Source organism: Bactrocera tryoni, chromosome 3, assembly GCF_016617805.1.
Source record: "Bactrocera tryoni isolate S06 chromosome 3, CSIRO_BtryS06_freeze2, whole genome shotgun sequence".
In the NCBI taxonomy this organism is placed as follows: domain Eukaryota; kingdom Metazoa; phylum Arthropoda; class Insecta; order Diptera; family Tephritidae; genus Bactrocera; species Bactrocera tryoni.
In genome coordinates this window covers 58,890,793-58,955,113 of record NC_052501.1, presented here as the reverse complement: position 1 = coordinate 58,955,113, position 64,321 = coordinate 58,890,793, and the positions used below count along the sequence as shown (strand labels likewise).

The window sequence follows — 64,321 nt, the reverse complement described above, 5'->3', positions numbered from 1 at the left end:
TATTTTCATATATTTTAATAAAGTTCTATATTTTAATTCTTTGACTGTCAACTATAACGAGTGTACGCGAGTACGATGTTCTTACACATGATACGATTTGAACTGACGCCAGCCATACCTACTCGATCGTGATTCCCGAAGAACAGATCGTTCATGTTGCATCAAATCAGTTGACGCTAGCGGGTACTCGAATTGATCAACAATGTTGTCTATGATGAGCTGAATTGATTTGATAGTGTTTTTGCAGCTCTCTGATACTTACCTATAGATGATATCAGCATTATAAAAGCAGCTAAATGCACTATTGATATTCAGATGTTTGGTGTATGTGCTTTTGAAAAGTATTAGCCCGATTTCGAAAAACTTTGCGCAAAAGAATAAAAACTTTAAGGACACTTGTTCAAAGCTTTATCCCGATATATTCATTCCATACCAGAAGTAAAAGAATCAGGAGGAATATAAAGTAGTGTTCAATGGGAAGTGGACAAGGGTTTTGTCCACTTTCGCCCATTTTCAATGTGTATGATAGAAATTGTTTGATAACCTCACATACCATATTTGGTTGAAATTGATTTGGAAGTTCTTAAGATATAAAATTTCATCTAAAGATGAGCGACGCCACGCCTTTTATGCGTGCTCCTCTAGAGCTCTTCCCCACTATCTTGGTCGTGAAATTTAATGCTTGTGGCTCATTTATTCAGTGAGTTATCACACTTTTAGTAGTTTTCAACATAATAGTTATATGGGGAATGGACGTGGTTATGAAATGATTTTACCGATTCTCACAGCGTAAATGAAGTGCCAAAAAACGAATTCCAAGTTTGAATTAACGATTTGGAAGATACGCATACCATTTTAAGGGCAAGGCTGCGGCCACTTAAAAAAAATTTAGGTAACAGATGTCCCTTGTTACCCCGATCCCCTGTAGCAAATTAAGTCAGGTATAAATTTTTTGTCTTCTTTTAGCTAAATTTATTAATTTAAAAATAACTTAGCACACTGATAGATAGACTATAAAAACGAGCGTAGCCACATTTTAAAAACCAAATACATATGTGGGATTTTTCAACGACAGTGTTTTCTTTGTTTGTCTTTCGCGTCATTTTTTTTCTTTATTAACTACAAAAAATTGTTTCCAACATTTTTTAAGCTATAATCAAAATTTGAAAACTTTTTCAAATATATGGTTAGGTTAGATAGGTAGGTTAGGTAAAAATGGCTGATCGATGATCCCATGTAGACTAACAAATTAGTCCTTTGTGATGCCATTAAATGAAAACTCCCGTACTCGGACTTACAGATTGCCGAAGCGCTTTGTAGCCAATATATAGTTACACAGACGCTTAACTTCAACACCCGCCAGTTCGGTGGGGTGTCCAAAGGTATGCGCCCCCAAGTGTCTGAGTCTTGACCTCCCAAAAGCGGGACAGTCAAGCAGGAAGTGCTGGCTTGTTTCTACCGCATCTTTTTCCAAACAGCTTCTGCAGTCGGCACCCGGTAAGATGCAAGCATGTAAGCCAATAGGACAGTGGCCTGTTAAAAGACTCACTAACAATGAGAGGTTAGCCTTGCTGAGGGCTAAGAGATCATTAGATCTCCTGCGATCTGTCCTGGGCCAGAAGGCTTTTGCAACCGCACAAGTGCCGGTACTGGCCCAGCGTTGGACGAGCATCCGCGTGGCCCAGCTATCTAGTAGCAGACCACAAGAAGAAACAGGAGCACCGATCCGTTCCCAGTCTACCGATAATGATTCTAGGGTACCTTTCCTTGCTAACTCATCAGCTTTGCAATTGCCTGCAATTCCACTATGGCCCGGCACCCACACCAGTCTAATCACAAAAACTCTAGCTGCTAGAGATAGCGACGTTAGACATTCTTCGACCAACCCTGAACGCACCTCGAATGAGTTCAAGGCTAATATAGCCGCTCTACTATCTGAGTGAATAGTCACTTGTCTGAAGGTGGATGCACTCTGTAGCAGCAAATCAGCTGCTACCTTGATGGATGCGACCTCAGCCTGGAATACACTACAGTAGTTGGGAAGTCTGAAACAGGAGTTGATGGAGAGTTCCCGACAGTAGACCCCTCCACCAACCTTCCCCCCAAGCTTTGACCCATCCGAAGAAGCTTGCTGCCCCCCTCCTCCAACGGCTTCTTCCCACCCACATCTCCCTCGTCGGTATATGAGCAGAGAAGGAGCCGCCAGAGTTCGGTTGGCGACTCCATGATCCAGATGATCCGGTATGCAGTCAAAGTTTGTAAGGATATCCGAATGACCAGATGCACGTTCCTTTAAGAAACCAGATTATCTGAGTCTGATAGCCACCTTCGCGGCTATTCACCTACCGGCAATGTCCACCGGTGTAATATTCAAAATTGCGTTAAGTGCCATGGTTGGGGTAGATCTTAATGCACCGCATATGCTAATTAGCGCAGCCCGTTGAACGCTTTCGAGCTTCTTGGCAAGTGAGGTCTTTCCTAAAGCCCTCCACCACATGAAGACACCATAGAACAAGATGGGCTTTACTATGGTGTCATAGATCCAGAGGGCCACTTTCGGTGAGAGACCCCATCTTTTGCCAATAGCTCCTCTGCAGCAGTATAAGGCAATAGATGCCTTTTTTGCACTCTCCTCGATATTCGGCTTCCATGAAAGCTTCTTATCCAGGATGAGCCCTAAATATTTCACTATATCCACCGATTGCAGGCGAATACCTCCCATCTGCGGCAACGGTGCCGCCGGGATTTTATATTTTCGGCTGAATAAAACCATTTCCGTTTTGTTAGGATTTATGGCGAGTCCACTTCCGGCCGACTTTGTTACAACGCTGAGATATCCCTGCGTCAACTCGTACACGGTGCTAAGGAACTTTCCTTTGACCATAAGTGCTACATCGTCTGCGTAGGCAATCACCCGACAGCCGCGATCCTCTAGTTTTTGAGCAATTCGTCAACGACTAGGATCCATAGAGGAGGAGAGAGAACCCCACCTTGCGGTGTTCCCCTACTCACACTACACCTCGCACGCGCGCTGCCCCATTCTGTTTCGATCACTCTGTCGCACAGAAGACTGAGAATGAGGCACTTGAGTTTCGATTCAACCCCAATACCGTCAAGAGCAGTTACTACTGCCTCCGGCAGGACATTGTTGAAAGCTCCCTCGATATCCAGGAAGGTCCCAACAGCGAAGTCCTTGGCTTCAATGGCTTCTTCGAGCCATGACACGATAGTATGCAAGACAGTGTCCACTGATCTGCCTTTGCGATAAGCATGTTGTGCTCTTGACAAATAGTCTCTCGGAACGCTCTTCCTTATATACCAGTCCATCAGTCTCTCCAGAGTCTTTAACAAGAAGGAGGAGAGGCTGATTGGCCTGAAATCCTTGGCCGTGGCATGGGAGCCCCTGCCAGCCTTCGGGATGAACGTAACCTTGACTCGTCTCCAGGCCCCCGAGATGTAACCTAATCTGGTGCAGTTCGCATAGATAGGTGCCAACCAGCTGCATGACACATTAACAGCTTGTTGCAGCTGCGCTGGTATGATGCCGTCTGGTCACGGGGACTTGAATTGCTTGAACGAGTTAATCACTCACGTCAAGTGCCACTCATCCAGGACGCTGACAAAGGCCGCGCAATCGTCATGCGGCACCCCGATAGATCCCCTCACAGAGGACATGTTGTTCGGAAAGTGAGCGTCGACAAGCATTTGAAGTGTTTCTTCACTACTGAGGGCCCACTTCCCATTTGCGTCCTTGGGACACTGGGGTTTTTGCGAGAATACGCCTGAATCGCGAGGACTCGTGACAGCCTCCCACTTTTTCACAGAAGCGCTTCCACGAGGTCCTCTTGGCCTTTCTTAACTCGGACTTATATATTGAAAGTCCAACTTTAGCATATTGAGACGGGCCACCCTTTGTTGTGAGAGAGCAATCAGCTAATTCGTTTCTACGGGAAAAATCCAAATCGTGGGAAATTCTACGGTATCGTACTGCAAAGGGGGCGGTAGAAGCGGTGTTGGCTAATCATTTACATTGCGCTCTCATTAGATATGTTGTATCAGCTGATTCGGGATACATTGTTCGCTGTTTCAGCTATAACTCTATATATTTTTTAATCAGGAGGATTGATAAAATAAAATTTCAAAAGCTCAACACATGCGATACATCAGCTCGAACCTACATACTCGACGCCTTTTCGCAAATGATTATGTTATGATAACAAATGCCCACATACAGATTTGGCAATGGCAATATTCTTAGATATTGCTGTACGTATTGCCTGTGGAGACTCCATGAAGCTTATGGAATACAATATATGACATACAAATTAGTACTTCGGCCTTGAAAGCAATAAACTGCCAATAAATAAATAAATTTTTGCCTGTCGAGATGCACCGTTATAATGATGTATAGTATGTATTATATATTCGTAACTAAAATGTGTGCAAGAAATGAAATGTCTTGATGAAACTTGGCGCCGAAGAGAGGTCCGTACTGCAGATGGACGTAAACGGACCACGGATCACTGCCACGCCCACGAGATTTCAATGAACGAAAGAAAGAGCCATAACTAAGCACCAATTTGGACAAATTCCGATTTCTTTGGCGCGCGATCTGAAGGTACCATTAGAAAAAGGAAGTCTTCCTGATTAAAAAAATATATAGAGTTGTAGCTGAAACAGCGAACAACGTAAACCCGCAGCCCGCAGATGAAAAAAATTTATATGGAAAATAAAAGAAAGGAGAGATATACCTTTTTCTACAAATGTATTTTTTGTAAAACATTATTTTATATTTTCGGACTATGACAATTATAGCATAAATTTTATATACCAATTAAAATAATAAATTTAAAATGAGCAAAGATATTTTGATTTATGCTTGTATAAGTTTATTAAATTTAAGACTTCGCTCATTCCCAACACATTTTTTATAACTTTTCTGTAAATTAACAATATTAAACTAAATATTAATTTTATGGAAAAATATTATTTTGAAAATGTACTTTATTTTTATAATATGACACAACCGTCTTAATACTCGCTCTACTAAATTTAATATTACTAATATGAAAATGCCGTCGGTATATGTGTAAATGGGATATGTTGCCTCTTCGAAATTTTCATAGAAATGAAAAAGCTGCTGAAGTGCCGGCTTATTGCTTTCAATATATGGCATACTATTAGTATTCAATACATTGCTTTCCTTAAGCAATATGGAGTCTCCACAGGCAGTAGGCATGGCCATACCGTTAGTATGCCATAAACTTTATCCTGTCGAGATGCCCCGTTACTATGGTTGTCAATAGTATCCACACTGCGATCCACCTTGGTTCGCTTTTAATGTGGATTATATTTCAGCAAATTTCTATGCACTCTTTTAAAAACGGCAAACCGATCGAATAATCTGAAAGAGAATGCGGGGTGTACGAGTGTGAATAAATAAATTGTTATTTGGATACACAAAAGTGATAAATTATTGACATATTGTTTAAGAAATATTTTGAAGTGCTTTGGAAATAATAGAAATTTGTGCTCTGAACGCAAGGCTCTTTTTTTTATATTTTCTGCAGTTGAAAGAAGGGTGAAAAGTAAGCGGGTACTTTTACGTATTGTACACCTTTTTAACATATTGATACCTGTGTATGTGTATGTATATATATAAAGACAAAAGAAGTTAAATGTATTGAATTTGTGCATTTTTAAACAAGGTTGTCAATACACATCTGTGTATATAAATAATCATATTTTAAATTGCAAAATAGTTGGTTAAAGTTGATCTGTGCTGATTCATTTGTTATAAAGAAATGCCGAGATTGATTGAATGGCATCAGCAATAGAGAAGAAATTGTTTCACACGGTTTCAACAGTTCAGCTGTTGTACTTTTTCATTTTGCGAATTGTATTTGAAGAATATTTTAAAAGAAAACTTTTTCAGTTTGTGTTTGATTCTATAATTATTTGTGCACTTTTTTTTTCAAATTACAATGCATAATGTGCATATGCATTTGTAGGTTTTGTGCGTGTACATATAAATGTAATATGTACAATAAAAGGCATAATGAATATCTGAGTCAATAAACCATATAAAATAAATAAGTTTCGTTAAAAATTATAAAATATATGTATACGTATTATTAAAAAGTTCAAAAATAACTTTATTTCTATATTTAACTTTCGTTGAAATTCATTTATTTATATAGTAAATAAAAATAAAAATGGTTGTAAACAACAAAAAATTAGTGTTTCCATATTTTGTAATCGAATAAAAATAAGTAAAACAAGTATGAAAGGACTAAGTTCAGGTGCCCGGAAAATACTTTAAGGTGTAAAACAAATCATATAAAGTAAAATCTGCCGGATGTTCGAAAATCCTGATATTGGTTATATAGGGGCAAGACCACGTTCGCTCAAATTTATCTATTTTCCCATTTTTATTAAAATAACTCACATATTGGCCGATATATGTATGCGGTACAAAGTTACCCGGAAGTTCGAAAGTCTCTATATTAAGTGTATAGGAGGCTAGGGGAAGTATTGATCCGATTCAACCTTTTTTTGACATACAGACATATCATAATAAAAAGGGAATTATCCCTTAATTTCAGTTAAATACGTATGACACCCACAATGATGATTTTCGATCAAAAGTCAACCTACCTTGAGGGGATTAAATATGCGGTATAAACCAATAAATACTTTTCAAGCCTCTAGGTACCGAATATTTAATCCCCGGCACCTAGTGGCTTGAAAAGTTTTTATTGGATTTCAATTTTTAGTCATAAGTTGCACACACTAAAGACATTATTTGCTTCTTGATTTGTGCACTGGAAACTTAATGAATGAAGTTAAAGTGCGCTTATTGTTATTGTGCGTGTAATAATAATGTAATGTAAAATATAAAATGCTTATTTTAAGCAAACATCTAAAATATTAATAAAAAATAAATATGTAGAAATATTGCAGTGAATTGTAAGTGTATAAAAGTGCATAATACGGAAAAAAAACTAACCATAAGTCGAGAAATTGCAAAATTAAATTTGCAAACATTTCAACTTTAAATGCAAATATCTCGAAAACTATAAGTTTGCGACGGCAATAATTATATATATTCTTAATCTGGAGCATCAGCACTATCCAACCATACCACTTTTAACCCTGAAATCGTGGGATGGTATACTAAAGCCGACCCTTTTACTCTTATAATTTTATCTTTTATGTACACCAACGCACATTTATTTTATAAGAAATTAACGGCCCAGTACGTTCTTCGCTACGTTTAAAGTGAAATAATAAAAGTTTTTTTTTCACATAGAATTCATTTATTCAAACAAAAAAATATTTAATTAATTGCTAGTATTTTAAAACTTAATTATAATTGTTTGAATTGAAATGACATATTAGTTGGAATCATAGAGATACGCGGTTTCAAACAACTTCTCCTTTTGATTTAGCAGTTTAGATAATTTCTTCAATCAAATTCGGCAGCAACTTTTTCACTGCAAACAGCAACAGGTTGTATATGAGTATAATAATTTTGGAGCATCAAAAGATGTCATTTGTAAAGTCGATCTGTATTGTTAAAAAAAGCTTCAACGTTTGAGATGTCTCAAAAAATAATGAATACAAGGGTCGGTTTTTAATGCTGGTAATCTTACTTAGCCATTAGCACAACTCATCCCGGGCGCTTCACCTTGAAAGTTAGCCGGATCACAATGTGTATAACTTCCGGCCATCATTCCAATGTATGCGTACATAACATATACATACTATAACCAATCTGACTGTTATAATTTAAAGCCAAAATAGCACAACGTATTCGTGAGCCGTACAAGATGCAGTGCAAGTACAGGGTCAAGATATTTATTTCGTGCCATTCGACCGATTTTGTGCAAACTTCACATTAACCACCTACTAAATAGTCCGAACAAAGCCTAAAGATTTGGTTTGGATAGGTGAGCCTGTTTTTAAGTTATAAAATTACAAATTCAGGCTTGATGTGGGTCACCCATACATAGATAATACTACTACTACCATCTATACATATGATTTCTATTAGTTAGATTTTATAATATAATCCATTAGTTAATGAGACATAGCATTTTTGTGAAGCAACTTGTGTTAGTTTACAAAAAAATTGATCATAAAAGTTTTTCGTGTGTTAATAAAGCATTGCTTTTTGGGAGAAATTGATCGTAATAAACTCCATCATTTCACACTGGAGTCCAATCGAGAGACATTGTAGAAGACTGCACATGATAAACCGGTCTTCAAGCACGGAAAGACGAAAAAGTCGACTGGCAAGGTTATGACATCAGTCTTTTGGGATGCACGTGGTTTAATATGCATAGACTGATTACTGAGCCAGTTATCCTTTTCACTTTGTATTCACTTGACGCCAAAAAAAAAACAATAACGCGCTATTTATAGGCGCATTCCCGCCGATACCGGCCCAAAATTAGCTATTATTTGTAGTAAAAAGTAAATAACAAAAAAATGTTTTTGTGGGATATTCATAAGAGATAGACATGTACCATCGGGGAGTTTTCTGTAGACATTTTCAATGGGTACAATACTTAGTACATTATTTTGATAAATCTCATAGGGTTCAGCCTGCGCTTCCAGTATAAGCGGAAAAAATTTAATTATTTACGACATCACATTAGAAAACTCAAAAATAATATTTCTCCACTATTTAATGTATGTTATTATACATAATTATAAACCTTCTTCTTCAATCACTCTATCCGCATCAAAATCCGTTGGGTAGTTTGAAAGATTTATGCATACAAAGGGACATAGGGACAGAAAAAAAGGGACTTTCTTTTATATTCTGTATTGATTCATAAATAACTTTTTTTCAATTCTTTTTGTTCACACAATATCAAAAGGGTTAAATTCTAACTAAAAATAATTGTTACTTTATCTACATGGTTTACCAAGGAACCAAAAGTATTAAAGAAAAATAATAGCCAATGTCAGTAACACAAAATTAGCCAACAACACAAAATTAGTTTTTGCGTAGAATTCCGGCTATTCGCGGCGATTTTTTGCCACGCTTCAAAAAAATAATCCTGGTCGGTCCAACACAGAGGCGTCTACAGTTCTTTCGCATCTACCCTCCATGGTTGGACCAATACCGAGGCGTCTTCAGTTATTTCGCGTAGAAAGATTTTTGGATCCTGTATTCACGGTGTAATCCTTCTTTATTATTTATTTTTATTCGTTTACAAAATATGGCAACACAAATTTTTTCTTTGCCTGCAACCATTTTCTTATTGTATGGGAATATAAATCCATTTGGATTTTTAACGATAGTTAAATATTGAATTAAAGCTGGTTTTGCAATATTTAATGTACTGTGTAAAAACCAAAAGTGTTAGTGGATATAAAAGTTAAAATATATGTGTAATATTCATTAAAAGTCAAAGAAACCCGGACTGAATTTTTAAACTTTGAATGCAAATATCTCAAAAACCATTTCAGATATACTACTAGTAAGACTTTGTTCATAATTTTTAAATACTTAATTTATTCTTCGAACCCAATTTTTTTGCTCACAAAGTAATCTCCTTGGCCCTGATTAAAACTCACGAAAATCAATGAAGGATGCTACGTTGCATTATCATGGTGGAAAAATCAAGAGCTGTCGCCCATAATTCCGGCCTATTTTTCCAAATAGCTCCGCACAAACGACGCATAACACAAATTCGAAGTGCACCACACCTCGATAATGGAAGAAAACTGTCAACAAAACATTAATTTTTGACCTGGTGCGACGCCGTTTTTCGAAAAAGTGATTTTGGAACCAGTCGCGCTTTCACATTTCTTAGGCTTAAACGACCTTTCAAACTATTTTTCACTGATCCTTCCGATATTCCAATAATTCCAGTAAGATCTCTGACTGTTAATCGGTGATTCCTGAGTACAAATTCCTTTATTTTATCAAAGTGTTGATCATCAGTTGATGTTAGATAGATAAATGTTTATTTATTTATTTAACGCCAATCGGCACTATACATCTAATAACAATTATAATTCTAAATAAGACAACAGGCTTAAACATATAAAATTAGGAATTAAACTCGTAGCCTAGTTCGTATGCTAGTATTTTAATAAAGCTTTTTTAACGATCTTTCTGAGGTTCTGTAGAGACCCGCTGAAGAAGTTGATGTCTCCGTGCAAAGAGTTTACCAATCTACAGATTCTTTCCTTTGGGCCATTGATTACATAGTTTTTGTTCGATCTGGAAGTTTTCAGAATCCTCATCTGTCTAAGGTTAAGCTCATTTGGTACGATTTCAAAGTCTGCAAGGATTTCTGGGGCATCAATTAATCCATTGAGAATTTTGAATAAGAAGATGAGGTCTGCTACCTGCCGTCGAGATTTCAGGTCATTTATTTTCAGGATTCTTCTGACGTCTTCAGTTGAATTGATATCGTTTCTGTGTCTGTTATGAAATAGCAGCGCTTTGCAGAACTTGTGCTGGATTCTCTCTACTCTGTTGATCATTGAGTCCGTGAATGGGGACCAAATCACTGTTCCATATTCTAGAATAGGTAGCACTATTGCTGAGAATAGGCAGGTTAACGAGCAATTGTTCTCAAATTCCCTACACATCCGATTAATCAACCCTAGTACTTTGTATGCCTGCGAAGTAATTTTATCGATGTGTTTCTTGAAATTTAGTCTTCTGTCAATAGTTATACCCAGGTCTCTGATGTCTTCAACTTCCGTTAGTCTTTGGTCGTTCAAGGTGTAGGTTAAAGGTACCTGCGTATGCGCACGGGTGAAGGACATTACTGCGCATTTTTTCTCATTCAAAACAAGTTTATTTATTTTACACCAGTTATACAGCTCATCTATATCGTTTTGTAAGATGTGAATATCAGAAACGGTGACAATTCTACGAAAAATTTTTAAATCGTCAGCGTATAATAAGTACTCAGACTGCAGTTTCCTCCCAATGTCATTCACAAATATGTTGAAGAGTATGGGTCCAAGGTGGGATCCCTGGGGAACACCAGATGTGACATCATACTCATCTGAAATGTGTCCATCGATTCTTACTTGCAACCTTCTTCTTGTTGGGTACGATCTGATCCAGCGTAGTGCATTGCAATTCACTCCATAATTTTTTAGCTTCACCATAAGAGTCTCATGGTCCACTTTGTCGAATGCCTTGCTAAAGTCCGTATATATTGAATGAACTGGAATACCACTGTCCATGGCCTTCAAGATGTAGTTGACATAGGTATATAAGTTTGTTGTAGTGGATCTGCCACCAACAAATCCGTGCTGCTTAGGAGAAATGATATTTCTGAATGATGATATCAACTGAGGCAAGACAATTTTCTCAAACAGTTTTGCTAATGCAGATTGGATACATACAGGTCTATAATTGGTAACGTCAGATCTTGGGCCGTTTTTGTGGATGGGACTGATGAACGACGATTTCCACGCCGATGGAAAGGTTCCGTGATAAAAAGACTTACTGAATATATGCGTGATAGGTTCACAGAGCCCGACAGCACAGTTGCGTAGAAATATATTAGGCAGACTATCAGGTCCTGCTCCTTTTTTTGGATCCAGAGCCAATAGCTGCTTAAAAACTTCATTGAAGTTAGCATCAAATTCATTTAGCTCCACATTTCCTACAATGTCAGCAGATTGATGATGACCAACTCCGCTGGGGCTCATTGTATAGGTGTCCTTGAAGTAAGATGCGAAGATATTACTAATCTCCGCACCCGAATGAGCGGTTAGGTCATTCCATGTCATGGTAGCTGGGACTCCCATGTCCGTACCCCTTTTGTTCTTGACAAACCTCCAGAATTCATTTTTGTCTGAAGAGACTAGATTTTCCACTTTATTAATGTATGACTTGTAGCATATTGCACTTAATTTCTTGCATTCGAGTCTCAGTTGGCTAAAACATCTGTAATTTGACTTATTCTTTTTCCTCCTATATCTGATATGTGCAGATTTCTTCAATTTAATTTTATTTATAAGTTCTTTAGAGAACCAGCAGGGAAATTTACTTGGTTTCTTCGAATATACAGGGACGAACTGAGAAATACCTTCTTGTACCTTATTATAAAACCAACTAACCTTATCATCCACTTCTTTTATTTTGTATAGCTCAATCCAGTTAGATCTTAAGAAGAAAGCATTAAGACTCACATAGTCGGCTTTCTTAAACGAATAAGAAGGAGGATAATTAGGTATTAGGCTAGGCTGAAAATACAAGGAGATCTCCAGAGGCGGGTGATATTTATCGACAGTCGTGAAAGCAAGAGTTTCGTTGATTGAGAGATCCAAATTACTGAAACATAAATCCAACAGTTTATTATTTTTATTTAAGATGTTATTGCATTGTTGACACTCAATAAGGGCCGTGGTATCGTACAGCAGCTTCTCGCAATCAAAGCGCGGTGTACTGCTATTCAAATTGTAGTCTCCCACTATCATGATCCTTGAATCCGGAAATTTTTCTCTCAAATGTATTAATATTTCAGTATGGGCATAGTATATCTCATAATTAGATTGTGGTGGTATATATACGCACCCAATGATGATACAAGTATTATTACCTTTGATCCTTACGAAGATCTGTTCTAGGTTATTGTTCCCAATGGATATAAGCTCAGCTTTAATTATTCGTTTAAAAGCGATCAGGACACCACCTCCTCTCTCGCATCCTGTCGAAGTATCCCTGTCCTTCCTTAGTGTGATATAGGAGCTGTCGATGAATTCGTTATTTTGAATAGATGAGTGAAGCCAGGACTCTGTGATACATATTACGTCGTACGAACTACTTGCTGATGAGGTTAGGAACTCGCTGAGTTTTGTCCTTAGACCGCGCGTATTCTGGTAGTATACTTGTAGCTGCTTTAGGTTTCCTTTCCTCGACGACTTGGCGAAAGTTTGTGTTAACAATTCTAGGCGTGCCATTCACGTATTTAATGGTTTTGTTTTTCACGCCACTGTCATTCAGTAATCTAAGTTTTTCCCTCAGTGATTGCAAATGTGACTGCTGAGCCGGAGTGAGATCAGACTTGAAAGAGACTCGTGTGTCAGGATCAGGTTTGGATCTTAGTATACATCTGGCACAAGTGACAGACTGTGTCTCAATCAGCAAAGGCCTAGACCGATCGGGTGTTGGACGCCCTATCCTGCGTAGCTTGAACGATTTCATATTGTCATGGAGCTCTTCAGGAATGACTGATGATAACCGTGCTCTATCTTCTTCTAGGCGTACTTTACCATCTACCGCCTCGGATTCGGTAATATTAAATGCGATGACATTGGCTTCCCGCTTCTTGCGCTCATTGATCTCCGTAATGACCTCCTCTGGAGGAAGTGAAGAGAATGAACTTAATTTGTCTTCTATTTCCGCAACTCTTTTTTCTAAATGTGAGCACTTTTTCGACATAGCCTCGTTTAGTTTATTTATCTCACTCCTTATATCTGAGAGGTTACCCTCAATAGACTGCTTAAATTTATCGAACTTTGACTCAATTTTGTTTGACAGTTTGATGAGTAAGTTTTCATATTTATCGAGGGACTCGTCGTCTGTGACGTCACTATCATTCTCAACTAACTCAGAATCTCGCTGGCCATCTGATATCCTTACACTAACCTCGCAAAGACACTTGCCGCACTTCCAAACTTATTTATTTTTTAATACTTTATTAGCTGTAGCCCTAAATTCTTCGCTGCTAAGTCCGGTACACCGAGCGTGATGCCAGTAGCTGCATTGAGCACATTGAATGCTGCTGGTACCTTCACGAATAACATTAAGACAAGCCCCGCAAGCAAATTTGCTGGTTGGCTTTTTAGGAGGCATAATCAGCGTACTTAATGTTCACTTCGATTACTTTCAATCACTTTCACCTCACTTAACAAATCGTTAAGCAATATCGTTAAAATTTGATATTTATGAAAATAAAACAACCAATAAATGATCAGCACAAAATTTAGCACTTGTTGTTTAGCCTAGTGTTGCCACCTGTTTGCAGATAATAACTATATAATGTTATGAGGTAATGCACCGCGACCTAAAGTCTATTGTGCCCTCTACGATATCACAAGTCCTGCCAGAGTCCCAGCAGCCTGAATAGCTCTAGGAGTTTGCCGGGCGCTACTGAGGTAATGTGATCCCTGCTGATATAGATGGAATCCAGGGCCTTAAGCCTTTTTCCACAGATTGCTGTGCAATCCAGAATTAGGTGTGCTGGTGTTTCCTGTCCCATGTCACAGAACCGGCAGTTAGCACAGGAGGCTATGCCCATGTTGGACAAGGGTTTCCTGAGCCTGCAGTGATCAGTTGATGTTGATGACAGTCCTTGACGTGGTTCCGAAAGACAAGCGTATACTAAACACTACTTTATTAAACGTAAATAAGTCGAAAATCATTTATTACGAATATTAAAACTGTTTTTTTTTAATAAGAAAAAGCATTGTTCAAAATAATATATGTAAAATATATACTATCTATATTTTTTTTAATAAAAATAAAAAAAAATCAAGTTATCCTTTAATCCGTCCACTGGTTTTTAATAGCCTGTTTATCCAACGCAAAGTTTCTTTGCTCCTTATATTGAATTGAAATAGCTGCCAATCTGTCCCCGAATCGCGGCTCTCGTTAACTAGCGAAATTCATGTATTTTTTTTGTTTTCGTGTCGTTGTACTCGCTATCTAAGAGCACTTTCGAAATTTGAAATTTTCTCATTCGGTAACGTTTTCTCGTTTGAACGAAAGAATCGAAATTTCACTCGTTAGCTATTTGAGAAACGATATAGTGCAAATTAAAAACAAAAATTAATATATCAGTTAAAAGTAATCGGAGGCAAAATGTGAGTTATTTTTCTTTTATTGAATAAATATGCGTAAAAAAATTTGATGAGTGATTTTATGCTACAGCATCAAGACTAGGCAAAAAATATTTTCCCTAATTGTGGGGAAGTCAAATTTGCAGCAAATAAGCTATGGGATGCATTGACGCTAAAACTTAACGCTGCCGGGCCACCGATGAAAAATGCCAAATTTTGGAGAAAAGTAAGATCAACAAATAATATTAATTAAATAAATAAAATAATATATGATTAAAATAATAATAAAATACAAAAATAGGTATAGGTAACAGAAAAGCAACTCCTCCAAGCTACGGGGAGAGATGTTGCAGTAGAAGGGTTGACATTAGTTAAATCTTTTGGAAATGTAGTGCCAGAAGAAGGTTTAAATGAGTTGGTAGAGATGATTATTAATAGCGAGGAAGAAGAAAGGAAGCCTATTGTCGAAAGCGAAAAGTTTTCTCTTTTGAAATCCAATTTACGCGCATATGAAGCAACGCAAGCCCAAAGAAAAATATTGAAAAACTAATTACTTTAAAGGAGAGATCGCTGCAAATAAAAGAAGAGGCACATAAAGCAGATATGCAAAAAAAAGCTGTGGAGTTGCAGATTAAAACTTATGAGCTTGATATTTTAAAGAGAAAAGTTCAGAAATAAACACCAAGTTCCTGTTTGTATATTTAATATATATTTTATTTTATTTTTATTGAATATACATATGTATATTTATTAAAGCAAAATATGAATTCAAATGTTGTTGGAACGTTTAGTTCAATTATTATCTAAATACAACATAATATGATCTCTAATTTGATGACCAATTTTAGTTAAATCAGTCTTATTTTCCGTATCTATTTCTGTATCATTGTTTTCATTCTCAAAATATCTGCAATATGTCGAATTTTTAAATTGTATTACTATACCGACTTCTTGTATCATTACTGAGAATTTTCCACCGGACTTTCAGTATACCTATGGTTCGTTCAGCAATACAGCGTGCTTGGCACGAGCCAAGCTCGGGGTTTCTAAATGGTGTCAAACACCATGGTTCCAAAGGATATCCATAATCTCCCGTTAATTGAGAAAGTACGTAAATATGTCTGCAAATATATTTTGTAGCTGTATAAGTGCATATATTACCCAAAAGCCAGACATTTCTCATATTGTTTTGATTATATGCTGAGGGTTAATTTTTTTTGCCTGCAATAAATAAATTTAGTAAATTTATACATATATAAACGTATAATAAATTTAAATATTTACGATCAATTCCGATTCAAAAACTTTTTCTTTTATTTTGTTTCGTATTTCATGTTATTCGAAAATGTGATTTAGAGCTACAGCAGGGAAGTTATTTCATAAAATTTCTATTCGTTTCGTATCAAGTGCGACGATCCGCACACTCGACACGTTATGAAATTTCACTCGATACGATAACTTGCTCGCTCACGACTGTCGCGATTCGGGCCCTGCTCTTAAGGTCAATCCACAAATTCTCGATCAGATTGTGATCAGGATATAAATTATAAATAAAGTATTTCACCCCTTTTTTCTCCTATGGGACCGAACAATTTTTAATGTTCTACGACAAAAGTTTTTCTCTTCTGTATGTGGACATTTCGTAAAAGATAAATTTTTCTAGCTTCGCGAAAGATTACCGCGAGCAATCAGGCTAATTTTTCTTGGACGACCACGAGTCTCTTTTATTTTTTCCTTTAGAGTTTTTAGTTACACAGTTTTCCCATCGCCCTAACAAATTTGCAATGAGTTTTTACGTTTTTCCTTTATCACGCAATTTTTTTATCACTCGACGCTCAGGTGCAGTCCCAGCTAAACGCATTCTTATTCTTTTGTGCATAAGCTTTTTTTTCTTAATCTGGAGAACCTCTTCCATCCATACATATCTATTTCAACCCCGAAATCCGTTCATTTTAAATCCCAGCCGTTTTATCCTTTATGTCAAAAAAAAACTTTTTTCTTATAAATTTTCTGCTTAAATTTTGTTGATTTTTTATGATTTACAATTTATTCGTAAATATTTTCATTATTAGAAACCTTAGAAAAATATAGTTTTATGCTATGTTCGGACGGACATACATTTGTGTGTTGTGGAATCTAAGTCTTTCGGACTGACAATGTATGTTTTCGATGAGTTTTCACTGACAACTCACAAATTTATTTGTTTGTTTACATTTTGAGCAATGGTAAGTTTTGGATGCCTTAATAATGGACCGCGAAGAGCACTAATTTTGTTTTGCCAAAATTAATTCAATGAGTAGGACCTCTCCCCTATCACTCTACAAATTTCTTTTTTTGTATTTTTGCTTTTCCATTTTTCAATATCAATAGGGGGATTCTCATGCTCTTGCAAGATTGCACGATGACACAAAATGCAAAAATCCTATACCGAAATATGCAAGGCCAAGAGACGACCCATTACAGAACTTAGTAATATATGACGGCACGAAAATAAACATGGGTTTTGATCTGACATATTTTACAGGCACTGCAAATAATTTTTTGCGTGTGTTTGTTGTGCCGTTGCACCAAGAGGAAAATTCTGCAATTTCTGCACCGTGAAAGGGTTTTGCAAGAGCAAGAGGATCCCCCTAATATGACAATATCAAGTGACAGCTGTATTTGTATATGGAATGTAAACAAATATCAAGTGACAATTTTGGGCCGGCAAAATATGTCTTCCAATAAAATCGATTAAACTAGAGCAGGCACCGATTATAGTAAGTGGAATGTAGGTTTTGAAGTAGTTTTCAGCGAAAACTGGTTTTCTATGTGTTTTCATTTGACAGATTTTACATGGACGAAAAAACAAGTTTTAGGGCGAAAACCAGTTTTTCCCACGAAAACATGTTTTCATTGTCGGTCCGAACATAGTACTATATCATAAAAACAAAACGGCTGATTTTGACATTCTGAATTGAAACACTTATGATAAAATGTTATTTTTGAGCTATCGACACAAGTGATCTCCTTTTTACACGGTTAACTGGGACAGTAAATTACTGGTTCAAAAAATCAGATTTTCACGAAATTTATTCATCCTTCGGTATCTTGATTTTGTTCTGGCGTAAATAATTCAAATTCAGATCATACTTTTGACATCTGGTACTTCCAATTCTTACCCCCTGTATCGCGCGACGATGAGATTGACGAGATTTCATAATATTCTGCGTTTTTTAAGATCCGAAAAAAGAAAACAAGACTGTTCCAATTCGTGATTTGTGGACGATGTTGAATTCCAATTTAGCTCAGATGTACAAACCAACCGCAAACTTGACAGAAAACACTTGAGAAAAAAATTTGGCGGCTCCAAAGTAGTGGTAGAAACATCTGCATGTACATATATGTAACTACTTTAATACTCTACCCGTTGCTTAATATATGTTATTGTGGAGTATTACCATTGTTGACTCGGTAAAAAAATAATAAACCTTACATCCCTATAGTTATGGCAGCAAATAGGACACAAAAATTATAAATTCTTATAATAAAGCTGTCGTTGACACAATGGACCAAATGGTCCGCAGGTACACAAGTCAATGACGAACGAGATGGCCAATGGTAATGTTGTTCAACATGCTAGACATTTCTTCGCTTGCTTCATATATTATTTATTATGAAAATAATAAAATGATTGCCAAAAAACCAACAGAACGTCGTCAATTTATGCGTAAACTAAGTGAAGAACTATCATTGCCGATGATTGAACAACGTATGGCGAAAATAAAAAAAAATAATAAATTAATTATAAACAAGTAAGGAAGGGCTAAGTTCGGGTGTCACCGAACATTTTATACTCTCGCCTTCATTATCCGTCATTTACATATTTTTCAAATACCGTATTTGTGTAAAGTTTTATTCCGCTATCATCATTGGTTCCTAATGTATATATTATACAGAAAAGGCATCAAATGGAATTCAAAATAGCGTTATATTGGAAGAAGGCGTGGTTGTAAACCGATTTCACCCATATTTCGTACATGTCATCAGGGTGTTAAGAAAATATTATATACCGAATTTCATTGAAATCGGTCCAGTAGTTCCTGAGCTATGGTTTTTGGTCCATAAGTGGGCGACACCACGCCCGTTTTCAATTTAAAAAAAAGCCTGGGTGCAGCTTTATTCTGCCATTTCTTCCGTAAAATTTAGTGTTTCTGACGTTTTTTGTTAGTCGGTTAACGCACTTTTAGTGATTTTCAACATAACCTTTGTATGGGAGGTGGGCGTGGTTATTATCCGATTTCTTCTATTTTTAAACTGTATATGGAAATGCCTGAAGGAAACGACTCTATAGAGTTTGGTTGACATAGCTATAGTAGTTTCCGAGATATGTACAAAAAACTTAGAAGGGGGCGGGGCCACGCCCACTTTTCCAAAAAAATTACTTCCAAATATGCCCCTCCTTAATGCGATCCTCTGTGCCAAATTTCACTTTAATATCTTTATTTATGGCTTAGTTATGACACTTTATAGGTTTTCGGTTTTCGCCATTTTGTGGGCGTGGCAGTGGGCCGATTTTGCCCATCTTCGAACTTAACCTTTTTATGGAGCCAAGAAATACGTGTACCAAGTTTCATCATGATATCTCAATTTTGACTCAAGTTACAGCTTGCACGGACGGATGGACAGAGGCACGGACGGACAGACAGACATCCGGATTTCAACTCTACTCGTCACCCTGATCACTTTGGTATATATAACCCTATATCTGACTCTTTAAGTTTTAGGACTTACAAACAACCGTTATGTGAACAAACCTAAAATACTCTCCTTAGCAACTTTGTTGCGAGAGTATAAAAATTTCAGATATAGGTCCAAATTGAGGAAATGATTCTGTGGTGCCGTCGCCATTTTGAAACTCGTGTTATTATAACATGTTCTAAAATGAATTTACCTATGAAATTTTTATTTTATTGCAGAAAAAGTATATACAGTAGTATCTCGATAGACCGGACACCCTTTAGTCCGGACACCTCTACTATTATCCGGACAGTTTTATATTTTTTACTCTCTAATCCGAACGCTACAAAAAATGCAGACTTTTTTTTCTTTTTTCGCTTTGGTATTATGATTTTTACTTTGCGTTGTGAGTTTTTGCTGCAGCAGTTCGAAGAATATCGGTACTTTAACGAAAAAATGTGCGTATATATGTACTACATACGTACTTAATGTATTGCCAATTATAGTGTATTTATTCCAAGAATGATATTATTCTCTACACGGCGGTGCACCGTTTGTTTATTCATAGTTCGTGAAGTCGCACAGTGACTGGACTTGCATACAATTTCTTTGTTATTAAAATGAGCGGCAGACAAATAAATAAAAGAGCTCATAAAACCCTTTCTATTCAGAAAAATCGTATTCGAATGTGAAATATTAGATCGCCTTGATAAAGGAAAATCAATTAGATACGTTGCAGAACAATTTCGAGTAACAAAATCTACTGTATTTGACATAAAAAAGAAACGTGATGCTATCAGAAAGTATGCGTCCAACTGTGTGCAGAAACCAGGTTAGTTAAAGTGGAACCAATTTTGGTTTTCAAATTTAATAACTTAGTGGTATTTCTCAGAAAAAAGGCAGATCTCATGGTCTAGGAAAACATCCGGATATGGAGAAGGCCTTAATGACTTGGTTTGTTCAACAGAGAAACCAGAATATTCCTATATCAATCGAAATGATTCAACACAAAGCAAAATATTTTTATAATCAAATAACTGGCAAAAATGATTTTGGGGCAAGTTTGGGGTGGATTTCAAATTTTAAAGCACGACATGGTATAAGGAAATTAAAAATTTGTGGTGAAAAAGTAAGCAGTGATGTTTCTGCAGTGGAACCATTCAGGCAAAAATTAAAATCTATTATAGAAGAAATGGACCTAGACCATGACCAGATTTATAATGCAGATGAATCGGCAGCCTTTTGGGAAGTTATTCCTGCAAATACATTGGCGCACTCGCAAGAAAAATCTGCATCTGGTCGAAAAATTTCAAAGGATCGCGTAACTTTATGCCTTGTTGCAATGCATCTGGCACACATAAGCTACTCCTTTTGGTAATAGGCAAATCAACTAATCCACGATCATTTAAAAATTGCAATGTGCCTGTAACTTATAAAGCAACTAAAAAAGGTTGGATGTCAACGTTCTTATTTACTGAATGGTACAGGAAATATTTTATACCGGATGTAAAAAAAATTTTGCAAGACAATAATAGACCATTAAAAGCTATTTTACTAATCGACAATGCTCCATGCCACCCAAGATCAGAAGATATTGACATATACACTAATTTTCGAATTGTCTTTCTTCCACCCAATTGGACAGCAATCATACAGCCTTTAGATCAAAATTTAATTCAAAATGTTAAAGTGTCTTACAGAAAAGAACTTTTGAATTATCTTCCAATTGATAATACAGATATTGGAATTGCATTAAAAAACTTTACGCTACGAAATTGCGTCACACTTTTAAACAATGCGTGGTTAGGTATATCACAACAGAATATTGTTCGCAGTTGGAACCAGTTGTTGTGTACTGACCGACAAGAATGGATGGAGGAAGATTTGATACTTCTGGCTCAACTTACAGCCGCTAATTCAGAAATGAATGAAATTCATACCATCATCGCTTCGATAAATCTGGACGCTCAAGTTGATACTCAAACCATAAATGACTGGGCCACTGGAAGAGATGAATTCGAATACGACTTTTCTGATCGGAAAATTGTGCAGTCTGTGTTAGAAAACGATAATATTGAGGAAAATGGTTCTGACTCTGACTATAGCATAGTTGAAGCGGAAAATAAAATCAGTAGTAGTGAAGCAAAAAGTATTTTTTCCAAAGCGATTCAGTGGGCAGAACAAATTGACGCTTCGGCTATGGACATTTTCCGATCTATCGAGATACTACTTTAATTAAAATGTAAAACACGTGCAAAAAAGTAAAGCCTTGTAAACCAAGTAACTAGTGGGCGTACAAAAACACCATGTAAAAAATCCGTAATAAAGCATGCAAAAAGGAGATCAAGTGTATATCGTCACCTGAAATGCAAAATAACGTAACATCACTTTTCGTAGGTTTACAGGAGAAGCAAAAAAACCGTATAACAACAAAACCATTTGAGATATTGAAACAAAATTTTCAAATCTGAACTAACATGAAACTATAAGTATATTTTAGAAAAAAATAAAGAAAAAATTAAGCAAATTTTATAGTAGGTGTCTTACGTTATTTTGAATTTTCATTTCTGAAACAAAATAACGTATGATCAATCTAAATTTGTATAAAAATTAAAAATTTGAATATTAATACTTTTTTTTAATTTTAAATAAAAACAGTTGCAAGTTTTTCATATTTCATTTTATTTTTATTATTAATACATATGTACATACATAAGTACTACAAAAAATTTAAATATTTCAAGCTAAAAAATGAGGATAATGTTTAATTATTATTTATTAAATAACTAATTATTCGAAAGGTATATTATCATAAAAGTAATAACAGTCTGCTGGAATTAAAGCTTCTAGGTCCAGCAGATGTTGCCATTTCTTCTTAATTATTGTTAAACTTTGCAAAAGAATAGGCTGCTGAATTCCTAAAAAAGCTCGGGTCTGATCACTTGGATCATGGAGTCGCTAAACAACTCTGGCGGCTCCTTCTCTACCCATATACCGAGGGAGTTGTGGGTGGGAAGAAGCCGTTGAAGAAAAGGGAGAGTGAACTTCTTCACGGATGGGTCAAAGGTGGAGGGGTCTACTGTCAGGAGCTCTCTATCAACTCCTGTTTCTCCAACTTCCTAAGTATTGCAGTGTCTTCCAGGCCGAGATTGGAGCCATTAAGGTAGCAGTAGATTTACTACTCCAGAGTGCAGCCTCCTTCAGAGGAGTGACCATCGACTCAGTAGAGCCTTGAACTCATTAACAATGAGAGATTCAGAGTTGATCGAAGACCTAACTTCGCTATCAATAGTATCGAGTGTATTTGTGATAAGAATGATATGAGTGCCAGACCACAGCGGAATCGTATGAAACATGAGCTAGCAAGGAGAAGCACCCTAGAACCGCTATCGGTAGAATGGGAGCGGTATCCTATTCTATTACTGCTGGGCCACAATTTTTACACACGCTGTCGAAAAAGTCTTTTGTCCCAAGATCGTTCGCATGAGATCTAGTGATCTCGTTGTCCTCAGTAAGGCAGCCTTTCCCTACTTTAGGGGCTTGTAACACGCCATTGTCCTATTGGCTTCCACGCAGTAAAGCTGGGAATCCTACCAGACGCCATCTGCAGAAGCTGTATTGAAGAAGATTAGGTGGAAACAACACTTCCTGTCTGCTGTCTTGCGTTAGGGAGGTCAAGACTTAGTCACTTGGGGGCGCATACCTTCAGGCATCCCTCCGAACTGGCGGGAAGCGTTTTGTTAATTTATAAGTTCGAACACAGGGGTTCTTCTTTTCTATGGCCTCACAAAGGACTACATATATGTATGTATATAGTAGTCCACTTTCGATCAACGATTAGCCTAAACTAACCAAAGCACATTGAACTTAATCACTAAAACTAAACATAAACAATAAATGAAGGCTAACTTCGATAAAAAAAAACAAACGCTCTGTTATATTTACATACATAAATGAGTGATGATACGTTTTTTTGAATTTTTAATATAGCTTGGGTATTTTTGATCGCAGAAGCTTAAAATTTGTGACACATATGTAATATGATGTGGTGAATCGCAACTAGTAAAGAACTCAATTTTGAGTTTTTTGATGATGCGTTATTTTGCATTTCAGGTGACGATATGTAAGTTGAGTCATGAAATTTGTTCCTTAACTGCTAGTACTATCACTTGCAATCCAAGTTTTTTACCCAAAAAACTAGCAGAAGGGCGCACAAGTTAAAACAGCTGCTAGCAGAAAGAACCTACTGTCATATGAGGAAAAGCTGTTAAAACACTCGGGTACAAGCGATATTTGATGCATTTGGTTTAATTTTTTTTGTTGTGATAGTTTTGAACTATAAAATAAATAATAGGTACATTAAATAGCAACCAAAGTCCAACAGTTTCAGCAGTGAGCTTTAGGTCATTGAGTGCTGGAAGAAGTAATCGTTCCTTAGACCCAATTCCTCTGCATTTTGCTTGAAATTGACTTTTGAAATGTTTCGATACATTGTTTTATTCATATTTGATATAATACATTTCATTCGGTTCACTTCGTTGCTCGCCATATACCAGGGGTGGGCATATTAGCCCTCAGTGGCATTTTGCCCGTTCGGGCACGAGTGCACATTTTGGGGGCTATATGAGGGGATCATCGCGGGCAAACATGAATAGGGAAGTGAGAGCAACGTATTTTACCACTCCATGTTTACAAATGAGAGCGCGCGCATATGTATGTATGTATATGGGAAGTTGCACTGTGGGTAATAACTGTAAAATTGCCTAACAATTTTAAGTTTCTTTGTAACTACTATAAATTAATAAAATGTAAGACAAATAACAAAAAGTATAATAAATACTTTATTTTAGTAATAATTTTTTTAATATGTCTTTATAACAGCATTTAATTTAGTTTATTTCACATACTAATTTCTATGTTTGGTTTAATCTCATTTGCTGTAGCTACACGCATAATTGTACCAAAATTTAAATCAGATAACCTACTTCTTATTTTATGTTTGTTTAATTTCATTTTTGAAAAAAAAAATTGTTCACAAGTGTATGTGCTTCGAAACATAGATATAATTTTCGAAGCAAAAAGTTTCAAACCAGGTTATTTCTTTAAGCTTCCTTATAAAAAGTAATTTCAGTAACAAATTCAGTTTATGAACTACTGTTTCTTCAAACACAAATGCCGCCCGCTTACCATAGAATTTCCAACGACTTGGGGTTTTCCCCATAGAAACGACTCAGCTGATTGCTCTCTCACAACGCAGGGTTGCCAGGCTCGACATACTGTAGTAATTATAAAAATTGTCTTCAATATATTTGAAATTTTCTTAAACTAACGCAAACTCAGAATCGAATGCTATTATTTATAAATATATAAACTAGTTTTACTAGTTTGATTTTAGTTTTGATATTTTATATTACGAAAAATTATAATTGAAAAGTTAGATGTGTGCAGAACAAAACGCTTGCCACTCGTAGCGGAGGGAGAAGCGAAATACGATGTTTCTGGCATTAGCGTTTGAATTCTATTTGTGTGCTTAAGCACTCTCAAACAATAATGCCATACCGCGCAAATATATTTTCAGTTGATGATTTCTTATATTTTTGAAAATATATGTTCCCTTTCTATAGCGCGTATTATTATTTTAAAACATTTCCAGAGGCAATTTAGATTTTAAAAATTTAACAGAACAATTATAGAAAAAACCTCAATTCTTTGAATATTTTGATAAAACAACCAAACTGAGAATATCACAAATATTAATATTTATTTATATATATATACAGTGGTGGTCATATACTTAGCACACATAACTCTACCTAAATGCAAACGATGTTTTCTTCGTAATGTTACAAAATTCAAAGGCGCCACTTTGTCTAGACATGATCAAGGCGCCAAGCTAAGATATCCCAAAGTTTCGTCGCTTTTTTTTTGCTACTGTCGTAAATAGAAGGATTATTTAACGATCAGTAGCTTTTGTGAGTGGACACATATTTAGCACACTTCCTAGACTGTCGAAGTTTTTTAAAGTTTTAAGAAATATTTATTTTCGAATACAAAAAATTTTGTTCGTGAGAGATTATTTAATATAAAAGCTGTGGTTTTGAATTAAATTTAAATTTAAATTTACTGATTAGATATGGCTAGAGGTTTGTGTTGCACGGAGGAAAAGCGGGCTGTAATTGTGAAGTTAAAAAGTGAAGGGCAGTCGGTAAACAACAACAAAACAATTAAACATTTTGACGAATTTGGGACAGTTAAATCCACGGTGCGAGCTCTTAGGCCTCGCAAAACCACCTCCAAAGAAGACAATCTAACTCGTTGGGTTTCAAAAAACGACCCATTCAAGAGCTCTAAATAAATTAAAACCGAAGGTTATGCTGTATACGGAATAGAGGTTTCATCTAAAACGATCAGACGTCGTTTGAATGAAGGTGGACTGCGTGGATGCATTTCACAGAAGAAACCGTTTGTTTCTAAGAAGAACTTGGAGTCACGCCTTTCATTCGCACGAGCCCACATCAACAAACCACTTTCGTTTTGGAAGAACGTTCTCTGGAGTGATGAATCTAAGTTTTGTAGATTTGGATCTGACGGTAAACGTTACGTCTGGCGCCCGAGTGACCAGCAGCACAATTCTAGGTATACACAAAAAACAGTGAAACATGGAGGAGGAAATATTATAGTGTAGGCGGCCTTTTCTTGGCACGGTGTTGGACCTATCGTTAGGATACCGTCAAAAATGGATCAATTTGTTTACAAGGACATGTTAACAGAACACATGATTCCATTTGTCGACGACCATATGCCACTAAGGTGGCACTTCATGCATGATAATGACCCCAAACATACTTCGCGTTTGGTGAAAAATTTCTTGGAGGAGCAATGCGTTCCTATTCTGCAGTGTCTAGCTCAGTCTCCTGATCTCAATCCAATTGAGCATTTGTGGAGTGAAGTTTAGAGAAGTATTGAGGGCAAAAAACCCAAAAAGTTAGAAGAATTGTTGCAGAACACCAAAAGTGTATGGTGGAATATACCTGTGGAACAATATAGACGTTTGGAGGAGAGTTTGCCTAAAAGATGTTCTGAAGTGATCTAAATAAGGGTTTTCCAACGAAATATTGTAGTAAAATTTGGTTCGGAGCGGATTGCCAAAGTTTTTATTGCTAAACCTGAAATGTGCTAAGTATGTGTCCAACGTAGTAATCATTTATTCTTATTTTTTTTTTTTGTAGGTTTTGATTACATCGTCCTTTATGTTATTATTTATATTAATCTATCTGTGAAATATGAATATATGTGAAAATATTTAAGTTTTTAGTAAAGAAATGAATTTTATGTAACATTTTTTCTTAAAAGTACGTGTGTGCTAAGTATATGACCACCACTGTATATATACATATATTTTATAAGCATTTTCATTAAATGGAATGGAATATGTTTAAACAAAATATATATTATGGTCACAAGTATCTTTTTTTATATATGCAGATATATAAAACTGCCTTGCATATGTACATACGTATAAAAGCCCACAACTTGAGAAAAGTTTTCCCAATTGTAGCTAAAATGAATTTTTACAACTGGCATCACCACCATTACTGTTCTATCGCAAGTACAGTGGTGTGAACAAAATAGAAACAACAATAAGGTGTTGTGAAGCTTTAAAATGTGCTGTTTTCTTATTAAATAAAATTGTTTTTAGATCCAAGTATAACTCATAGAATTTTTCCTACCAGTGATTAGAATTTCCCACCATGCAGAGGTAAATAAAAACAAATATTAATGCGAAACTCTAAAACCGGCAAATTATGTTTACCTCTTTTTTTCACACAACTGTACAATTCCGATATGAAGTAAACTTCCGCTCTTTAATTTGTGTAAAATGTCAGTATTGCCGCAACCATTATGCGATGAACATTAAGTTATGGAGGAATGTAATTTAATTTTTTTCGCAACATTTTATGCCCTTCCCTCCGTAAACTAATATTACCCTCATCTAGCACTCGTGCGCACTTTGTTAACTTTGCGGGCTAAAAATGTGCCCATCCCTGTCATATACCTTCAAATCATTATACCGCCTCCTGTATGCTTCACCGTTGCTATCTCTTTTCTTTCAATAAGATCTGTGCAAGGTTTCCACAACGCCATCATTTACATCATTTTACTACTCTTTGAAGATAGTGAAATTATATGTAAAATATTGGGTCGAAAAAGTATTTTCGTATTTTCTCAAAAGAAGTCGTTGCAGTCGCATATCTCCAGTGCCACCAATCACAAAGTGTCATGCCATATAGTGTTGGAAAGCTAAATTTAACCAAAAAATAAATAAATTCTTGGGAGTTGGAAAAAATTGCAGCTATTCAAAAATGAGTGAAAATAATGAAGAAATGCGCTATATTTTGAAATTTTTGTATAAAAAAGGGAAGAATGTCACGCAAGCCACCTATGAAATTTTTGAAGTTTACAGAGACGGTTCCGTTCTGAAAATTTCCAAATTTCGTTTTACATTGATGAAAGTTTAACACTGATGGAACAACGTCTCTAGCGGAAAAATGGCAAACAGTGGTCGATCAAAATGGTACATACATATTTGTTTATTTATTTATTGTTATAAATATAAAAAAATAAGTTAAAAATTGATTAGAAATACGAGAAGTCTTTTTCAACTACCCATATACAGCCCACGAAATAAGTATAGTGTACAAGCTAAAAATTTCTTCTATTTATCTTTAAATTTCATATGATTTTTTTTTAAGTTAATTACTAATGGAATCAACTTCGAGAATTATTTACACAATATTAAAAAAAAATTACTACTTATAAATAAAATAATTAAACGAAAAAAATTGGTACGAAAAAAGTATAGCGTACAAACAAATATTTCATATTAAATCAAACTTATTCGAAGTATTAATAACTTATAGGGTTACCTTTAGCTAAAATAACGGTGTTTATGCGCCTCGGCACGGATTCAATTATAGAGCGAATGGTGGAAATCGGTATTTTCCTTCATTCAGCTTCAATGCATTTCCTTAGATTTGTGACAGTATCAAATTGCGTACCACCGGTTTAAACTTGCTGCGAAAGTATCCCGAGAATTTTATAAAACTAAAGTCAGTTGAAATAACTTACAGCAAAACTAACTATGACTGAATACTGAAAGATGACAATGATTCAATGATTCGAAACATAGGAGCAGACTCTATACTCTGGGTTGTAAGCAAATATAGTATATGGGAAAGTACAATTAGATTTTTAAGCAATGTGACCGTTTTCCATTTTTTCATCTATATAATGTTGGTCTTCGCCGGATGTTGCCGTCGGAAGATATAAATCAGGGCATGTGACATGTAACTCCGCCAGACATATTTTGGATGGTAAATGGTTTACAAGAACTACTCAAACAATTGCAACAAAAATTGGTGCATGACATTATCCTGACATTGTCGTTGTTGTTGTAGCGGTGATCTGGTCTCAGTTTACGTGGCAAACTGCAAGTTAGTTGTATGCGACATCATCTAACAGGAAGAGGGATGTTAGATGAGTGGTATTCATTATCCTGACATTCTTATGTTATAATTTGAAAATTGGCACATTGGACTTTACGCCTTTTTCCAGATAACACAATTTTAAATTTCATCAGAATGTTTCACTATAGCGTAAATCAAGCCCCAATGAAAATATCGTAATAAAAGTACTAAAAAGCTTGCAATGCAGCCCAACTCAATCTAGAATTGTATACTATCTTTTCAAGCTTACAGATACGGGGTTTTCTGGTATTAGTATCAGGTGACGAATATACCTGCTATAAAAATTTCAAACCTTCGGCCGTATATTTATATCAGTTACTATATGAGGTATCTTAACAAAATCAAGAGAGGATCTAATATTGACAATACTATAGCTTAATAGCGGAAATGGGTGAAATCGATCGACAAATTAATTCAGCCACCATATGTTACATACATATAATGATTATCGTTATTCTAGCAGACTTTATACTATGTTCGGACCGACAACGAAAACATGTTTTCGTGGGAAAAACTTGTTTTCGTCCATGTAAAATCTGTCAAACGAAAACACAGTTTTCGCAGAAAACTACTTGAAAACTTACATTCCACTCATTATAATCGGTGCCTGCTCTAGTTTAATCAATGTTTTTGGAAGACATATTTTGCCGGCCCTAAATTGTCACTTGATATTTGTTTACATTCCATATACAAAAACAGCTGTCGCTTGATATTCTCATATTAGGGGGATTCTCTTGCTCTGGCAAAACCTTGCACGGTGCAGAAATTGCAGAATTTTCCTCTTGATGCAACGGCCCAACAACAAACACATACAGAAAATTATTTACAATGGCTATAAATTTGTCAGCCCAAAACCCACGTTTATTTTCGTGCCTTCATATATCACTAGGTTTCGGTATAGGATTTTTGCATTTTGTGTCGTCGTGCAATCTTGCAAGAGCAAGAGAATGCCGCTTTGATAGTTGTCAGTGAAAACTCATCGAAAACACACATCGAACGACTTAGATTCCACAATATACAAATGTGTTTTCAAAATGTTTTCAATGTCGGTCCGAACATAGCATTAAGGAAAAATATGAGTTGTCTTAATTAAATTATTACATGGAACTATACCCTCGAACATGCTTTAGTTCCCAAAAACTTTCCTATTCTCAATGTAACCGATATAGCAACTATAATTTTATTTAGTTAAATGTATTTACATACTATATATGTATATACCTATGGTACGTGTATATACAAATATAATAATGAGGATAAAAAATACCGTCAGTTAAAAATAAAACATCTTTATTGAGTCATCACTGTTAAAATTAAAAAATGAGAAAATATATCTATGGTGTGGAAACAAACCAGATTTATGTATGTATGTAGATTGACTTTAATTATTACCAAAGATAGCTAGAAGGTGCTTAGCTGTTAGCGTTGGTGATTTAGCATTAGGTATTGGTGTATACTTATTCCAACATTTTCCCTATTAATTATTAGGTTGACAACACTCAACTTGCTTGAAAATAAAATTTTTTGTCAGAGAAAACTAGCTGGTGTGTGGTAATTTGCAAATAACATTTAAAAGTGATTTTAATTTAGGTAAACACGCTTACGAACTTTCGTGCAATGCGTAAAGTATCGTCTCTGCCTTACTAAATTAAAACTTCTACTTTACATAACACAAATAATTAATTATAGAAAATAAAACAATGAACCACCTTAATTTACCTTATACTATAACATATATACATGTATAGTTCACTGTTTTCATATCTTTCAATATTCATAGTTCTATTTAAAGACAACAACGAGTAGGTCGTTGTAGGTACAGGTTGTGTGGGAGTAAAATATACAAAACAAAACAGTTCGTTTATTTCAAACTTTTTATGAATTATATTTTTATATATTATGTTCACAATTTTCGAAATAGTTTTCTCATACAAATAATAAATTTATCTATAACACACGGTTAATTAATTGAATATTACCAATATATTGAGTTAAAGTCTGTCAGGTCTTTCTAGTATTGATTTTACTAATCTCAATATCACTTACTTTGTGAAACGAAAGTTGAATTTGTCAATTTATTTGAATTTATTGTGGATACCTTAAGCTTTAAGAAAACGCGGCTGGAATTTAGAAGAGCATCCCCCGAATTAGGATTGAAATGGGTATGTATGGCGAAGTTCTCCAGTTTTTAACTTTACCATAGGCGTGGCCTATTAGACACTTTTATCGTGAAAAATATGCAATATGCCACCATAAATTCGGCTTGGCTTATAGTCAAGTTGATTTGTTTGGTCCTAATTTCGCGTAAAACTCCACAATAAAATCTCATATTGTATGCAGTAATTTTGAATGAAAGTGTTGGCGGAAATTATTGTGCTTGCTATTATACAACATATCCAAATTAGTTTGATACTTCCGTAATCAAAGCTATGATTTCGATATTCATTCGTTTAGTCCTCATATTTACTTTTTTATGCAAAATAATCTACGTTCAATTGCGGTCACTGACGCGTACAATTCTGTCGGTTTTCCCCGATCTTCTTGATGATCCGATTCAAAACCATTTTTGACATGCAGGCATACTACTTACTATCAGAAAAGGATTCTATCCTAATTTTATAAAATATTTAAATTAAAATATTTCTCAGGATACATCAGATTTACTCTTGCCAAGAGGTGTTATTTCGGATTGAATAGGGATTTAATAAGTAAAGTCCTCTCTCGACGAACAAAAATAGAGTTATAAGTCACTCATTATTCCCGTTCTGCTGTATGGTGCAGAGTCATGGACGATGACGGCATCTGATGAGTCGGCGTTACGAGTTCTGTGGAAGATTTATGGTACTTTGGAGATTGGCAACGGCAAGAATCGCATTTGATGGAACGATGAGCTGTTCGAGTTATACGACGACATTGACATACGTAGTTCAGCAAATTAAGAGACAGTGGCTACGCTGGCTAGGGCATGTCGACCGTATGGATGAAAACACTCCAGCCCTGAAAGTATCTGTTGGAAAGATCAGGTGGAGAAAGACATGGCTGCCCTTGGTATCTCAAATTGGCGCCAAATTGCTAAAAGAAGAAACCATTGGCGCGCTGTTGTTAACTCGGCTATAACCGCGTAAACGGTGTCCACGCCATTAAAGAAAAAGATGAGGTTAAAGTCCATTCTACCATCCACCCTCATCAATACTCCAAGTCCGTACCAAGAAAACCATTCACAGAACATTCACGCTACCACTGTGACTGATACCTGGGGCAATGGACAAATGATTTGACGTCGGATCCAATACGATTCACCTTTGTCTCATTGCTTCAAAGTACTCTTTTCTAAAATTTGACGTTCTTTTCTAATAATGTTTGGCGTTATCGGAACAATTCATTCAAAAACATTCTCCTTTTTTCCTGAGTACAATGTAAATTGCTAGCCATTTTTAAATATGTTAATTTCTTTATCCAATCAAATTTCGTTAGAATGCGATTGTAAAGATTAACAACAGAAAAGCAAGCATGATTACGGATCAGCTTACCTTATAAGTTGCGGAATTCTAGACATACACTAACGTAGGAAATTATTGCATGCATGTATTTGATAAAACTGATATGAATAATATACATATTTTAAAAGTGCGATGTTTCACTGTCTAGGATTGTACACAGATGGGCCAAATGTCCCCAAGAGACATGTTTGTATAAGTCAAAAACAAACATTTATTAAAAGAAGAGTAAAGCATCCAAAAGGGGCATGTTTATGTATTCTTCTCTGTTCATTGATTCGGGTGTTTAAGGCTCTTCAAGTTTTATAAAAAGAGCTTACTAAAGTCGGTTTCTCTACAGCAAAAATAACCATCAACCATAACCATACTGGAAGAGGAAAACGATCCGAAACATAGGGGCATACTATACTCAAGGCAAACAAGTATACCATATTGTTACTTTAGATTGGCCATCACAGTCACCAGACGCCAATCCTATAGCAAATGTTTGTACTTTAATAAATGGCAAAATATCAAAAACACATTTCACGACAACAAAAAATTTAATTGGGCTGCTCCAACAAGTTGCCATCAAAGATATCAGGTAATAACACAGATGAACTTTGTTTTTTTGCTCATGGATTTTTCTTAATAAATTCTGGGTATGTAAGAAAATATAGTATATGAGAAAGCACATTTAGCTCTTTAAGCAATTATGGCGATTTCGATTTTTTCATCCATATAATGTTGGTCTCCCAGGTTCGAAGAATTTATTAAAAATCAGGACATGTGCCGTGTAACTTTGCTAAAAAATTTTCTGGATGCTGAATTTATTTATCTTTTAATGTAAATACCTATAATTTTTTTACGAGTCATAAACTTGTATTAGAACTGCTCAAGCAAAAAATAATTTTTGTTGGTACAGTGCGAAAGAACAATTTTTTTTCCGGTTCATGCTACAGTAAACCGATTGCGTTAGCTTCTAATTTACTTAAGTAATTTTTTTTATGACAGTAATATTTTGAAAGATCATCAGGAGAAAATTCTGTAAATAATTGAATACTACAAGTCGATAAAAAGCAGAGTCGACACAATGAATGAAATGGTTAATACATATTCGTGCAAACGGAAAACAAATCGGTGGTCAGTTGCTCTGTTCTCTATTTTAATAGATATTTATGCTATCAACGCTTTTATAATGTATACCGAATAAATCTCGAATGGCAAAAAAATAAATTGTACAAAAAGCGCTGATATTTAGTACAACTTGGATAAGCATTAATTCAATAAAATATAAAGAGGCGTAGTCGGCTTCCTCGAGCAGACCTTCTCCAAAACGTTAATGCTCTAGTGAACGGAAAAGGTGAAAATTTCACCCATCAAAGAAGGAAAAAAAGACTAAGTAAAACGATAACATATTGCTACCTTCACTACTTAACTAAACTTAAATAACGTTTTTTGAACTTTAACATTCGCCTATTTTCGATGCCGAATATAACATGTGTAATATTTTTTTAACGTAGTAACTATTTTGATAACATTTATAAAGTTATAATACCGAGGTGAAAAAGAACAAAGAATTTTACAGTGCCGAGGATTTGGAGGGAACGAGGTGCAAAGACACAGTACATAGAAAAAAATCCTGTACCTGTATATAAAATCAACTACACTCATAGTACAGCCATCCATCACGGAATATAAATGAATATGAGTGTAGTTCATCATCACGGCTCATCAACTCTGAAGATTTCAATGATTTTTAAAGATACTTAAAAAATAGAGAAAAGTTTTTAACATCGCGGTTAAAACAATGGAGTTTATTGATTTTTATACTCTCGCTCGCACCATGTTGCACAAAATATAATAGGTCTGTTCACCTAACGGTTGTTTGTATCACTTAAAACTAATCGATATAGATATAGAGTTATAAATATATACATATTTTATCAGGATGACGACACGAGTTGAAATCCGGGTGTCAAACGTAATAAAGTTATCAAAGTAAAACTTGCCTGGGATTGTAAATAATTGTTGCAATACTTCATAATTTTAGTTAAAATTTGTACGAAATCCCGTATATCATTTTACCTTGGCGATATATGCGGTATAAAGTCACCTGGAAGTTCGACAATCATTGGGTTGGGTATATGGGAGCGAAAGGAAGTATTAACGGGCTACAACTAAAAATCTGCACTAATTTTAATGGTCTACTATTTTATTTTTATTTTTCAATTGCTAATATTACGCAATTAGCGAACTGATTGCATCATCTTTTTGACGTGTAATTTGTAACAGCTTACAAATAAAATTAGTGCTTAAAATGTCTTCTAAGCAGCAACACCTCCGCGACCGCGTTGTACATTTTTATAAAAAACATAAAACCGCTGGAAAAAAAGTTGACGTGTGTGCATTTATGGCGGAAGGCGTCTCCAGAAGAACAGTAAACTCAATATTAAGTACTCTAAAAATAAAAAGGCGACGGGGTTTTGGAAGAAAGCCGACTGTTATGACGCCCCAAAACATTCGAAAGCTGAAGATAGCGTTCAGCAATAAGGATTGCATAAGTCAAAACGAAGCCACACGAAAATTCGATTGCTCACAGCCATATATCTGCAAAACATTAAATAGACTTAACATTAATGCCAGAAAAAAGAAAGCAGCGTTGTCCAGGGTACACCGAAGAGCAGATAAGTCAAGTAAAATCACAATGTCGGTGGATGTGCAAGAATTTGAGTGGAAAATCATCCATTTTGGATGACGAGAGCTACTTTTCACTCAGCGGGCCCCAAATGCCGGGCAATGATGTTTATTACACATACGATATGTCTTTAACGCCTCCCGAGATAAAAAAATTACAAATTAAAAAATAAATTTGGGTCCAAAGTTATAAGTATAAGTAAGTATAACAGTTTCTCCTATGAGTATTTCAGGGCCATACTTTAAACCAAATGGATTGACAATAAATCATTAGGCCTACAACAATCAATGTTTGAACAAAATTTTGATTTCTCCAATACATAAACACTATAAAAACGATGAAATCGTATTTTGGCCGAACAAAGCCACTTCTTATTATACAAATGCGACATTGGAGTTCTTGGTCAACAAAAACATCTACTTTGTGCCTAAAAAAAGAACCCGACAAACTTAACACAATGCCGACCGATTGAGGATTTTTTTTTGAGAAGTCAAAGCTTTAGTGTACAAAAATGGTTGGAAGGCTCAAAATTTGAAGCAGCTGTCACGTCGCATCCGAAAGTGCCTTAAGGAAGTTGATATTAACGGTGTACAAGCTTGCTTAAGTATCCAGACTAAACTAAGACGGTTTGCTGACAATGGCCCGTATTTTGAAATTCATTATTTTTTTTTAATTTTAAAATAATATAATTATACTAATGGAATAGCTTATCTTTCTATTAACAGTATCTTTTGAGTTACGATGAAATAAAGTTAGTGAAGATTTTTAGTTATAACCTGTTAAAACGATTCAACCTTAAACAGATAGACATGTGACATAGAAATAGGAGAATAATGCTACGTACTAAATTTAGTCGAAATCGGTGCCACGCCCAACGTCCAATTTTCACACCGGCTTCCATAAAGCCCTCATATCACTATCTCGGAGGTAAATTTTAATGTCTCTGGCGTATTTAGTTATTGATTTATTGCGCGTTTAGTAGTTTTGAACAGTATCGTTATATGAGGAGTGAGCGGGGTTATCCGATTTAATCAATTGCCGGTAGGAGTTCTTATAATATTTGCGCTAAGTGAATTTGGTTCTTGTTGCTTTAGTGGTTTAGGAGATATGTACATTAAACTTATTAGAGGGCGGTGCCACCCCCGCTCTCCCGAATTTTTTTGCACATAGATACTCTTTGTTGCTCAAATTACAGTAGTCCGTTTAAGCCCATCTTACTCAAGTTCACTCGGATTTCAACTCGTCTCGTCATGCTGATCATTTATAAATGCTATTACATTTGCGAAGCTGCGCGTAGAAGATATAACCTTTGCCAAGAGTCGAGATGGCATATCAAAAGAAAGCATACTGCGCGTAAAAGACATTATTTTTGAGGAACAATACACATTTAATGATAATAATAATGTGAACAACAAAATGTCTCCTTTGGAAATTGAGGAGGATGGAAAAGATGCAGAAAAAGTCGACAAATCGACAACTAAATATTTCTCAGCTCAGAAAAAGCTTTACTTTTCACCCACCAGCGGTAAGAACTTAAATAATGTTATTTGGGTTTTCACTTTTCATCTTACAAATCAAACATTTGGTCCTTGGAGCCAAATTGAGCTCAGCCAGAATTAAAAGACCTGTATAAGTAAAATACTGGCAAATCAAACACATACATAGCCCCATATCTATACCGATTTCGCCTATTTTCACATTGTGATATGGGAATGTAATAAAAATATCACGTATTAAACTTGGCTAAAATCGGAGCGTCGGATTCTGAGATATGGGTTTTCACCAAAAAGTGGGCGGTGCCACGCCTATCGTCCAATTTTCACACCGGCTCCCATAAAGCTCTTTCATGCCAACTCGAAGATAAAATTTGATGTCTCTGTCTTTAGTTATAGATTTATCGCGCTTTTAGTAGTTTTTAACAGTACCGTTATATGGGAGCGAGAGGGGTTATCTTTCGATTTCATATATTTTCACCCTGTCGGTAGGAGTTCTTATAATATTTGAAGTGAGCGAATTTGGTTATTGTTTTTTTTTTTGATTTGTGAGATATGTTTATTACAATTATTAGAGGTCGTTACAGTTTGCACGGACGGATGGACAGACAACCAGTCACCCGGATTTCAACTTTTCTCGTCAACCTGATCATATGTACATATACATTTGAGTGTGTTAGGTGAACAAAACTATTATACTTTGTAGAAACAGATTGCAAGAGTATAAAGAAATCTGGAAACCGGTGTTTTACAACACGGGAGATTGGAGCATGTATTGAGTAAACTTCAGTTATAATAAAACAATGAATTTTCTACAATTACAACAATTTTCTCAATAAACACTACCTTACTTTGTAAAACGAAAACAGCATTTTTTGAACGCACTGCATTATTATTTATCAAAAACTAGCTGACCCCGCAGCCGTTGTCCTGCGTGAAATTATGTGTTTTGAAATGAAAAAAAGCTGAAATTGTATTGTGTCGAAAATGATTTATTTTCTATTTTTCTACATTTTTTTAATGTAGCGCAACTTAATAAACATAATTTTTTGATTTCTGTTCCCCTTTTATTCGATAACTGCGTCATAATCAGTCGGGTTCCATTACACAGTTTTGGCGCATGAAGATTGTGAAAAATAATAATGACAGATCCAACTTTGAGACGCAAAAGATGCTGGGGCATACCAAGCCTCTCCAAAGAATTTGGAAATTCCACTGGATAATTTACGTTTTCGTCTGCCTTGTCAAGACGATCGATCGATTTATATGAGCGCAAACCTCCCGGAATTTGACTTTGAATCTTCCAGTTTAAGTCATTAACATCGGTATTTTTGGCAGCTAAAATTGCGCGTGCACTTAAGCAATTGCAGTTACGATACTTTGACCAATGTTCGGATAAACATTCGTGATGAATTCATCTTCCGTTGAAGTGAATTGACAAAAGGGAGGTGAAATTGATATCAAACCACTGGAAGTATCAACCGAAATTTGCCCATTTCCAATTCTAAGCGAATATCCGTACAATGTAAAATGTCGTCGGCAATGTCATTTTTTCGTATCCCATAATTAACGCGAATTTGAAGGCTGATATGTCGAAATGATCTTCTCGAAAAGTATGCGAACTTCAGTGGCATGCGAAGCAACTATCGCATTGTCCTTCGTCTGTTTCCAGTGATTATCATATTCCAGCAACTGCTGGCATGCTTCTCAAAAAGTTGTACACACTGTACCATTCACAATACGCAATGACTTAAATAAAGTTGAACCGGGAGACGCACAACAGTCGGAAAACTTTCATGAATTGCAAAAGTAAATATCCTACAAAGCGCTTTATTGCAGTTCACATATCGACCCATTTGATACTGCTGATCTCATATCGTTCAAGGCCAATAACCGCTAAGTTGCTTTCTTTGGTGACGTACTTGCAAACGTATTTGATCGATTTCACCAATCTGCAATATTCAACATTGACATCAGTTTTGAATGTGAATTAGACAAAAGTGGCGAATATGGTACGATCCATGTGTTGTCAACTTCGATGTGTTGTTAACGTCGATATTCACGCCTCTAAATGCTAAATGTTCTGCCATTGTCGTCTGGTGAGTGACGCCGATACAGTGAATATCCATCATTTCCCATTTCCGTTTCCGAAAGAAAAGCACATGAGTAGTGTTTCGTGCATTTATTGTCAGACATACAAACCAAAGTGGGATTGTAAGGTTGGCACGGTCTATGAACCATATTGGTTTCCACCACTTCGTATAATTCTGGATCTATCTCTGAATCAGGAAATTCCGCTGAAATGATTTCATCAATTTGATCTGGTGTAATCACCATCCGCATCCAAAGAAGAATGTGTGTGAGGCAAATCTCTTTTTTGCTACTCAACAGAATACATTCAGCATCTAACAGCACCATAAATACCATAGGTTGCTTCAAGATAAAGACCATCAAACATCGCAGCTATTGTTTAATAAGTCGTGCTGTGATATCGTAACGATCGCTAGCTGATTGACCGCGATCCATAATTCCGCACGTAAGTCATCGCATTTTGGGAGTATTTCTTGCCTTTTCTTGGGCTGCCATACGTTGATGGCAAAAAGAACGCCGACCAATATTAGCGCGACCTCTTCGTGGCTTCGTAACAAATTTCAATATGCAATTGATCACATTGTGTGAAACACACATAAAGTTTTCACTGAATAATTTTAAATAATTTTCCTTTGGATAGCGGGAATAAAAAAACAAGCGACCGCAGTTGAACAATTCAAATAATTATAAATTATAAATAACAAATCAAAAATTGAAAAACAAAACAAACAAAAATTTAAAAAAAAAAAGTGTATGGAAAATGTTACTTTTTGGAATTGTCCAATTTTCCGACTTCTCCTCATGAAAAGTATAAGGTATTTTTTTCTAAACCTTTCCCGATCCACAACAAATAACCTTTAACAATTGGTTCAATCGTTCTCTTAGTGTTACTAACAAACATTCATTTTTATATACATACATACATATGTATGTACATGTACATATGTAACGTTTGTATGGGGGAAAAGAAAAGGGCTGTTTTTAGGGGTTTTCCGGAAATTATTCGAATTTTTCTCGCCGTAAAAACCATTTTTGAACTTTAACGAAATTTAAGAAAAAGAATTGGCAAAATTGGTCCAGGCGTTATTGAGTTATGAGCGTACATACATTTTGACGATTCATTTTTATTTATATACATAGATGAAAAATACATTAGTTTTATTTAAAAATAAGTTCATAAGAAATATTAAGAATGTTTTGTATTCTACGAAATTAAAGGTAAATTTTAATATTTCTGTGTAATATTCTATCAATATTAAATATATTTACTTTAAAACATTATCGTAGTTAGTAAACTTGGTAAAATTGTATTAACATTTAATTAAACTTTATGTTTACCTAGAACCTGTTTAAATAGTATAAATTTAGGCAAGTGAAAGCTAGAAGTGTAAGGGGTTACGTCCTTTTTGAAAACATTCACTTTGCAATAACACCGACCTTTGAATCTACATTACAGAAAATGGTTGATTATTACAAAGTGCTGGACATATCGCGAGATGCGACAGAAAGCGAAGTGAAGAAAGCGTAAGTAAACTCCTCCGAATTTGGTTGTAATATATTGTATGTATATACTTATGTGGGTATATATTGTACACCCTTATAAATGCTAAATATTAATAAAGTTATGTAAGCTTATCTTAATGAATAAACTTATATATATATATGCATTCAGATACGTTTTTTTTAATGAATAATGAAAGTATAAAAAATTCATTTGCATTCGAGTATTATTTAATAACCACACCTTTCACTTTTTAGAAATTGATTGAGTTTTTAGTTACAGTTATATAATTGAGACAGATTTGTATTCAAACAAATAGAAACAGCTAATGCAAACTGTTGGTCGATGGATGTTTCGCTATTAATTCATAAAATGCGTTAAAAATCATAATGCAGGCTATTAGTTTCGAAAAATAAAAATAAAATTAAAAATCATGTCATTCTACAATTTAAATTATTTGAATATATTGAATAATGCTCGAGAAATACCGAAAAGGTCAAAATACAAGTAGATAAGAATATATCATGTATGCAGTTGCTACCCTTGAACAGGGTATATTAAGTTTGTAACACCCTGAAGAAAACGACAAAGATCCCATAAAGGATTTATATTAATGATCAGCGACAAGCTAAGTCGATTTAGCCATGTCCGTCTGTCTGTGGTTCTTCAGTTTTTAAAATATTGCAAAAATAAAGTTTTAGTATTATTTAGTAAGAAAGATATTTTTAAATACTTGTAGAAATTTTACTTATGTGTGTTGCTAACTATATTTTTATCTCTCATACAGTTATAAAAAATTGGCACTGAAGTGGCATCCTGATAAAAATCCTGACAATTTAGATGAAGCAAATACGCGATTTAGAGAACTATCTGAAGCCTACGAGGTTTTGTCGGATGGTAAGTTCTTGCTTATGGTTAATAAGGCATTATTTATTCAATAAAATTGTATCCTAAACTAAATTTCTTTGTAAACTATATTGAAAGTAATAAAATGAAAACCAGCACCTCGTTTGAAGATGATCATCACATTTTTTCGAAAAAAATATCTAATTAGCATTTTAATTTTCTTCATAACATCATAAATCACTTAATAAGCATACATTGTAAAGGTTTCTATTTAATCGAAAAATGAGTGAAAGAAAGAGAAAACAAAACGACTTAAAATTAAATACTTGTATGTATGAATCTTCATAACTTTCCGAAGGGATATATCATAAGTTTAAATAGCTATATATGTATATGTACTTGCTTGTAGCACGTAGACGGAAAATTTATGATACACGTGCGACGCTACAGAAGGAAGCTTCAACATACAACTATGCCAAAGGCAGTGGATATACGGGCGGCAGTGGTTATAGATACCGAACCCGTGCTGATCCTAAACGCGACTACAATTACAACTATAAAGATGACGAACACTGCAGACATGATAATAATTCAAATAAACATGGGAACCGATATCACTCCTTTACTTTTCGCAATTTATTTGAATGGACACCATTCCATAAATTATTTGGTAAAATAGAACTTTGAACCCACTTTGTGGTTTGCTTTTTGGCTAATAATTTTCTAATAATTCGGCACATATGTATGTATGTTCGTTCTCTCGTATTTTGTTAACTAACACTAAGCTTCATTTCAATAAACCTACAGAAAATAAATCCACTCATATAGTAGTGGGCATCAACGCTCTAAGCATTTTTCAGTGGTTAACAATTTGAAATAGTTCTGGCTCTGATTGCATTGCAAACGTAAAACTGCCTTTCCGTACTATGTTTATAAATAAATAAAATTTCGTTCACATAGGCAGTTTACGTTTTATTACACAGTACAACAGCTAATCTGGGGGGTGAGAAATTCCAAGTCAGGGTGATGGTACTAAGTCAGTATAGTAAAACCCTCAAAGGGTTTGGCGTTCGTATGTGTCAGTTTTTTTTTATGACCTTTTCAATTTTTTCTTATGTGATAGTGAACGAAAATTGGGTACCAAATATAGTGTGTAAAAGCTGCTACAACCGTCTAATGGATTGGAAAAATAGATAATAGTAGTTCGCGAGTTATGTTAAACTACGTTTTTGCCAAAATGTTACAACTAAGGGAAAAAAGATCAAGATAAGGAAAACATTTAAAAGGTCATAAAAAAAACTGACACATACGAACGCCAAACCCTTTGAAGGTTTTACTATATTGACCTAGTAGGTACCATCACCCTGACTTGGAATTTCTCACCCCCAGACAATAATCCCAAAAATGTTTCACAGTGTTACATAAAGCTTTATTTTACATAGAAATTAAGTGGAGCAAAAAATAGTAGTGTATAAAAAATTTAGCTTATATCTATTTTTAGTACTTGGCAGTATGGCCTTTATTTTAGTCACATTTCGGTGATATAGTTCGCCATGCATCCTTACGGACCCCAGCTTATTATTTTTTTTACATTTATTTATAAAAGGCCAAAAGATTTTCAGTGGGATTGAGGTCAGGAGATCGAGCTGGCTAGTTCATAACCTCAATTCCTTTGAAGCGAAACCATTTCTGGGTCAGCCTACAGGTGTATTTTATCTCATCGTCCTGGTGAAACATTCTGTAAATATATGTATATCTGTAAATGTTATCACAACAAATTTGCGTGCTGACCCATGATGTCTACAATTCAATGAATCGGATCAACGCTTCTGTAACAGAAATATCACCTTATTATTATACCTGACGCACTATGTTTTAAGGAAATGTCACAGGTACTCTCAATACTTCCCGCCATAATTAATATAATATTCGACTTAATATTCGACTCTTCAATCCAAAGTATGTGCCTACAATTTTCCATTAGCAAATAAAGGATACGAACGCAATATATTTTTTAATTTTCCGTTTAAAAAAATAGGAAGTTATTATTTTATTATTGATGCTTATTAAAAACTTATACCTAGACGTGAAATCAAATTTTTTTATATTATTTCATTGCTCGTTGATATTCAATCTTCTATCTATTCTACTGAATAACGGTACTCTCTTAAGATTTTCAAATTGAATGCAATAGGGCGGTTACATATTATATAATATTATTTTAAAAATAAGTGTTATCAATGCCATATGTCGTGCGAAAAATATTTCAGAATTTATTTAACGAATGCCCACTACTATTTCATTGCTCGCAGCTGTACATATTCATTATGAAATGTTGAAGCTTACTTATAAGGCATAAGCTAAAAAGTGAGTTTGTTTTCTAAGTCTGTTATGAATACAGTAGATTAATTTGTTTCAGTCTCATTAAAAAACATAAAACAAATATCAGTAACTTTGCAAATACCACATTCTATTGGTATTGTCTTCTTTTCACCACTCAGTTGTGCTCCTTGGCAACAAAGGATTTACTTTTGTCATTAAAATTATTTAAAGTAAAATATATGCCCTAAAGCTATCATGTCAACATTTCTGAGTATTTAAATTTTATGTATATGTATAAGTATTATACAAGTACGTCATTGTAGCGGTATAAAATATACACATCCCAATTAATTCAGAGAAATGGTAGCGAATTGATTGTCCTTATCCAAATATAGAGCTGAACCATTCCGGAAATCAATTATTATTAGACGAAAAAAAAACAAAACAAGTATAAATTGTAGTGTATTTTTGGCAGACGTTTTTAGAAAAAATGCAAATTTTGGTGAAAATTGTTGTAATTTGACTTTATAACATATTTTGACAATATTCTAAAGATGTTAAAGAATTAATTAAGACAATAATTTTTTTTGATATCGTGAAATTCATGACTCCAGAAAAAATTTGAACAAATAGGTCTTTATATCGTAAAAATATTATATGCGACAGTTTATAAAGTATTATATTTCGTAACGGACATTGTAGATAGTGTTTGTATAGAGATGCAGGTGTGCATGAAAATAGTAGTGCGTCTTATATTTAGTGATCTTTCCTAATATATACTGTTTTGCCAAGTTAACAAGCTCGATTATTTTGGTAGAATATACACTTCAAATTATAAAAACAAAACTCCCGTTACTTTTACTTCCACTGTCTTTCTTATTACACATTTTTGTATTATCTAAGAAACAAGCTGCTCATTAAAATAGTGGTGCTTGTCGTTAAGGGTCGATGAATTAAAAAATTCTTAGTTAGTTGCGATAAGTAAGAGTCTTTAAGCGATTATAATAAGATACAGTTCTCAATGGGACAAATGTAAAAAAAAAAAAAAACAATATGGGAGGATAAACAGATTTTATGATATGTAAAAAACGACCCAACCCAACTTCTTTTTTTTTCAAAGGCACAAGATCCAGAAAGTATGTCCGTCCACTACCAAACAAAATTTATCATTCCATGTACACTACCAAAACTTTTAAACATGGTGGTCTGAGCATTATAGCATCAAAACTTACTAAAGGATGTTATGTTAATATTTTCCAGTTGGAAAATGTCTCTAAAAAGGACGTTTGAGCAGAATAATTTCCCAAAACGTACGACCAAACCAGCTAAGGAGTGGTTTGCATCAGAAAAGATCGATACATAGGCTGAAATCCCTATGAAGCGTTGTAAGGATCTAATAGACTCTACACAACATCAGTGTAAGAACGTATTAAAAAATAAAGCCTTTACAACCAAATATTAATTAATCAAAAACATTTCGTATTTAAAATTTATTTATTTTCTTCAACAAACTTAGCACTACTATTTTCGTAAACAGACTAGTTTTTAACTTAAATCAATCTTGTCAGTAAAACAAAAATACATATTGGAAAAAAAAAATTGTGTTTATACGTAGAAATAGCTAAAAATTACTTTTTAAAATTATTGAATTCATAATTTGTATTTTTAACTTGATTTTTTTGTTTTATAGTTAGAACCCATCAGCACTACCATATGTTTAATTTTCCTCTTAATTTCTACTACTCTCACGACAGATAAAAAAATTAAAAATATCAAGATGATATCTGGAAGAATTCTTTTTGACAAGTAATTAAAGTGTGAAACAATAGTTCCCTGTTCGCTTCTGCTCTCTTATCAAGAAAAAAAATTTAAAACCAACAACAAAGTTATCGAGTTGAATTCGTACAAGAGAATATGCGGGCACCTCATTGAAGTGGTACTTCACAGCCGATATCTTCAATGCTACCAATTTTTTTGTTCATTTTAAAGTCAGGGGCCCTATTCTGTATCTCGATTCGTAAATGTATTCTACTCGACATTCGGATCTACTTTATAATTATGCGAAAGTTGGACCACCCTGTGCCAGAATAAATACGTACAATATTCGTTTTTGCTTTCTACAACTCAAAAGCTAACGAATATTTTATTCGAAAATTGGCTTGAAAATCCGAAAGTGGAGTTACGAAATATAAAAAATCCGAATTCGAGTAAACTTTTTTTTCGAGTCGAGTTACAGAATAGGCCCCCAGTTTTATTAATGTGAATGGTTCAAATTACAAATGCAGACAATATATTTCTTTTTTTTTTTATACTTAAGACTTAAAATAATTTAAAGAAAACAAAAAATAAAAGGTTACTACAACGATTACTATTATCCACTAAGAGAGAATCATAACACTATTTCGTTTGGGTCAGAAGAGATGTTTCGAATCTGATATAGTTTGGCAGCCAGGTAGGAACTCTAAAAATGCGTTTTACCAAGCTTACAAGCTTAAAGCTTAGAGTGTGGGGACCGGGAATTAAGTGGCACATACATACATACATATATGTATATTCAAATAAAATAACAAAAATATACTTACGCCACATTCATAATCGAAAATATTTACAATATTAAAATGATTGTATTCAAAAATATGAAAAAATTAAAATGTAAAAAAATTGGGTTTATTTTTACTTTATGGTAATAGCTTTGGTGAAATATCGAAATTTTGACTTGAATTGTACCTATGGAACTATCTGAAATTGTACATTAGTACACTAAAAGCAAATCATTTGGACTCTTTCAGCTATCTATCAATGTTCTTCGGAACAAAAACTTCCACTGCTTATCTGTTTGGTTTTTAATGACGTGGGACCATGTATAAGTGTAACAACGGGGTTGATTATTTACTAGATAATTAACGCCAGCTTGAAACGTTAAAATAACGATTGCCCACTGCATATTAATAGTGAATATTAGAAATGTTTTATTTTATTAAGTAAATAACCATTTCTTGTTGAGTTTGAATTGATTTACTAACATGTATATTTAATTTGAAACGTTTTGAAATTAATTTGTATACAATTCTAAACTTACAGAAAAAAAGCGTCGTCTTTACGACCAATATGGTAAAGAGGGGCTGTTGGGTGATCGGGGTCATCATCGATCTTCACGGCACCATCATACGCATGACTACGATGACTTCGACATAATGGGTGGTTTCCCATTTGTGTTTCGGCCACCAGAGGAAGTTTTCCGCGAATTTTTCGGTGTAAATTCACCGTTCGCTGATTTATTTAGAGGTGAAAATCGTGGATGTACTGTTTTTATTTTAATTTTACATTTGCTTTCAATTTGGATATATGTATATATAGATGTACATGGTTACCCTCAGTCGAACAGACACAATAACGGGCTTAGCACCAGTGGACGTCAACATGTCGGCACTAAATTGGCCTCACCATTTGGAGCGCCAATGCTGAACTACTCTATGATGGATTTTATGATGCCGTCCAATGGATTTACTTCATTCAGCTCATTCAATTCAGTTCCAAATGGACGGGGTGGTGCGGCAAATGGCGCCGTCCGACGCACATCAACTTCAACGACATTCGTTAACGGCAAAAAATTAATGACTAAACGGTATGTGTTTTGTTCATTTATATTTGAAAGTTTGTATTAATTGTCTATATTTTAAATCCACAGAGTCTATGAAAATGGAAAGGAGACTGTATTTTCATACGAAAACGATGTCCTGAAATCAAAGACTGTGAATGGAGTTACACAGAAACTCTCTTCAATTACAAATTAAGGAAAGTCATAAACTTTACAGAAAGAATAAAAGAGAAAAATCAATCAAAATTATGCCACGTGTAACTCTTCTCCCTAAGTCTAGGATTTTCCACTACCATAGATCAGTTAATTTCGTTATTATTTTTTTACGAATATCTATAATGATAATGTATGTAAACATATAAATTAATTAGTAATTAATGAAGAGAATGAATTTGATGATTCTCCTCTATTTTACGTTTATTTTTATTATTTATAAGAGTCAGTATAAATGAGAGGTATAATTTTAAAGAGATATGAATTGAGGACATTTTCATTCATATTTGATAGAAAGGATTAAATCTCTTAAAATTATGGAATGCCAGCTTAAATTTTTTTTTTACCACATACCCGAGAATGATTCACCCTGTAACTAAATTTCAAATATATATATAAATTTGATTATAAATTAAATGAATAGAAGATCTGAAGTCAAAACTGAAGTGAATAAAAACCCAAAACCATCAATAAAGTGGATTATTAAAAAATAGCAATGTAGAGAAATTTAATTATTTTACCAGAAAAGTACTTTGTTCATTTATTTGTCATTTAATTGTAGAAACTTATATTTTGATATATAAATGACAAATGAAATGTGATACATGCCTACATTTCGTAAATGATCAAATAGATTGACATTAGGCAATCGCCAATAGCTAAAAGAAGTCGGATGAATTATGTTTATTAACAAATTTATTTATTAATCATAAAGTGTATTTTTATCTTTTACCTCAAAATAAAAAAATCATCAAAATTAGTATACTCCGAATTATTAAAAAAGACCAACAGGCATGTTAATTTATATAACTAATCCGGAAAAGGCCGCTGCTGTATGCTCTTGAATTATTTCGATGATGGTTCATACTAGACATCCTTATGATGCCAGATATGAATAATTTTCTATTCTTTGTATACATGGGCAAATTATAAAAATCAAATTAAGAAGTATGGAAGTCATATGGCAAAAATTGTGAATGTAATGATTTTGAATGTGAAAGGGTAAATAGTTTCATAATATCTAGAAGGTAGTGAATTATATATCTAACAAGTTAATAAAAGTAAAGAGATTTACTTCAGCTCCAGATTTTTAAGTATAATATATATGATTTAAGTATCAAAGAAGGGTATACAATTTAGAAATAAACACGAAAACATGAAAACATTTGCATTCTATTTCTTTTGGAAATCTATGAAAATTAAAATTTTTTAATATATGATATTGTTGCAGGACTTTATGTAAAAGTTGCAAAATTTTCACAAAGATGTATTCAGTACGTGAATAAATGTTGAAATAAATTACTTTTACGATGAAAACATATATATCTATGTATAGCTAGTATTTACTACTTATGAAGATTTTGCCCGCTATTTTACGGGCAGGATCCGTAGCAGTTATGAGAAATTTGGGAAAAAATTAAATTTTATAACTTTTTTTCCTAACAAAATAATCGCTATATTTTAATTTTTATACTTTTGCAACCTGTTGCTACAGAGTATAATAGTTTTGTTCACCTAACCTTATATGTATCACCTAAAGCTAAGCGGGATAGGTATAGGGTTATATATAAATGATCAGGATGATGCAAATTAATTAAAAATTAAGATATTTTGATGAAACTTGGTATGCGGATTTCTTAGTACGAAAAATTTACGAGTTCGTAGATGAACGTAATCGTACAAAACGCAAGTAACCGAAAACCTGTAAAATTCCATAACTAAACACTAAATTAAGATTTAAAACTGTAATTTGGTACAGGGGACCGCAGCAAAGGGATCACCTGTGGGCAAATTTGGAAAAAGTGGGAACCGCCACGCCCTCTAATAAATTTAATACACATATCTCCTGAAGCTACCACATTTGCTGAGCGCAGATATAAGAATTCCTACCGAAAGTGTGGAAATGAATGAAATCGGAAGATGACCCCGCTTCCACCCCATACTGTACTGTACTGTACTCATACGGTACTGTTAAAAACTAATAAAAGCGGAATAAATCAATAACTAATTACGCCAGAGTCATAAAATTTTACGTCCGAGATGGTGTGAGAAGGTATTATGAGAGCCGGTGTGAAAATTGGATGACGGGCGTGGCACCGCCCACTTTTTGATAAAATCACTTTTTGGGACCCGACCGACCGATTGCACAGAGTAAAAATGGACGAAATCGGACTACAACCTCGTCTACTTCCCCTATAACACAATTTTAAATTCCAATACATTCCTTCACTTTCCTGTACACAAATCAAGAAGTTATTAATATAACGGGAAAAAATTTTGCATTAATAATTCCTTTACAATGTACCTTCTGACAAAAAATTGTCCAAATCCAACTACTACTGTTCAAGCCCCTACGTACCGAATATGTGGACCCCAGATGAGATTTGAAATTGAAATTCAGGCAGAATTCTTTTCCTGCAATTGTAATTCTATGTATCCAAAATAGGTGGAATTGGGTCAATACTTCCCTGGGCCACCATATAGCTAATATAATAATTTTAGAACTACCAGGTGACTTTATGCTGGATACATATGCCAATATTTGAATTAACTCAAAGAAAATTGCACAACATGTTTTACTCATAACTGTATGTATATACATATTTGTGCCTAAAATAGATATAATTGGGTGAAAACTTGACCTAGCCATATAACTAATACTATCAGGATTTTCGAATATCCGGCTGACTTTACTCCATATGATTGATTTTTTAGTATGTGGTATTTACAAAATTTATAAAATCGGGTCGATATTAACCCAACTCCCATATACTATATATATATACATATTATACCGAATATATTATCGGTCAGTGTATGAGTTATACATGGTATATGTATATATAAAACTGCTTGGATTTCGATCCTTAAAGTATTTCTCTTTCTGGTTTTGATTCTTGCAAGTTGCGAGAGTATAAAATGTTCAGTTACACCCGCACTTAGCCCTTCCTTACTTGTTATTTTATACCTACAAAATAAGAGTTATTTGATAACTTGTATTTATTGCTCACAGAATAATAGATATGCGGTGAATAAATAAGCTTCTTGTTTTGCCATAGTGATCTGAAAGTAATACTTATCACACAAATAAAACTTAGCGAAGAGTATTATTTGTCAAGGCACTCTTTTTTGCTTAGTCCACAAGAAAAAATATATATATTTTGACGTTGTATATGAAGGGTTTAATATACATACTTATATGATGTCGAAATATTAAAAATTTGTTTATGATTCATAATGACTTTTTTAGTCAAAAGTTATGCAATAACTATTATTTAAACTATTTAAATTTATATTTGAATTTTATTAAACTTCAACTATTTGTTGGTATTAATAACCCTATTACAGTTTTCAACTCCCCTAAATTTTAAAATGAAAAATCAAAACAATTCGAACCAGTTATATATAGCTCGTATTAAAGATTTAAATGAATAGACTAGATCAGTGTTTCCCAAAGTGGACGATAACGCCTCCTTGTGGGCGCTGCAGGTGTCACGGGGGGCGTTGGCTAAGAGGCCTCTTAGGCAACGACTACATGAGCTCTCGACTCTCAACAACAACTTGTGAACCAGGGATAATGGGATGCCCAACTTATTCCAGTGTGAGAGCGCTTCAAAATAAGCGTTATTTATAACATTTTCCATTATGGCCAGATCGAACAAAATAAGAATTTTTGGGCATTTTAAATTAACCCAACATTTATTACGATTGCAAATTATTATATATTGGACTTTTAATATATGACGAAACTACTTAAATCCTTTTTTATGATTTTATGGTATATTAAAACAACTGACTTTTGATCTTTCAATACTTAATAAGGTGAATTAAGCCTGTTAGTTCTCAATTATCAAATGTTGTTAATCATTTGTAATTGAAAATTAACTCTATTATGCATCAAGTTACAAAACGTTTCATGAAATACTTATATTTAAATTTCGCATTTTCTTTAATTTTCATTGTTTTAAATTTTTATTAGCGATCTTGAAAAGCGGCAACAAATTCCTCCGTTTACATATTTTTTCGGTAAGATTTCAATCTGGCCGTCGCTCGTTTCCAATTGCTAAACGTCAAAACCTCCCCAATCCAGTCAACTGTCAAAGTTTAGGTGGTTTTGACGTTTAGCAATTGTTCTCTCACTTCCAGTGAGAGAGGAGTTGGGCATCTCTTTATCTCTGTTGTGAACATCAACTAATATGAATTAAAAGATTGCTCAAACTCGGTTCTATATTTCTCTCCGCGTAGTTCATATATCTGTCCTATTTTATTGAATATAGAAAAAATGAAAATCATGTCAATCGGTCGCTCCGTTTCATAACGGGGCATCTCGACAGGATAGAATTTATAGAATACTAACTGTCAAACGTATTGCCATTGCCATTGCCAAATTTGTATGTGGGCATTTGCTATCATAATATAATCATTTGCGCAAAGGTGTAGGGTAGGTAGGTTCGAGCTGATGTGGCGAATGCTTTGAGCTCTTGAATAATTTATTTTATCACTTGCGAAATGACGTCGGATAGGTAGCTGATGTAACGCACGTTTTGAACTCCTTAAATCTTTTATGTGGAAAATAAAAAAAGGATCTTTATCCTTTCATACAAATGTATTTCTGGGAAAAATAAGAATTCATATTTTTGGACTACTATGTATATAATAATTGTGCTTAAGCATTCCTATATAAACAATGTAATATTTATTTTATATTCATTTGTGGTTTTGCGCGCAATAGATGAGCATTACTTACGCCTCCTTTACACTACTCGCGAAGTTAAACGTATTTCTCAAAGCAAAACAATGTCGGACGTAAAAAAGAAGAGACGGCAATACTGTGCGGAATACATTAAATTCGGATTCATTGAAAATCCCACAAATCCATCCTTGCCTTTGTGTCTTCTATACCTAAAAACATTTTCGAATGAAGCAATGAAGCCTTCAAGACTACAAGATCATTTGAATAAAATGCACCCAGATAAGAGAGACAAGAACGTAGCATATTTTCAAGACCTGGAGAAGAAGCATAATACTCAGCCAAGTGTAGCAAAACTATTTTCGGCGGCTGCTAAGCAAGATGACGACGGACTTCGAGCTTCGTACAATATCTCTTTGTTAATTGCTCAAAAAGGCAAACCACATAACATCGGAGAAGAGTTAATATTGCCAGCAATAAATGAAGTAATAACTACCGTGCTTCATAAACCGGCCGCAGATATTATCCGAAAAATTCCTTTGAGTAATAATTCTGTGCAAAGACGAATTGATGAAATGGCTGAAAACATTGAAGAATCATTGTGCGATCACCTGAGGTCAAGTCAATTTTCAATTCAGCTGGATTATTCCACTCTACCAACTAATGAAGCATTGTTGTTGTCTTACGTGAGTTTTATTAAAGATGAGAAAATACGTGAAGAACTATTATTTGATAAAAATTTAGAGACCGATACAAAAGGCGAAACCATATTCAATATATTGGAAAAGTTTTGCGATGAGAAAGAAATTCCTTTGAAAAATATTATTTCAGTTGCTACGGATGGCTCTCCGGCTATGACAGGGTGCCATAAAGGCTTCATAGCGTACTTAAAAAATAAAATTCCAGATGTCCTTGGTGTACATTGCGTTATTCATAGACAACATTTAGTTGCTAGAAACTTAAGTGAAAAACTATTTCAATCACTGCAATATGTCATCAAAGCAGTCAATAAAATCCGCAACAGCTCTTTGAATGATAGATTATTTCATCAGCTTTGTGTTACTAATGACGAGGATTTCAATCGTTTGTTTTTTCATACTGAAGTTCGTTGGCTATCAAGAGGCAATTGCTGACTCGATTCTACAACCTGTTTGACTCTGTTATAGAGTTCTTGGAAACCAAAGATACAGAATTTCAAGACAAGCTCATAACATCAAAGAATGATATAGCTTACATGACAGACCTGTATAAATTGTTCAACGACATGAATCTCCAGCTGCAAGGCGATAAATTAAATTTAATTAAATCAAACAACGTCATTGCAGCTTTCGCAGCCAAACTGCTTCTACACAAAAAGAATCTGGGCAGACGTGAGTTTCACAATTTTCCGAATTTATCAGTATCATGCAGTAACGACGAATTGTTTGCCTACTGCCAACATTTGGAAAACCTCCACATTGACTTCACCGAATGATACCAGGACATTTTGAACTTGGAAATACCAGACTGGGTGTTGGATCCGTTTTCAAATGTCAACACAGCAATGTCACCTCAGCTGGAAGAAGAACTTATAGAATTGACAACAAACGAGGAAATAAAAATCAAGTTCAAAAATGGTTACCAAGAATTTTGGCTACAAAAACTGATCTCGCAATTGTACCCTGGATTGTGTTCAATCGTTCAACGATTCTTGATAGCATTCCCATCGTCATATATCTGTGAACGTGGATTTAATGCTGTGACAACTCTGCTTACTAAAAATAGAAATCGTTTGCTTGTTACCGAACGTGGCGACTTGCGACTGTTCTTGAGTAAATTGGAACCTGATATTAACAAACTTATTAAACAGCATCAGATTCATCCTTCACATTAGTTTTTATATATGGATCGATTATTTTTGTTTTATTTTTAATAAAAGATTCTCTGTTTTAATACTATAAAGTTGTGTTTCAATAATCATTCTTATTGGCAGGTGGAGCCCGTAAGAATTAACTTGAGACCTAAGCGCCGTTGTATGTTACCTACTGCGCTTAGGTTTCAAGTTGCTGGTTATAGTAAAAGTTTCGTCAAGAATTCTCCGTTAATATACATATATAGAGCACAATAATTAATTTGAAGTTATAGTGGTTTTTAAATAGATGAAAAAATGGGGGCGCTAAAAAAATTTTTAATCTCAAAGTGGGCGGTAGACAAAATACATAAGTTTGGGAACCACTGGACTAGATCATTGCTGACAAATTATGAGTTCAAATGCCAACACACAAAACAGACTATTCAACAGGTTTCCACTTATAGTAGACCGTAGATAGTTCTTGACACATTTGGCATGCATTTAGGTTCCTAGCAGTGAAGGAGCGGGAAAGTTCGGGAGAAGTAAGGAGATGAACATCCACTTTTAAACACATGCAATCAATTCCGTAGCCCGACGACATTATCGTACAGTCTAAAGTTATAGAGACTCCTCCTGGTGGTTGTAGGAGTTTCGAAATATAGTGATTGAACAGTAGCGGGGAAAGGATACCACACTGCGGAGCCCTCTGTTTAATTCTCCTTAATTTAGAATGTTCACATCGAAATAAACGTATTGGTCTATGGATTTACTTGGTATAACTGTCCTTAATTATGATATCAAATTTTAGCGCAATCTGTCAACCAGTGTGTTTACAACAACTGTCAACAAAATTTTTTAACGTATTTGTGTTAAATTTTGGCCAAACACTCAAAAAATATCCCTGATTTAGCTCCATGTGACTTTTACCTTTCTTCACACTGAAATATCCACTTCGGGGAACACGCTTCGACTCAATTGAAGACATCAAAAGAAATTCGACGCGAAAGTTGAAGGCCATCCCGGAAAGTGCCTATAACAAAATGTTTTGACGATTGGGAGAAGCGTTGGCACATGTGCATCGCTTCAAATTGATGTTACTTTGAAGGCGATAAAATAAATTTGGATGATGTCTGACATCTGTTTAATATTAGAATACACAGGTTCTTATGAACACAGTTATTTAGACAGCTGCACAATTACATAACTGGATCCATAAGAATATTTGATAGATGTCGCTTGAAGTCTTTCGCCTCCTTTGTGTTTACAGCATAATGCTACCAGTGTTAAAATGTTACTTACCGATCCAAACATGGTTAGATCGTGGAAATGACAACCCTTGGGGTGATAAAGTCCGGGTCAATTTCGGTATCAAAGAACCGGCTGTCTTGGGTATGACACGCTTGCGAAAGGTAAGCAAACATCTCGTTTAAAATAAATCAAACTTTACGATAGCTGTTATAAGAGAGTTTCTCATGTCTAATAATTAAAACTTTGGTCTAGAGCAGACTACGATATATATGGCTAAATTTTTGAGAAGATTTTAAATAAATGACTGACGAGGATCAAAACGCTTCGAAATTTTAATTTTACAAATTTTTCTAAAAATAATAGATCGCTCTTTCAGCGTTGATCGCCTTGCTGTGAGGAAGGGGCTTAGGTAATAAGTAAACACAACACAAATGGGAACTAAGAGGGATACCTCATAATTTCGGAGGTATTCTAATGCTTTCTCTACGCATACCAGCCGTACTTTGTGAATAATCCCTACCGGCTGACTCGTAAATACAGAATGAACACAACAAATTAAGATACAAATATCTTGACGACTAACGATTTGACAGGGACAACGACTTTGACAACAGACAGGACGCCAGGGCCCATTACGGAGTACGACAAAGTCTCCCCCCATGGCTCCAGCAAGGAGACGGATAAGAGTGCTCCGGGTATTTTAGCCATAGTACGGACATCCACCAGTTAAAATAACGGGTACCAAGCAAAGTACCCTAAGTATCAATATGGAACCTTTCTCCTCAAAAGAAGCCAGGATTATTGATATACTGGCTGCACCTTAGAGTAAATCAGCGTAAGAAAAGGAAACAGTCTCTTATCAAGTGAGCAAAATCCGGGATGCTATTATTGTGGGTAAGATTGCCAAAGGCCAGACCCCCGCACTTCAGTGGATGAAGAGGAAATAAAACGGTGGAGGAATATGAAAGTGAGCAAAGTGGTTCCTAAAAAACCAAGACAGGCAACAGAACTGAACAGAAGAAGTAAGGCACTTCAGCGAGGTCGATAGAGACAGCCTGCACTGTCATAGACGGCAATTCTTCATCACCAAGCAACATATAGAAGAGATGATAAAAGATTGTTAATTTTAAGCTATGTACTCGACAATCCAGCGGATCCCCAGTCGGAATTTGACTCCTCAGAAACCCTAAACGGTTACAACTTCGATATACGCTCAGCCTAGGCAAAAATATTCCAAGGCGAAAAAGCGGCTGACGAAGCCGGCAAAGAAGAGATCGACGACTTAAGATGCGTGCAGCACTGCAAGTGCTATAGCCAATCTAACAACCCTTTTATATTAGAGGGCATCGACTTCAGTTTCATTCAAAGGCCATGGGCGAGAGAGAACGCGATTAAATGCTTAAATAGCAGTAGATACAAAATATTTTACAAACATAATGAAGGTAAATCAAGGACATGCATTGTCATTCAAAAAGATATAAAAACATTCCTTTGTATTGACTATAGTACAGCAGATACCACGGAGGTGAGGGTGGAAGGAAAGAGAAATAACTTATTTCTGTTCGATCTTACATGATCTTACATGATCTTACATGGCCCACGACAGTGACGTGCCATCAGCAACCTTCTCAAAATTAACGGAGGAGGACAATAAAGAGAACACATATGAGGAAATCCTTCAGTTAGAAATTAGAATTTTCAAAAAATCGACTTTTTTATATTATTTTCTTAATATACAAATATTTAAGAAACACACAGAAAATTTCATATCGTTCCGGTGAATATTTTCGAAGGTACACGCAAGTTTTAAAAGGGGTTTCAGAGTGCATTCCAAACTTTAAACGCGTTTTTCTCAAAATGGAGTTTTCAAATCGGTGACCAACATTACTCGAAAACATCTAAACCGATAAGTCTGAAATTTCAACACGAGCTTCTTAAATATGTAAATATATTTTTTAGTAATTAATTAGAGGATGGATTCATGTGTAGAAGTTCACGCAAGTGAGGATAGTTCTCTGATCGCCATTCACTTGGGAGTGGCCAGAAACGATTCTTTTACATATGGCTCAAACAACTCACGATTTCCGGTCTTTGACCAAGTATCCTTTGGGTAACCTAACAACATCCGTTTGAAGGCGAGCTAAAGAGAGAAGGCGAAACATCCCCTAAACAGGGTTGTGTGCTGGGTTTGGGACCCGCCACGTAAAAAAAAGCTCCCAAATGAAAAATAGCCACCAACTTCGGATGAAAGACCCCCCTTCCGATGAACGAGGGCAAGACGAAATATCTTCTGTCATCAACCAAACAGTCGTTGCACTCGCGGCTTGGCTCTCACGTCACTGTTGACAGTCATAACTTAGAAGTCGTAGATAATTTCGTCTATCTTGGAACCAGTACAAACACCACCAACAATGTCAGCCTGGAAGTCCGGCGGAGAATAACTTTTGCCAACAGTCACCGACTAACCTCTGACGCGTGCGGACGTTCACTCTTTTCGTGTGTTATCAGTATTCGCTTATTTGTCTGTTTTCGGTATACCGTTTCGTTACTCTGTGACGCTCTCTGTGTATCAATTGATATCTTTAAAAAAAAAAAAAAAAAAGTACATAAATAGTTATAAGTGGTTGTGTAAGGTGTATTCATAATGCCCCCTGGGGCCTACAATCCAGGGGAAAATAGGTTCGCCCTACTTTCCTCTAGTCCTCATACAAAATGATAAAAAGCCAACAAATCTCAAGAGACTTTCCCTGAGCTCCCCCCCATTAACATCTCTAAAAACGACGACCCAAAATACATAGTTCTTAAATCATTAGAAAACAGTAAACCACTGTCACGTTTATCATGCTTTGCGGTGCATAAAGCCATTTTAGGCATTAGCAAAGATGTTAAATCCATTTCGGAATTGCGCGACGGAAGTCTTCTCTTACTAGTGAAAAATAAAAAAACTGCTGAAAAATTCACAAACACGATAACACTTTCGAACATCTGCAAAATTTCAGCCAATTACCATGAACACCTTAACTCCGTAAAAGGCACGATTTTCGCGCCATTTCTTAACCATTTGCCTGAAAAAGAAATTATTGAAGGCCTTGAAGATTTTGGAGTAAGCGCAGTGTATAAATTCCAGAAGAAGCTTGAAGGTGTCATAGTCCCAACAGGTGCAATGCTCCTCACTTTTGATGCCTACAAGCTACCTGAGGAAATTGATGTAGCCTGGCGAAAAATTTCAGTCCGTCCCTACTATCCCAATCCGATGCGCTGCAAAACCTGTCAAAAGCTCGGACACACAATAAAAAAATGCAAAGGCCTTCCTACATGCGTCAACTGCAGTCTCCCCCCTCACAATGACAGCGAATGCTCAAGAACCATGTGTGTGAATTGCTCAGGCGAATACCCTTCCTCCGCAAATACTTGTCCCAAGTTTATACAGGCTAAAGAAATTTTAAAAATAAAAACCATCGACAAATGCAGCATGCGTGAAGCAGCAACTAAATACAGATCTCAGCACTCCTCCACCTCTTCTTTTACACCCTTTTCAACAATAATTTCTCTACCTGCACAAATAACCACTCCAAACATTCCCACTTCAGCCTCCACAACATCAAAACCTGCCAAAACAAAAAATTCACCTCAAGCTTCAAAAAAAATTTCCACCTCTTCAAATAACACTTCAACTAACACTAGCTTACCAAACTCCAACAAATCTATCGCCCATTCATGGGCTTCTAGCACGACCACGCCAACAAACAACAAAACTTCAATCACCAATTCACCTTTTAATTCTACTTTGACCATACCCTTCTCTCTCACCAATTCTTCAACAATCAACCCCACCTCAAGTAACAATTATATCTTCTCCTCGCCCAGAAATAACGACTGTGGTGGTCTAATGCTCTCCAACTCAGCACAAGCTGAGCCAAAGAGCGTTGCTGATCATAACAGTGACTTCGAAATGTAATGCATCTCTCACTGCATGTGGCTACCGGCGCTCTGCTCGCAGAGTGTCAAAAGCAGTTACATGCGTGTGTGTATGCATATATTCGTTCTCCCATAACTTTTCGTTTTACCTCCATATCATTTGCTTTTCATCATGTTATCAATTTTGCAATGGAATATGAATGGTTACCTCAATAACTATCACGAACTTGAAATTCTGATTAAATACTATTCCCCATCCATCATTCTTTTAACCGAAACTCACTTACCCCTAAACCAAACTGCCTACACTCCCAAAAATTACATAGGGTATTTCTACAATCTACCTCAGATGACTAGTAAAAAGCAAGGAATTGCAATATTAATCAAAAGGAATATTCAACACAAGCTATCACCTATTCAAACAAGTTTCTCAGCACTAGCGATCGACATCAATACAACAACTAAGATAGTGGCTGTTTGCATATACATTCCTCCCAAAGATACCTTTTCTACATCTGATATTTCACTACTTCTAAACCAATTCAGTACGCAATGCATCATTGGAGGCGACTTCAACGCCTGGAGTACTATCTGGGGATCTGATTACACAAACTCCAGAGGACAAAAAATTGAAGACGCGTTAATCTCATCCAATTATATATCAGTGAATAATGGTGCTCCCACCCACTTTTCGACTCACCACACCTTTTCTACAGTTGACATTACACTTTGTTCCGCAACTCTAGCCTCAAACTGCCAGTGGAAAGTCCTTGACTCATTGCATGGAAGCGACCACTTCCCTATCCTTACCCAAATAACCTCAGTCTGCAACCAATCCTTAGTAAAATTCACACCCAGATTTAAAACTAACCAAGCCGACTGGAAGAAATTCGGTCAAATGTGCGAAGAAAACAATGCAGCCTCCCCAATTGCTAATAACATAAACCAAGAAGCAGCTAAAATCTTAAGAGTTATACGATCAGCAGCTCACCTCACCATACCACAAACTAAACCAAATAGATCCAATAAAACCGTTCCTTGGTGGAGCTCTGAACTATCCACACTCCAAGTTTCCAAGCAGAACTTGTGGCACCAATACAAAACCGTTCGCTCAACAGAAAATCTATTGAGATACAAAAAAGCAAACGCACAATTTAAGCGAAACGCCAAATTAGCAAAGCGCAAAGCATTTGAAGAACTCAAGTCCAGCATAAACCCATCAACAAAACCTGCAAAAATATGGAATGACATACGAATACTTACTCGCTCCCCAAGACAAATGTCCTTTACGTACATTAATTCCGCTAATGGACCACTCTCTGACCCACATGCTATTGCCAACAATTTTGCTTCTCAGTTCTCCCTTTCCTCCTCCCATACATCCTTTTCAAACACTTTCCGCAACTTAAAAGCAAGACGACTAAACCAGGAACCACCAATCTCTTACCCTTTATCAATCGCAGCCAAGCAACTTGAGTCAAAAATCCTCCCATCAGAACTCGAATTTGCCCTCTCCTCAGTCAAAGGAAGTTCACCAGGCCTGGACAAGATTACATATCCCATAATTCAAAACCTGCCAAACTCAGTCAGGAGTAGACTACTCAAGCTTTACAATTGCATTTTTGATAGTGGCCCCTACCCACAATTTTGGAAAACGGCATGTATTGTTTCAATACTAGAACCCAGCAAACCCTCTTCAGATCTAAACAGTTATAGACCAATTTCGCTCCTATCATGTCTTGGAAAATTATTAGAAAAAATTATTGTCAATCGCTTAGCGTGGTATGCTGAAGTGAAAAACCTTATAAGACCCAATCAAGTTGCATACAGAAAGGGATTTGGCACCATGGATGCACTCCTACATCTAGACTACTTTATTTCAAACGCTTTATCCTCCAAAAACCACGTGTCTTTATTAGCGATAGACTTTCAAAAAGCATTCGATAGAATCGGCATACACATAGTTTTGACGCTTGGAAAGTGGGCCAAAAAATTAAAAAAATTGTTAAAAATTTTCTCCAGCATAGAAAGTGTAGAGTCAAAATAAACGGATTTCTGTCCAACAGTGTTCCTTTAGATAATGGCACCCCGCAAGGTTCACCCTTATCTGTATTTCTTTTCATAATCGTGTTTGATAAAATTGTTCTCCGAACAACAAATATCCGCGGCATCCAATGTCAGCTCTACGCCGATGATGTAGTCTTCTACACAAAGTGTAACAATCTAGCTCAAGTCACTCAAATTTTCGAAAATGTCCTAGCAGAGTTAACTTCATGGTCTCTGACTGCTGGTACCACAATATCAATAGAAAAAACAAAAATTTTACACTTTTGCAAAAAAGTGCACTGCTCTAATCTAACTAACTTCTGTACTAACCTTAATATTAGCATTGTTAATGAACTTAAAGTTTTAGGATTAATAATAGACTCTAAATATAGCTTTAAATCACATTGTAAATATGTTAGAGACTGTCTTGTGACAAGATTAAATATAATAAAATATCTAACATCTAAGAAAAGCCATATTCACCCGGCCACTCTTGTCAACGCTACCATAGCCTTAATACTCTCAAAGGTTGAATACGCACTACCACTCTATGGAAACTGTCCAGCATCTGCAATCAACAAAATATCCACGCCTTATCACGTAGCAATACGGAGAAGCATAAGAGCATTCCCTACGACACCCCTAAAAAACCTCTTTGCAGAAACTGGCACCGCTGCAGAAATTTGCACCGACAGTAACTCATGCCTTGACGCCATCGAATGCCCCTCCAATGGTCAAAATGAGGTAGTCGCGATACGAAACACTTTAATAGCCACACCTCGAAAAATCAAACTAATGTAGTTACCAGGCCACACAGGAATCATTGGCAACGAAAACGCTGACGCCGCTGCAAAAAACGTTGCAAAAACACCATCCATAATGTTTAACTATATGTCTAAAAAAGACATTTTGACTGAAGTCGCAAACGAAAGACGCCAGACTCAAATTAGCGATTGGAACACCTATGCTCATCACTACTCCGCTATCAATCCTAGCAGAAAGAAAGGAAGTATCGCTGCCGACATAACTCTCTCAACAATTAAGCCATTTATTCGCCTACGCCTGGGGCACACAATTATCACGCACGCACATCTTCTACAACGTACCCCACCCAGTAAGTGTCCATTTTGTGAAGAGCCGGCATCAATTCGGCATTTACTACATTGTCCAATTATCGACTCAACCCGAAAAGAGATCCTGAGTACAACGGATCCCTTCGACCTTTTGAGAGAGGCTAACATCACAAACGTTCTAAAGATGTACAAATTGTTGAAAGAGACTGACTTGTTAAAGCATATTTAATATTAAGAATAAATCGTAGTTAGCTCTACTAACACCTTAACCATTAACGTTATATTAGATTACAGACAGCCGAAGGCCCTTGTTGCTAGCGCTGCTAAATATTTATTTGTTAAATAATTTATTATTGTACAAATTTCTTAAAAAAAAAAGTAAACTTTTGCCAACAGCTGCTACTTCGGACAGAGTAGGCAATTGAGAAGTAAAGTCTTCTCTCGTCGAACAAAAACCAAACTTTATAAGTCACTCATTATTCCCGTCCTCTTATATGGTGCCGAGGCATGGACGATGGCAACAACTGATGAGCCGACGTTGCGAGTTTTCAAGAGAAAAGTTCTGCGAAAGATTTATGGTCCTTTGCGCGTTGGCCACGGCGAATATCGCATTCGAAGGAACGATGAGCTGCATGAGATATAGGACGACATTGACATAGTTCAGCGAATTAAAAGGCAGCGGCTACCCTGGCTAGGTCATGTTGTCCGGATGGACGAAAACACTCCAGCTCTGAAAGTATTCGACGCTGTACCCGCCGGGGAAAGCAGAGGAAGAGGAAGACCTCCACAGCGTTGGAAGGACCAGGTAGAGAAGGAAGGAAGGGGGCTTCGCTTGGAATCTCTAATTGGCGCCACGTAGCGAAAAGTCTTCGACCGGCGCTCTGTCGTTAACTCGGCTATAATCACGTAAGCGGTGTCTACGCTAGTAAAGAAGAAGAATCGAAGATTTATTCTCACCGTTTAAAAGATACCATAATATGTGTACAGATTTTTAATTAATAAATTTAATCTCAGAAAAAATTCTGGAGAATTCGCTTCGTTTTCGGCTTTCTAACTGTATATAATGAATGGAGTCATGTGTAAAAGTTCACGGAAGTGAGGAAAGTTCTCTGATCGCCATTCACTTGAGAGTGGCCAGAAACGATTCTTTTACATATGGCTCAAGCAGCTCACGCCTTCCGGCCTTTCACCAAGTATCCTCTGGGTAGCCTAAGAACAACCGTTTGAAGGCGAATTAAAGTGAGAAGGCCAAACCTCTCCTCCGCAGGGTTATGCACTGGTTTGGGACCCGCCACGTACAAATCGCTCCCAATGAAAAGGAACAACAAGCCTCGGATGAGTGACCACCCTTTTGATGACGACCATAGCAAACGAATGAAGGACTATGATTTGAGGGCTTGCACCTGGAATGTCCGGGTACCGCTGCCCAGCTGGTTGATGTCCTCGTTATAGTGAAGGTTGACATCACCACCGTCCAAGAAATGCGATGGACGGGACAAGGACTGAGACGAGTAGGTCCTTGTGGCAAGGTTCGACGTCGAGAAGCTGCAATCACAACAGATAGCCGAACGACTTTCTACTCTACTTGCATTCCTGCTCTCTGAGAACACTCACCGTCAAGCTCCTTACGTACAGCTGCAACCGAAACCATTGGTTTTCAGAGGATGCAAAAGAACAGCTGGTACGACGAGGAGTGCCGTGTTGCTTCGGAGAGAAAACAGGCTGCCTACCTCGCAACGTTACGATCGACCACAACACGTACGGGATGGGATAGATACCGAGAGTTGAAGAGGGAAGCGGGACGCATTTGCAGACAGGAAAAGAAAGAGCACGAAATGCGTGAGTACGAAGAGCTTGATAAGCTGGCTATTCTACGAAAAGATGCAGCGGCTAACTGAAGGTTTCAAAACGGGAGCATACTCTTGTAGAACCCCCAAAGGTGATCTAGTCACCGATGCCCAGAGCATACTTAAATTATGGAGGGAACACTTCTCCAGCCTGCTGAATGGCAGTGAACGCACAACATGAAGTAGCAGGGGCCGACGGATTGCCGGCCGAGCTATTCAAACACGGCGGCGAGAACTGATAAGGAGCATGCATCAGCTTCTTTGTAAAATATGGTCGGACGAAAGCATGCCCAACGATTGGAATTTAAGTGTGCTCTGCCCAATCCACAAAAAGGGAGACCCCACAATCTGT

The 64,321-nt window shown here is 35.6% G+C and overlaps 2 protein-coding genes across 4 annotated transcripts; both read left to right on the top strand.

The window, feature by feature from the left end:
• The first annotated feature begins 5,333 nt into the window (after window positions 1–5,333).
• On the top strand, window positions 5,334–48,637 carry LOC120770207 (dnaJ homolog subfamily B member 3). 3 transcript variants are annotated; one of them, XM_040097459.1, is made up of 7 exons: window positions 5,334–5,596; window positions 40,293–40,360; window positions 41,125–41,234; window positions 41,593–41,853; window positions 46,587–46,790; window positions 46,863–47,130; window positions 47,194–48,637. In XM_040097459.1, exons 2-7 carry the CDS (start codon window positions 40,296–40,298, stop codon window positions 47,297–47,299), a joined length of 1,014 nt encoding a protein of 337 aa, XP_039953393.1. In that variant the 5' UTR covers window positions 5,334–5,596; window positions 40,293–40,295; the 3' UTR covers window positions 47,300–48,637. The 3 variants fall into 3 exon arrangements, with proteins under 3 accessions (XP_039953393.1, XP_039953392.1, XP_039953394.1); XM_040097458.1 differs by lacking the exon at window positions 5,334–5,596 and adding an exon at window positions 33,140–33,158; XM_040097460.1 differs by lacking the exons at window positions 5,334–5,596; window positions 41,593–41,853 and having other exon boundaries at window positions 47,194–48,479.
• On the top strand, window positions 20,312–21,625 carry LOC120770208 (jerky protein homolog-like). Its single transcript, XM_040097461.1, has 2 exons — window positions 20,312–20,383; window positions 20,444–21,625. Exons 1-2 carry the CDS (start codon window positions 20,342–20,344, stop codon window positions 20,927–20,929), a joined length of 528 nt encoding a protein of 175 aa, XP_039953395.1. The 5' UTR covers window positions 20,312–20,341; the 3' UTR covers window positions 20,930–21,625.
• Window positions 48,638–64,321: the final 15,684 nt, after the last annotated feature.

Excerpts from the sequence above, each read along its gene's own strand:
- LOC120770208 (XM_040097461.1), top strand. The coding sequence starts at position 20,342 with ATGCTATCAGAAAGTATGCGTCCAACTGTGTGCAGAAACCAG. Across the intron at positions 20,384-20,443 it reads CAACTGTGTGCAGAAACCAG|AAAAAAGGCAGATCTCATGG; the intron begins GTTAGTTAAAGT and ends GGTATTTCTCAG.
- LOC120770207 (XM_040097459.1), top strand. The coding sequence starts at position 40,296 with ATGGTTGATTATTACAAAGTGCTGGACATATCGCGAGATGCGACAGAA. Across the intron at positions 41,235-41,592 it reads CTACGAGGTTTTGTCGGATG|CACGTAGACGGAAAATTTAT; the intron begins GTAAGTTCTTGC and ends ACTTGCTTGTAG. Across the intron at positions 46,791-46,862 it reads GTTCGCTGATTTATTTAGAG|ATGTACATGGTTACCCTCAG; the intron begins GTGAAAATCGTG and ends ATGTATATATAG.